Below are 61411 nucleotides of genomic sequence, written 5' to 3' on the forward strand. Positions count from 1 at the left end.
CTCCCTTCAAGAGCAAGCGTTACTTGGCCTTTTCTTACCTCTGCCTCCTCTTCCTCTCTCCACCTGGCAAACTCTTTCTTTGCTCCTGCAGCAGCCACTCTCGCAGGCAAGAAACGTCAATCCGTCCCGGCAGTTCGGGGGCATCCTCTAACTTGGCCAGGTCTCGACGAAGCTTTTTCTGAAAGGTGACACCACGTTGTGGCTTGCTGTTGCCTGGACAAGCGCTCTGCCTGCTGAGGCATCCCGCGGGCCCAGGACAGCACTCTGCTTCAGCCGCGCGACGAGGGCAGAAGAGAAGTGCTTCCCTCGGGACTCTGCGTGCTTGCACGTGACTTTCCCGCCCATGCCCACCCCTGCACCCTGCGCTAGCTCAGCTCGCAGCCCTTTCCCTGCCACAACGCCCGGCCCAGCAGCACAGCCCTCACCTCTTCTGCACTGAACGCCTCCCCTCCCCGAGATGCCGCAAGTAAAGCCCCAGCCCTCGGCACCGTGCCGCTCAGAGGTGTCCACGAACGCTCTGCTTTGCCTACCTCCTCTCGCGTGAACATTTTCTCTGCCTCCAGCTTGAGCGTGGTCAGATACTGCCTGTACTCATTGAACTCCTTCAGAGTGCAAGCCACCTATGGAGAGAGGAGGGGAGAAATCCCCCAAGAACCGTCAAGCCAGCTACCTAGACTGCCTTCCCCAAAACAGCCCAAACCCAGCGGGAGGGGAGCTCCTCCTCTGCGCACCCTCCCCTCCCCTCCCCTCCCCTCCCCTCCCCTCCCTGCTGGCAGGGACCCTGACTCCCCCCCAGCCAGGGCTGAGCGCTGCTCCTCGCCCCGGCGCCAGGCCTCGCACCGGCTGCCTCCTCCACACTCAGGCGGTGCGGGGCAGCCTGAGAAGACCAGGAGTGGGAATTGCCAGCGGGACGCTGGCGCTACTTCTGCTCCCAGGGAGACCAGCCCCACAGCCCTGTGCCCTCCGCCAGCAACAGGCGGCTGCAGCAAGCGCTCCGGGAACCCCGCTTGATGAGGGCTGTTTTTATCAGCCCGACGTCCAAACCTACTTTGCCGTCACCGGTGATGTAACCCTCTCTCTTCAGCCTCCGCAGGTTGTCCTTGCGTTTGTGGTAGGCCCGCAGATGCGGGTCATGCAGGCTGTTGTATTCTGTGCTCAGCAGGCGGCAGTATGGATCTCCCAGATTGAAATAACCAGAGGGCTGGTGAAGCTGTAAGAGGGATTTTCCAGAGTAGGAAGGAGGCAGGAGAGAGCAGCAAAGAGGTGCCAAGCGGTACTTGTGGAAAGGTAAAGGTAGTTTGAAGACCAACACTCCTCTCCATCCTTCTGAAGGCACGGAGACCACCACAGCCAGACTGCAGGGCCAGGCTGCGCTGGGCCAGGCTGCGACGGGCTGGGCTGGGGGAGAGAAGTCAAACCCCACCAGCAAAGCAGGCAACTTAGGCCACTGGGAACAACTGCAGACCTTGCCGCAACAGAAATGAACCTTCAGAGTGAAAAGTTCAAGCCCAGTGCTTCAAACGCAGCAACTGGATACTGCACTGAAAACAGTCTCCTCGGGGTTAGGCAGGCCCAAGGGGTGCACCAGCTAACTCTGCCTCCAGGAAGTCTCCGCCTTGGGAAAAATGCCCCGCAAGCTGGAGTAGAAGGAGGACACTGCGTGCATTCCCCAAGCAGAGAAGCCCGAGCTTTTCCAAATACGCCAACAAGGCAAGCAGGAGAAGGTTGGACTCGCCCTCAAGAGTGCCCCGGAGCCTGGCTCGACATTGCTGGCTGAGCCGGAAGGGCACATTGCCCCGGCACCCGGGCACACCGCCGCCTGCTGCAGGCAGGGCCCCGGCCGCACGCCTGCACAGTGCCAGAAACCAGTCCAGAAAACTGACAAGTCCTCCTTTTTGTCTCTGCGCCAGGGAGCCAGGAGCTTCCCTCTACTCCCCAGCGCTGCCAGGTCGAAGGGCTGCAGCGCCCACTGTAGAGCAGGTGGCCACAAGGACTTCTTTGAATGACGGGGACCCCGTAAAAGAGGAGACCTTTTCTACCCCTTTCTACTTCCTTTACCTTTTCCCCCAGCTTTGTCCTGCAGAAGACAGGCTTGGAGCCGGGCTGCAGAGGGATCTTGACCCCAAGCGGGAGGTCCAGCAGCCCAGTACCTCCTTCTGCCAGTGGCTGTCTCCTGTTCCCGAGCTAGAAAGAGGGAGACACTCATGGGCACTCCTGCACGCCAGTTGCTAGAAAGGCTCTCGGAAGACTCCAACCAAGGGGAGCGCCAAGAGCGGCCCAGTCAAAAGCTGCTCTCGGCTTCCTCGCCCCCGTCCACGCAACTCCCATCCCTTCCTCAACCCACGTCCGCGTCCTTCCACAGCAACCCCTCCCACCTGCTTAGCTGTAAGCCAGGCTGGGCACAGAGGCAGGACTCCCTGCAAACTGCCCCCGGCCCAACCACCTTTGGATCCCTCCCAGCTCCCCGGGCACGTCCCGAGGCCCCAGAGCAGCCCTGCATGTCCCAGGCTCCTGGGCTGAGCCCCCTCCATCGGCCCGTTGCTCACCTCTCCCTTCTTGCCCACTGCACTCAGCAGTGCGTCCACGTGTCGGACGCCAGCAGTGCGACGATGCTCCATGGCTCCTTCCAAGAGCTCTCCTGGAGCTGCGACCCTGCGCTGGCACCTCTCGCTCCAGAGGCACCCAGCTGCGGCCACCAGAGCCGGTCTCCCAGCGAGCGGATATATAGAGCAATCGCACATTGTTGCATCATCACATTGCTGCGCCACCGCATTGTTGCATCGTCACATTGCCACGCCGCCGCCCGGCTGCTGCCCAGCCGCCCTGGGGCCCACCTGGAGGCCCATCTGGACACGCATGTGGGCCACCCGCTCTCGCTGGGACCCTGCTTTGAGCAGGGGGCCTCGACTAGGTGCTGACCTGCTGCCCCTTCTTCCTCCTTGTACCTCTTCTTCACAGCTTTGGCCTTCAGAGGGCAGGGCTGGAGCTGGGCTGCCCGCGTGCTGCTGCTGCTGCTGCCGCCCTGGCTTTGGTAGACCATTTTTAGACCATTGCCCTGTCACGGGCAAAGCAGCCTCCACTCAGGAAACCGCACTGACTTGGCCCTCCCAGACCCAAACCGCCACTTGTGCCCCGTACCTCCCCCAGCTTTCACCTCTAGAGGACAGGGTGGGAGGCCACTCCAGCCAGTCTTGAGGGGAAAAGAGGGTAAAAGGAGTTCCCAGGGGCATAGAGAAAGGCCGAGGGAGGGCTCTGGGTGGCACCCAAGGGCACACGGAGGGCCGTGGTGGGTACCCAGAGCCACGCAAAGGGCTCGGGCTGGGCACCGAAAGGCACACGGAGCGCTCTGGGCCGCCCCAAAGGGCAAGCGGAGGGCCCTAGGAAGCACAGAAAGAGAAATGGAGGGCCTTGGGAGGCACCGGAAGGCCGTTTGGCGGCCCCTCGGTTGCCCCAAAAGGCCCACGCCGGTCCCTAGGGGACATGGAAAGGCAAACAGAGAGGCCTTGAGGACACAAGAGGAGAGGAGGAGTCCTCTGGGAAAGACAAAAAGCTGAAGGCCGGTCCCTTGGCGGGACACCGAAAGGCCCACCGAGGGCCCTGGCCCGCAACCCAAAGGCCCATCAGGAGGGCTTGAGGGGACGAGAGAATAAATGCACAGACTAAGGCGCAGCCTTCAACAGCACCTACGTACGGGACTCACATAAGGCATGAGTATAGCTTTACTGAGCTGGACCAGCCCCTCCAATAGCCCGGCCGCAAAGCTTTCTAAGCAAGGCAAAAACGTTGGCTACTTTTCTCTTCCCTACTTAAGCTTCCCTGTAAAACTGGGTCTTAGCCCGACCGAGGCTGTAGGAGGGAGGAAGGCGAGGGAAAACATTGCAGGGAAAATGCCCAGACACAGTATGGCCTGGCGTGAATAAACGTAGGCACAAGCAAGACCTTGGGAGCAAACTCTTTATTCTCTGCCTGGGGGCGCTGCCCGGGGACTCTGCGGCCCTGGAGCTGCACACCTCCTCAGGACACCCTCCACAAGGCTCCCAGCTACCGCCCTCTTTAATGGCTCGGGCTGCATGGGCTCCTCCAGGAAAAGCTTTAAACGCACTGCTCTGCGCCGTGCTCCTGCCTGGGTAGGGGGCTTCGGACCCGCTGGAGGCACGGGCTGTCTTGGAAACTGCGGGCCCGTGGAGGGGAGGGTGCCTGCGGTGCTCCCTGGCCTGAGGATACGCAGAGTTTCCCACGCGGGCACCAAAGACCTTGCTGTGCCTCCGGAGGTGTCGTCCCGGGACTTCTGAAGGCCTTCTGTTGGCCGGCGAGCATCTTGCTCGGCGCCTCGGAGGAGAGGTGGGAGGAGGGGACGTGAGCTCTCCTCTTTGAATTGTCCTGCTTCCTCTGAAGGCGTGACTATTGCAGGGAGGCTGAGAGGTGGCAAGACCTTCCTCGGTTGAAGCTTCTCAGAGTTTTGCTTGGACTTCCTTTCTTCCTCTAACTTCTTCCTCATCGTTTCCAGAACTTCAAGGACAATGGTTTTGGCATACCCGATCAGTTCTGCATCCAGCTGCTGAACTCCGGAGATGGCTTTTCGGATGCTCTCCTTGGCAATCTCACGACTCACTCGTGAGACAGCAGCAGCGTTTGGCAGTGGTTGCAACACGGGCAGCTTTGCTCTCTTGCTTGCTTCTGGGATCTGCCCTTCCGATGCTCTGGGTGATCCTTGTCCTTCTGTCACGCCCTGAAGCTTCAGGATCTCAGAAAACTGACAGCCAAAGTCCTGTTCAAACTGAGAAGCTACCAAGGATGACAAGCTGGAGGTAACACTTTCAACAGCCTCTTTGGCCCTTTTGTCAATAGAAGACTGCGAAGATGCTCTGTCGGAAGCTGCTAGTTCCGCCTCCCTCCATCCCTCCTCTCCAGATTTGCCCGCTCGGGTGGCTCTTCCGGCAACGAGCTCTGACAGCTTCTGCCTGGCTGCTGGCCCTGGCTCAGCCGCATCAGACGTGCTGGATGCCAAATGCTCCCCAAAGCTCTCCAACACGGTCGCCACAATCTCCTGAGCCACCAGTCTGATTTCGTCCCGGTGATCCGCAGGAGAATTGTCCCAAGGCTCTGCCCCTCTGGCACGGGCAAACAGCCTTCCGCTGACCTCACGGGGAGCCCTCCTTAAGACGTGGACGGACTGATCCAGCGCCTTCACCCGCTCCAGCACTTCCTCGACCACGGTCTCAGCCACCTCTTTAAGCCCCTGGTCTCCTGCCAGCGTAGCCCGCACCAGCGTAGGCTGTATGCTGTTAGGCGCTTCTTCTCCGGCACGCGTTGGAGACTAAAATGAGGAGCAGTTGATGAGTGAATGCGTTCCTTCACCTTGGTTTGCTTTCCTCTTCCTCCTCGCAAGACCCCTGGCCCAGAGTCCCTAGCAGTCCCTAGCAATCAAGCTTGAAAAACTCCGGTTTCTCTGTCGGCCACCTGGCACACGGAGGTTTCTGGTCTCCCGCGGACAGGAGCCAAGCGCTGTGGGCACTTCTCAGAATCAAGGCGGTGCCATTTTGCTCAGAGCAAAGGGCACCGTAGCCCCCCTGGACCTCAGCACGGTGAACCAGGTGCCGCGGGCCCTGAGCTGGAAGCTAGTGGCTGCCTGGGTAGCGCTGATCGTGGCCGGAGGACAGGCCCCAGGGCACAGCGGGCCCCCGCAGGGGCTGGTACTTCCCAACGGGCTCCTTGGCTCCAGCCGCGGGAGGCGCTGGCCAGAGTTGAATAGCGGAGGGAAAGCCGTGGAAGGTACTTGACCAGGCTCTTTGCTCCAGCCTCTTCTACTACGGGTCCCAGCCGCTCTCGGGGCACTGCTGCCCTCTATCAGGGTGGCCCGTTTGCCCCTTTTCGAGGCCGAATGCCAAGAATGGGTGTTTTGAGAGCAGAAAAGGAAACGATGCTTTTTCTTGCGGCACCTGCCTGTTGTCTGCCAGCCCAAGGAAGTGTCCTTGGGACAGGAGGCAGTCTGAAAGTCCACCGCGGGCTGCCAGCCTCATGCAAAGTGGGGAAGAAGTCGCGAGGCAAGACCAGAGCCAGGCAGCAGCCTGAAATTGTCCTCTCCCATCATTTGCTCTTTTGCAGCTTGACAGCCTGACTGCCACGGCAGAAGGAGCTTAACCCTTCACCCTGGCATAGGTACCACCCCACGCTCTCCGGAAACGCTTCCCGAGAGGCGGTTGCAGGGGATGGAGCCGGGCAACGTTTAACGGGCCCCCCGCTAATGAGAACCGGGCAACAGCAGGCTCTCCGCTAAGCTAATCAAAGACCTCCTTGAAGAGAAAACCAACCCACAAACGGCCAAGCACCGCCACTGTCAGGTTCAGCGACGCTGCATCTTTGGATGCACAAGTCTTTGGATGCAAACCAGACTTTTCCTACCAGACGCAAAACCAGCACCGTGGACCGTGCGGCCATTTAGTGCAGCTCACAGGTTCGTGCTAAACGGGCGAGTCCGTGCGCCGAAGTGGCCCCTGAGAGTGCCCAGGCACACTTGTGCCTCAGAAAGGGCTAGCGCCTCATGTCCGAGACACACACGAAGGAAAGCGCCCGCTTCTTGGGCTCTGACAGCCACCCTCAAACGAGCACACGTCGCACACCAGCCAGGCACCACCTCCTCAGCAACCGAGCACCGCTCGCAAGCCCCGAGTGGCTGTGTACACACGCAGCACCCTCTCCCGAGGCACGGGTACCAACGCGCTGCCGCACAGCAGAGGCGGCCCCCAGCGTCCACCCGGCTCCCACTCACCGGCCTCCCTTCGAGAGCGCACTCTTCGGAGGTGCTCTGCGTGCCTGGCTGTCTCCTCTTTCCCAGCTGCTGCTGCTGCTGCTGCTGTTGGCACTTGGCCTGCTGGAAGAGGCGCTGCTCTTTTTCAAGAGCCTCCAGTCTTTCAATCCGCTTCTCGATCACGGTGAGATGCCTGTCAAGAGCAAGGAAGGCAGCTGAGAAGGAGCTGCTCTGCCCATTTTGCCCAGGCCGTTTTCTGCTCAGCCACTCCCATCCTCCTCCTCCTCCGGGTTGCTTTGCTGCCCCGCAGCAGCTTCCAGCTGCCTGTCCAAGGCTCCAAACACAGACTACGCCAACGTGTTCGCAGCCGGCACCGGCTCCTTCCACCGCTGGGCTTTCTTTGTTTACTGGAACGTGAGGCTCCAGGACTTCTCTCAGGGACCACGGGCTCCCTTCAAGAGCAAGCGTTACTTGGCCTTTTCTTACCTCTGCCTCCTCTTCCTCTCTCCACCTGGCAAACTCTTTCTTTGCTCCTGCAGCAGCCACTCTCGCAGGCAAGAAACGTCAATCCGTCCCGGCAGTTCGGGGGCATCCTCTAACTTGGCCAGGTCTCGACGAAGCTTTTTCTGAAAGGTGACACCACGTTGTGGCTTGCTGTTGCCTGGACAAGCGCTCTGCCTGCTGAGGCATCCCGCGGGCCCAGGACAGCACTCTGCTTCAGCCGCGCGACGAGGGCAGAAGAGAAGTGCTTCCCTCGGGACTCTGCGTGCTTGCACGTGACTTTCCCGCCCATGCCCACCCCTGCACCCTGCGCTAGCTCAGCTCGCAGCCCTTTCCCTGCCACAACGCCCGGCCCAGCAGCACAGCCCTCACCTCTTCTGCACTGACCGCCTCCCCTCCCCGAGATGCCGCAAGTAAAGCCCCAGCCCTCGGCACCGTGCCGCTCAGAGGTGTCCACGAACGCTCTGCTTTGCCTACCTCCTCTCGCGTGAACATTTTCTCTGCCTCCAGCTTGAGCGTGGTCAGATACTGCCTGTACTCATTGAACTCCTTCAGAGTGCAAGCCACCTATGGAGAGAGGAGGGGAGAAATCCCCCAAGAACCGTCAAGCCAGCTACCTAGACTGCCTTCCCCAAAACAGCCCAAACCCAGCGGGAGGGGAGCTCCTCCTCTGCGCACCCTCCCCTCCCCTCCCCTCCCCTCCCCTCCCCTCCCCTCCCTGCTGGCAGGGACCCTGACTCCCCCCCAGCCAGGGCTGAGCGCTGCTCCTCGCCCCGGCGCCAGGCCTCGCACCGGCTGCCTCCTCCACACTCAGGCGGTGCGGGGCAGCCTGAGAAGACCAGGAGTGGGAATTGCCAGCGGGACGCTGGCGCTACTTCTGCTCCCAGGGAGACCAGCCCCACAGCCCTGTGCCCTCCGCCAGCAACAGGCGGCTGCAGCAAGCGCTCCGGGAACCCCGCTTGATGAGGGCTGTTTTTATCAGCCCGACGTCCAAACCTACTTTGCCGTCACCGGTGATGTAACCCTCTCTCTTCAGCCTCCGCAGGTTGTCCTTGCGTTTGTGGTAGGCCCGCAGATGCGGGTCATGCAGGCTGTTGTATTCTGTGCTCAGCAGGCGGCAGTATGGATCTCCCAGATTGAAATAACCAGAGGGCTGGTGAAGCTGTAAGAGGGATTTTCCAGAGTAGGAAGGAGGCAGGAGAGAGCAGCAAAGAGGTGCCAAGCGGTACTTGTGGAAAGGTAAAGGTAGTTTGAAGACCAACACTCCTCTCCATCCTTCTGAAGGCACGGAGACCACCACAGCCAGACTGCAGGGCCAGGCTGCGCTGGGCCAGGCTGCGACGGGCTGGGCTGGGGGAGAGAAGTCAAACCCCACCAGCAAAGCAGGCAACTTAGGCCACTGGGAACAACTGCAGACCTTGCCGCAACAGAAATGAACCTTCAGAGTGAAAAGTTCAAGCCCAGTGCTTCAAACGCAGCAACTGGATACTGCACTGAAAACAGTCTCCTTGGGGTTAGGCAGGCCCAAGGGGTGCACCAGCTAACTCTGCCTCCAGGAAGTCTCCGCCTTGGGAAAAATGCCCCGCAAGCTGGAGTAGAAGGAGGACACTGCGTGCATTCCCCAAGCAGAGAAGCCCGAGCTTTTCCAAATACGCCAACAAGGCAAGCAGGAGAAGGTTGGACTCGCCCTCAAGAGTGCCCCGGAGCCTGGCTCGACATTGCTGGCTGAGCCGGAAGGGCACATTGCCCCAGCACCCGGGCACACCGCCGCCTGCTGCAGGCAGGGCCCCGGCCGCACGCCTGCACAGTGCCAGAAACCAGTCCAGAAAACTGACAAGTCCTCCTTTTTGTCTCTGCGCCAGGGAGCCAGGAGCTTCCCTCTACTCCCCAGCGCTGCCAGGTCGAAGGGCTGCAGCGCCCACTGTAGAGCAGGTGGCCACAAGGACTTCTTTGAATGACGGGGACCCCGTAAAAGAGGAGACCTTTTCTACCCCTTTCTACTTCCTTTACCTTTTCCCCCAGCTTTGTCCTGCAGAAGACAGGCTTGGAGCCGGGCTGCAGAGGGATCTTGACCCCAAGCGGGAGGTCCAGCAGCCCAGTACCTCCTTCTGCCAGTGGCTGTCTCCTGTTCCCGAGCTAGAAAGAGGGAGACACTCATGGGCACTCCTGCACGCCAGTTGCTAGAAAGGCTCTCGGAAGACTCCAACCAAGGGGAGCGCCAAGAGCGGCCCAGTCAAAAGCTGCTCTCGGCTTCCTCGCCCCCGTCCACGCAACTCCCATCCCTTCCTCAACCCACGTCCGCGTCCTTCCACAGCAACCCCTCCCACCTGCTTAGCTGTAAGCCAGGCTGGGCACAGAGGCAGGACTCCCTGCAAACTGCCCCCGGCCCGACCACCTTTGGATCCCTCCCAGCTCCCTGGGCACGTCCCGAGGCCCCAGAGCAGCCCTGCATGTCCCAGGCTCCTGGGCTGAGCCCCCTCCATCGGCCCGTTGCTCACCTCTCCCTTCTTGCCCACTGCACTCAGCAGTGCGTCCACGTGTCGGACGCCAGCAGTGCGACGATGCTCCATGGCTCCTTCCAAGAGCTCTCCTGGAGCTGCGACCCTGCGCTGGCACCTCTCGCTCCAGAGGCACCCAGCTGCGGCCACCAGAGCCGGTCTCCCAGCGAGCGGCTATATAGAGCAATCGCACATTGTTGCATCATCACATTGCTGCGCCACCGCATTGTTGCATCGTCACATTGCCACGCCGCCGCCCGGCTGCTGCCCAGCCGCCCCGGGGCCCACCTGGAGGCCCGTCTGGACACGCATGTGGGCCACCCGCTCTCGCTGGGACCCTGCTTTGAGCAGGGGGCCTCGACTAGGTGCTGACCTGCTGCCCCTTCTTCCTCCTTGTACCTCTTCTTCACAGCTTTGGCCTTCAGAGGGCAGGGCTGGAGCTGGGCTGCCCGCGTGCTGCTGCTGCTGCTGCCGCCCTGGCTTTGGTAGACCATTTTTAGACCATTGCCCTGTCACGGGCAAAGCAGCCTCCACTCAGGAAACCGCACTGACTTGGCCCTCCCAGACCCAAACCGCCACTTGTGCCCCGTACCTCCCCCAGCTTTCACCTCTAGAGGACAGGGTGGGAGGCCACTCCAGCCAGTCTTGAGGGGAAAAGAGGATAAAAGAACTTCCCTGGGGCATAGAGAAAGGCCGAGGGAGGGCTCTGCATCCTGCCCACTACGTGACTTGTCTTCTTGAGGGACTGAAGGCCTCCCTTCCCCAGGGGATGCTGCATGTCAGAGGGTCAAGGGCCGAGTCTGCGCCACAGCAGGGTACCGAGTTCCCGTTAGAGAGGGGATTGCTCCCACGGCTCCCCTTTTGGTGAGCCCTGGAACAGGCTGCTTGAACCTGCTCACGTGCACGAGTCTGGCCCTCCACAATAGACCTGTCTCCCCCCTCCGGACAGATGAGTCCCAAACGACATGTGGCAGAGCGGTGCCCAGGTGGAGACGCCACTGCCTATCCCAGGAGCGGCGAGAACAACTATTCGTGCAGGGCTGCTCGGTCTAAGGAGAAAGAGCCCTGGAAAAAGGATCTCAACACAAAGACCGCCATTGTGCTCTGCACACTGGGGAAACCAGGATTCACAGGATGCACGCCCTAACGGTAACGGTGCCCCACGCAGTGAAAGCTGTATTAACTCAGAGGGGTCATCCCTTATTTACCCCTCAACGTGTGCATCGTTATGAATTGATTCTACTAACCAAAACAAATATGACCTTAGAACAGTGTGACGTGTTAAGTCAAACCGCTAACATCTACGTAGACTCCAAACATGCTCTGGGAGTAGTGTTTGCAACAGGACTGATGTGGAAAGAAAGAGGGTTTCTGACGTCAGCGGGACATAAAACAGCACAGCGAGAACAAAGTTTGGATCTTCTGCATGCTCTAGAAAGAACAAAACAAGTAGCAGCATTATACCACGAAGCCCTCCAGCGACATACTTCTGCTCTGACTGAAGGAAACAATCTTGCCCACGGTGCGGCTAAGGCTGCAGCCTTACAACCCTTCCAGTCCAACCAAAAATACAAGAAGAAATGCTAATGACCTGTCGTGGTTTAATTTCAGTCGGCAACTAAGCACCACGCAACCGCTCGCTCACTCCCCGCCACCCGGTGGGATGGGGGAGGGAATTGGAAGAGCACAAGTTAGAAAAACTCGTGGGTTGTGATAAAAACAGTTTAATAATTGAAATAAAATGATAATAATAATATGATAATAATAATAATACACAAAACAAGTGATGCACAGTACAATTGCTCACCACCCGCCGACCGATGCCCAGCCAGTCCCCGAGCAGCAGCCCCCCCGGCCAGCTTTCCCCAGTTTATGTACTGAGCATGACGTCACATGGTATGGAATGTCCCTTTGGCCAGTTTGGCTGTGCCCCCTCCCAGCTTCTTGTGCACCTCCAGCCTTCTCAGTCGGTAGAGCATGGGAAGCTGAAAAGTCCTTGGCTAGTGTAAGCATTACCTAGCAACAACTAAAACATCGGTGCGTTATCAACTTTGTTCTCATCCTAAATCCAAAACACTGTACCAGCTACTAGAAAGGAAATTAACTCTATCCCTGCTGAAACCAGGACAATATCCACCCCTTATTCTATACCATCTGCGTCATGCTCAAGTCTCATATTTTCCAGTACATTTTCATTAATCACCATCCCTTTTTTTATATACATATATATATATACACACACACACACACAGATATCATTCCCTTCATCTGTGGGCCATCCCTCTAAAATGTTCGGTGAGTTCATTTAGTCCATGACTTCGGGCTCCATCTGTCATAATAATCTTTCAGGGTAGGAAAAATGGAGATGGTATGTGGTGTTGGATTGTTTCATGTTGAAGTCAGTTCTGGTACCATCATCATTGTGCTTTGCTTGGTTTCACTGAAGTTATTCTTCATTAGTCTGGGTGATTCTTATTGTAATAACATTAGTATGGCATATAATATTATTAGTACTATTAGTATATCTGTGTATTATTAGTATAACTATTATAACTATAATTAGTACTTAACATCACATAATTCAGATCATTGGCTATTCTCACCCAAAATCAAATCCCCTTGAGGTACACATTGGACTTCCCCATCTTTCCGCATTATCCACCAAGTGCACCCAGGTCCTTGAGCAAAAGCAATCCCATGGATGGGTCTGCCTCTGCCTGAGGCAGGAATAACCCAGACTGTCTTCCCCAGCATATTTTTTATGTGCACTACAGGAACTTTATTCCCATCTACAGTACGTAAAAGTTCTGACTGGGCAGGGCCTGCTCGATTGGCAGATCCCCGAGTGTTGACTAACCAGGTGGCCTTTGCTAAATGCATATCCCAATGTTTGAATGTCCCACCACCCATTGCTCTCAGTGTAGTCTTTAACAGTCCATGGTATCATTCAATTTTCCCAGAGGCTGGTGCATGATAGGGGATGTGATACACCCACTCAATGTCATGCTCTTTGGCCCAGGTGTCTATGAGGTTGTTTCGGAAATGAGTCCCATTGTCTGACTCAATTCTTTCTGGGGTGCCATGTCGCCATAAGACTTGCTTTTTAAGGCCCAGGATAGTGTTCCAGGCAGTGGCATGGGGCACAGGATATGTTTCCAGCCATCCGGTGGTTGCCTCCACCATTGTAAGCACATGGCGCTTGCCTTGACGGGTTTGTGGGAGCGTGATATAATCGATCTGCCAGGCCTCCCCATATTTATATTTCAACCATCGTCCTCCATACCAAAAAGGCTTTAACCACTTGGTTTGCTTGATTGCAGCGCATGTTTCGCATTCATGGATAACCTGGGCTATAGTGTCCATGGTCAAGTCCACCCCTCGATCACGAGCCCATCTATATGTTGCATCTCTTCCTTGGTGGCCTGAGGTGTCATGGGCCCACCGAGCTAGAAATAATTCACCCTTATGTTGCCAGTCCAGATCCACCTGAGCCACTTCAATCTTAGCAGCCTGATCCACCTGCTGGTTATTTTGATGTTCTTCAGTGGCCCAACTCTTGGGTACGTGAGCATCTACGTGACGGACTTTTACAACCAGGTTCTCCACCCGGGCAGCAATATCTTGCCACAATGCGGCAGCCCAGATGGGTTTGCCTCTGCGCTGCCAGTTGCTCTGCTTCCATTGCTGCAACCACCCCCACAGGGCATTTGCGACCATCCATGATTCAGTATAGAGATAGAGCACTGGCCACTTTTCTCGGTCAGCAATGTCTAAAGCCAGCTGGATGGCCTTTACTTCTGCAAATTGGCTCGATTCAACTTCTCCTTCAGCAGTTTCTACAACTTGTCGCATAGGACTCCATACAGCAGCTTTCCACCTCCGATGCTTTCCCACAAGACGACAGGACCCATCAGTGAACAGGGCATATTGCTTCTCATTTTCTGGTAGTTCATTATACATTGGGGCCTCTTCAGCACGCGTTACCTCCTCCTCTGGCAATATTCCAAAATCTTTGCCCTCTGGCCAATCCATGATCACTTCCAGGATTCCTGGGTGACTGGGGTTTCCTATTCGAGCCCGTTGTGTGATCAGTGTGACCCACTTACTCCATGTAGCATCAGTTGCGTGATGTGTACAGGGACCCTCCCTCTGAACATCCAGCCTAGCACCGGCAGTCGGGGTGCCAGGAGGAGCTGTGCTTCAGTACCAACCACTTCTGAAGCAGCTCGAACCCCTTCATATGCTGCTAATATCTCTTTTTCAGTTGGAGTATAGCGGGCCTCGGATCCTTTGTATCCCCGACTCCAAAACCCTAGGGGTCGACCTCAAGTCTCCCCTGGTGCTTTCTGCCAGAGGCTCCAGGTAGGGCCATTCTCCCCGGCTGCGGCGTAGAGCACATTTTTTACATCTTGCCCTGCCCGGACTGGCCCAAGGGCTACTGCATAAACTATCTGCCGTTTAATTTGGTCAAAAGCTTGTCGTTGCTCAGGGCCCCATTTGAAATCGTTCTTTTTTCGGGTCACTTGATAGAGAGGGTTTACAATCAGACTGTAATTTGGAACGTGCATTCTCCAAAAACCCACGACGCCTAAGAAAGCTTGTGTTTCCTTTTTGCTAGTTGGTGGAGACATGGCTGTTATTTTGTTGATCACATCCATTGGGATCTGACGACGTCCATCTTGCCATTTTATTCCTAAAAATTGGATCTCCTGTGCAGGTCCCTTGACCTTACTTTGTTTTATGGCAAAACCGGCCTTCAGCAGGATTTGGACTATTTCCTTCCCTTTTTCAAAAACTTTTCCTGCTGTGTTGCCCCACACGATGATATCATCAATGTATTGCAGGTGTTCCGGAGCTCCACCCTGTTCTAGTGCAGTCTGGATTAGTCCATGGCAAATGGTAGGGCTGTGTTTCCACCCCTGGGGCAGTCGATTCCAGGTGTACTGAACGCCCCTCCAAGTGAAAGCAAATTGTGGCCTGCACTCCGCTGCCAAAGGGATTGAGAAAAACGCATTAGCAATATCAATCGTGGCATAGCACTTGGCTGCCTTTGACTCCAGTGCATACTGAGGTTCTAGCATGTCTGGCACAGCAGCACTCAGCGGTGGCGTGACTTCATTTAGGCCACGATAGTCTACTGTTAGTCTCCACTCTCCATTAGACTTCCGCACTGGCCATATGGGACTGTTAAAGGGTGAGCGAGTCTTGCTGATCACTCCTTGGCTCTCCAGTCGACGAATCAGCTCATGAATGGGAATCAGGGAGTCTCGGTTGGTGCGATATTGCCGCCGGTGCACTGTGGTGGTAGCGATTGGCATTTGTTGGTCTTCGACCTTCAGCAACCCCACAACAGAGGGGTCCTCCGAGAGACCAGGCAAGGTGGACAGCTGTTTAATTTCCTCCATCTCCAAGGCAGCTATACCAAAAGCCCACCAGTACCCTTTTGGGTCCTTGAAATACCCTCTCCTGAGGTAGTCTATGCCAAGGATGCACGGAGCATCTGGGCCAGTCACAATGGGATGCTTCTGCCACCCATTCCCAGTTAGACTCACTTCGGCTTCCAATACAGTTAGCTGTTGGGATCCCCCCGTCACCCCAGAAATACAGATGGGTTCTGTCCCTATATATCTTGATGGCATTAGGGTACACTGTGCACCGGTGTCTACCAGAGCCTTATACTTCTGTGGGTCTGATGTGCCAGGCCACCGAATTCACACAGTCCAGTAAACCCGGTTGTCCCTTTCCTCCCCCTGGCTGGAGGCAGGGCCCCTCTAATCCTCATCACAGTACTCATTTCTCATTTCTTGTACATACGAGTCAGAAGTTTCTTCATTAAGATCAAGAGTAAGATCAGCCCTTCTACTCTGTCTGGGGAACTGCCCGCTGGAAACTGGAGCAGCAATTTTCCTGGAAGAACCTCTTTCTGTGATTGTTTTCCCTTGCAATTCGCGTACCCGTGCCCCTAGGGCTGCAGTAGGTTTCCCATCCCACTTCCTCATGTCCTCTCCGTGGTCACGCAGATAAAACCATAGGGTGCCCCGTGGTGTGTACCCTTTATATTCTCTCTCTTGAGCAAAAGAACGCTTACTTCTAATAGCCGAGATACTGGTCCGTACAGGTGAGGAGTAGGACCTATCCTCTCTGAGTTGCTGGATCTCCCGGGACAGTTTTTCAGACAGTTTCTCCACAGCCGAGACGAGGGAGGAAGAAAGACTTTCCTCGTATTGCTGGAGTTGACTAGCCAATTCACCCACTGTTTGTTCCTCTCCATCTTTCCAGGTTATCACTGCCAATGAATTGGCGTATGACGATGGTGAGCTCCTTATAAACTTCCGCCACATGGGTCGTGTGCACTTGACTTCGTCTGGATCTTTGGATAGTTGTTCATTGTTCAGGTCACCATAAATCACCTCCAGCACAGCTAATTCTCTCAGAAACTGGATACCCTTCTCCATGGTGGCCCATTTGCTTGGGCGACATATGACATCTTCCTTAAAGGGATACCTTTCCTTCACGCTTGACAAGAGTCGCCTCCAAAGGCTGAGGATACGTGTCCCGTTTCCAATTGCTTTATCAATGCCCCCTTCCCTAGAAAGGGATCCCAGCTGCTTGGCTTCCCTACCCTCTAATTCCAGGCTACTGGCCCCATTATCCCAGCATCGGAGCAGCCAGGTGACAATATGCTCACCTGGACGGCGGCTGAAATCTTTTCGTATATCTCGCAGCTCACTCAGGGATAGAGATCGGGTGGTCACTGCCTCGTTTATGAGTTCTTCCTCTTCCTCCTCCTCGATCAGCGGCCGGCTCTCCTCCTCCCGTTCTCGTGATGGCCCTTCTCCAGGGTAGTCGTACAGTTCTTCCTCCGGTTCCCTTTTAGAAGAAGCTTCTTCCTCCCTTACTAAACGAGCCGACTTCCGCTTCCAAAATTTCTTCTTGTGTACAGGGGCGACTGATACCGGCACAGGCTGGTTCTTTGGTTCAGCCACAGGGCCTGTTGCTGGGGTTGGAGTGGCTGCAGTGCATGTCGCCAGGGTTGGAGTGGCTGCAGTGCAAGTGCATGTCACCGGAGTCTGAGTGACCGCAGGGCCTGTTGCCGGGGTTGGAGTGGCCGCAGTGCATGTCGCCGGGGTTGGAGTGACCGCTGTGCAAGTGCATGTCACCGGAGTCTGAGTGGCCGCAGGGCCTGTTGCCGGGGTTGGAGTGGCTGCAGTGCATGTCGCCGGGGTTGGAGTGGCTGCAGTGCAAGTGCATGTCACCGGAGTCTGAGTGGCCGCGGGGCCTGTTGCCAGGGTTGGAGTGGCCGCAGTGCATGTCGCCGGGGTCGGAGTGGCTGCAGGGCCTGTCACCAGGATTGGAGTGGACACAGGGCCTGTCGCCGGGGTCTGAGTGGCCGCAGTGCATGTCGCCGGGGTCTGAGTGACCGCAGTGCATGTCACCAGGGTCTGAGTGACCGCAGTGCATGTCGCCGGGGTCGGAGTGGCTGCAGGGCCTGTCGCTGGGGTCTGAGTGGCCGTAGTGCGTGTTGCCCGGGTTTGAGTGGCCGCAGGGCCTGTTGCCGGCATCTGAGTAGTTGCAGTGCATGTCGCCGGGGTCGGAGTGGCCGCAGTGCATGTCGCCGGGGTCGGAGTGGACACAGGGCCTGTCGCCGGGGTTGGAGTGGACACAGGGCCTGTTGCCGGGGTCGGAGTGGACACAGTGCATGTTGCTGGGGTCTGAGTGGCCGCAGTGCATGTCGCCGGGGTTGGAGTGGCCGCAGTGCATGTCGCCGGGGTCTGAGTGGCTGCAGTGCATGTCACCGGGGTCTGAGTGGCCGCAGAGCCTGTCGCCGGGGTTGGAGTGGCCGCAGTGCATGTCGCCGGCGTCTGAGTAGCTGCAGTGCATGTTGCTGGGGTCGGAGTGGCTGCAGGGCCTGTTGCCGGGGTCTGAGTGGCTGCATGGCATGTCGCTGGGGTCGGAGTGGCCGCAGGGCACGTTGCCCGGGTCTGAGTGGCCGCAGGGCCTGTTGCCGGCGTCTGAGTAGCTGCAGTGCATGTTGCTGGGGTCGGAGTGGCTGCAGGGCCTGTTGCCGGGGTCTGAGTGGCTGCATGGCATGTCGCTGGGGTCGGAGTGGCCGCAGGGCATGTTGCCGGGGTTGGAGTGGCCGCAGTGCATGTCGCTGGGGTTGGAGTGACCGCAGTGCAAGTGCATGTCACCGGAGTCTGAGTGGCTGCAGGGCCTGTTGCCGGGGTTGGAGTGGCCGCAGTGCATGTCGCTGTGGTTGGAGTGACCGCAGTGCAAGTGCATGTCACCGGAGTCTGAGTGGCCGCAGGGCCTGTCGCCGGGGTCGGAGTGGCCACAGTGCATGTCACCGGGGTCGGAGTGGCCGCAGTGCATGTCGCCGGGGTCGGAGTGGCCGCAGTGCGTGTTGCCCGGGTTTGAGTGGCCGCAGGGCCTGTTGCCGGCGTCTGAGTAGCTGCAGTGCATGTTGCTGGGGTCGGAGTGGCTGCAGGGCCTGTTGCCGGGGTCTGAGTGGCTGCATGGCATGTCGCTGGGGTCGGAGTGGCCGCAGGGCACGTTGCCCGGGTCTGAGTGTCCGCAGTGCGTGTCGTTTTACTGTCAGAGCCAGAGACCTTCTCTTCCCTTTGAGGGCACTGAATGGTGTTGAACAGGGCTCGGTAGGCATGGGCCAGGCCCCAGCACGTTGCAATGATCTGCATCTCTCTGGAGTTGCCAGGGTGACAGCATACTTTTTCCAAATATTCTACTAACTTTTCAGGATTCTGCACTTGCTCAGGGGTGAAGTTCCAAAACACTGGGGGTGCCCACTGGCCTAGGTACTTGCCCATCTTGTCCCACACACCCTGCCAATCATAATTATTCAGCCTTGGGGCAGATCTCTGGATGATATTCTTAAATTGCTTACCAACTTTAGACAAAACCAAAACAATATTCCAAAGAAGTACCAATAGAAGTATCTTAACTGCCCAAGGCTGTTCAACATACTGAAAAATTACTGTAATGAAGGAGGAAACATCATAGAAGAAGGTAGTGACACTGCCATTCTGTATTTCCTCCGTAAAAAAACTCTCAGAAAAGTTACTGTGATTGCTAGTTGTCTCCACGAAATGGTATCTGTGGCACAGTAACAGCTTCATTGCGAAATTTACATACCACACTAACGTCAAGGTCAATGTTCTAAAAACAAACCTCACAAGCGAGACATTACTATTCACTGCAGACCACAGCAAACTGCAAAACCCAACACCAATCTTTAACATGTACAGCAGGAAAAAGAGCGCGATGCAGATTATACAAATCAATATCGAGAACAGAGAAACCAACATTGTGACCCACAACCACTAACAGATATAAGTTCCTTAATACACTCCGGTTAATCTGTTATTATCTCAAACCCTTCGTGCCCCACATTGGGTGCCAAAAAGGACTGTCGTGGTTTAATTTCAGTCGGCAACTAAGCACCACGCAGCCGCTCGCTCACTCCCCGCCACCCGGTGGGATGGGGGAGGGAATTGGAAGAGCACAAGTTAGAAAAACTCATGGGTTGTGATAAAAACAGTTTAATAATTGAAATAAAATGATAATAATAATATGATAATAATAATAATACACAAAACAAGTGATGCACAGTACAATTGCTCACCACCCGCCGACCGATGCCCAGCCAGTCCCCGAGCAGCAGCCCCCCCGGCCAGCTTTCCCCAGTTTATGTACTGAGCATGACGTCACATGGTATGGAATGTCCCTTTGGCCAGTTTGGCTGTGCCCCCTCCCAGCTTCTTGTGCACCTCCAGCCTTCTCAGTCGGTAGAGCATGGGAAGCTGAAAAGTCCTTGGCTAGTGTAAGCATTACCTAGCAACAACTAAAACATCGGTGCGTTATCAACTTTGTTCTCATCCTAAATCCAAAACACTGTACCAGCTACTAGAAAGGAAATTAACTCTATCCCTGCTGAAACCAGGACATGGCCGTAACTGAAGTAGACTTAAAAAAGAACATGAAACTTTACCCACAGAAGAAACTGAAAAATGGACACATTTAGGAGCAAAACGAGTAAATGGAACCTGCACATTAGAAGGAAAACCTTTTCTCCCCAGGACTACGTTGATACCTTTGGTCAGAGAACTTCACCATCGGACACATCTTATCTCGAAAATCAAGTCTCTCAATCATAGGTGGCACCTGGATTGACCCTGGCAATATTACAAGTCACAAAAGGATGTTTGATATGTGCAGAATAGAACGCAAAGTCCAAGACGGAGGAAAAAATCAAAAGGAGGGCGCCCTTGGGGCCTGCATGCCGTTCCAGAAACGACAAATTGACTTGGCAGATACGCCTCCAAAAGACCGACTAAAACACCTATCATGGATCAGTTATCCCGTTGGGTAGAGGCACTCCCTACTCGAAAAGCAACTGCTCAAGTGGTTGTTAAAGCTTTACTGAAAGATATCATACCACGTTTTGGAGTGCCTGAAGAAATAGGCTCCGATAAAGGATCACGTTTCACAGCTGAAATACTAGAAAACCTGTACAAAGCTTTAGGAATTCGACAAAGACTGCATACACCTTACCACCCCCAATCCTCGGGACAGGGAGAGAGAATGAACTGTACTCTAAAGATTAAACTGGCAAAAATTTGTAGAGAAACTCAATTAAAATGGACAGAAGCTAATTTACCATTAGCACTGTGGGAATTAAGGCGATGCCCAAACCCAGGTCATAAAAGACCTCCTTTTGAGATTTTATTCCGAAGACCAGGTTGAGTTCCAGGAACCTTTGCTCCAGCACGCACAAGCCTTTTGGCAGGGGACGAAGCAGTTACCCAGTCTGTCCGATATCTGCAAGATAGTTTTAAAAAGAAACAGTACGAAGCGGTAATTACACAAACTTCACCTTTAGGAAACTCTCTGCATCCGTATCGACCCGGGAGATTATGTGATGATAAAGGTCTGTAAGACTAAAGATGCATCACAAGCCAAGTGCGAGGGCCCTGTGCAAGTATTGTTCTGTACTCATTCTGCTCTTAAGGTTGCAGCTAAAGACGCATGGATCCACCACTCTCAGGTGAAAGCCGCACCCAACGCCCGGTCAGGACCCTCCTTTTGCTCCTGTTCAGCACGATCGGAGGAATTCCACTACAACACCTCACTCCCAAGTTTCCGCTGGTGGCTGTTATTACCAAAGACCGCCTTAAACGATTCAGACTGCAGGCCTAGAATTATAGACCCAAAAATGCAGCCGGAGGCCCGTGCACACTTGGGAGACTCACGGTCTCCCTACTAAAAAGAACCACCTCAGCCAAATATAACACAAAAAGAAGCAGAAGGAGCCTATCTCAGGCTCGACCGCCGGACTGTGACTCAAGTGTAAATCTGTTGAGCAAAGCGGGAGCAGTAGCACTAAGCCCGTCATCAGTGGGAGTCCCTGCACTAGCACTAGGTGCCAGCCTCCCAACCGACAGAGGTGGCCTGTACGCTAGCAAAAACTCTGAATGCCACCTCCACTTTGATTGCATTACTACAAGAGGAACAACATTCAAACAGGGAAGCAGTCCTACGAAACAGAGCAGCTACAGATTACTTGTTCCTTAGGGCCAGCCACGGGTGTGAAGATTTGGAAGGGCTTTGTTGTTTCAGTCTCACAGATAACAATAAACCAATAGAAGCCCAACTGGAAAACTTAAAAGCTTTAGTACAAAACATAAGAGAGGACCCAAAAGGAATAGAATGGTGGAACTGGTTGTCAAATCTATTTCCTTCTGTTTCCCCAATACTGAAACAATTTATCAGTTTGGTATTAACGATATTAGGAGTTTTACTTATCGTAGAGATCACAGTCTGCTCTTTTGCTCAAGCATGCCCAACCCGTCTTGCGCAAATTTGTGGATACAAATAGTATTCTGCTCCGATTTAAAGAGTGCAGGTATGCACAAAACAAAAGGAGGGAGTGTTACTTAAGAAAAAGCTACAATGCAAAGATGGCTTCCAAGACATGCGAACGAGAGCTTGACCAACAGCGACCTCACCTGTACAAGAGGGTCTGCTGTTAGAAGAAGCCAGACCAAATTGGCTGCAAGCAGCAAAGTAGCAACAAAATAGTGCCAACGCAGCTAACAAATAAGCATCAGGTGCACTTGCACGGGGGGCTCGTGTGAACAAATACTCAAAGGTGAATGGTAACAAGTGATGTCATGGCCAAAGCCAATAGGTTGCGTAAATTGTCAAAATGAATGTGTGAGAGGTCTTAAATTGCGCTACAAGGAATCAAGAGTGTAACACGGGGTCCTTCTCGGGCTCCCAGCTGAGAGGCACCTTTATTGCCGACAATACAAGGGGTTTCAGCTAGCATGGGCTTCTGCTGCCTTCTTTCTGCTACCCATGCACGAACTAGAAGAAAAGAAAATGCAAACAAAGCCATTTTGCTAACACCGGCTGCTGCCCCGCCGCCCTGGGGCCCACCTGGAGGCCCGCCTGCACAAGCATGTGGGCCACCCGCTCTCGCTGGAGAGGGGGCTTGACGAGCTGCTGACCTGCTGCCCCTTCTTCCTCCTTGTGCCTCTTCTTCACAGCTTTGGCCTTCAGAGGGCAGGGCTGGAGCTGGGCTGCCCGAGGGCTGCTGCTACTGCCCTGCCTTTGGTAGACCATTTTTAGACCATTGCCCTGTCATGGGCAAAGCAGCCTTCCACTCGGGGAATTGCACTGAATTAGATTTTTGGCCCATTGCTCTCAACAGCTAATTCCTGATTTGCGTCTTGAGAAACACGGAGGACAAACGAAGGACACAGGAAACCCCTCTCCTCCCCTTTCCTCAGGCTCCCCTTCAGCCCAGACACCTCTCTGTCCCCTTCTCAGGCTCCCCTGCCCTCGTTTCTGCTGCACATCACCCTCGGTGCCTCCTGGGAGGCAACGGGCCGCGCAGGACGTTCTGCATCGGGGCAGGACGGTTTCTCTCCGCCACTCTTTCCCTTTCCCTCTGCCCTTCTGCTGCCCCTCCCCTCTCACCTGTTCCTTATGCTTTGGCAGGACACCTCCACAGGCCGCAGTCTGTGGACCGCAGAGGTACCAGTACCGACACCATGGAGCGCCTCCGGTCACGAGCTCCGCCGATTGGCCACAGCTCTGGCGCGTAGCGTCCCTTGCTGAGCCAGCTGGAACCGGCTGTGACTGGCCCAGGGCGGCTCCTAGGCCGACCCCCACAGGGGGCCCTCCCAGACCCAAACCGCCACTTGTGCCCCGTACCTCCCCCAGCTTTCACCTCTAGAGGACAGGGTGGGAGGCCACTCCAGCCAGTCTTGAGGGGAAAAGAGGGTAAAAGGAGTTCCCAGGGGCATAGAGAAAGGCCGAGGGAGGGCTCTGGGTGGCACCCAAGGGCACACGGAGGGCCGTGGTGGGTACCCAGAGCCACGCAAAGGGCTCGGGCTGGGCACCGAAAGGCACACGGAGCGCTCTGGGCCGCCCCAAAGGGCAAGCGGAGGGCCCTAGGAAGCACAGAAAGAGAAATGGAGGGCCTTGGGAGGCACCGGAAGGCCGTTTGGCGGCCCCTCGGTTGCCCCAAAAGGCCCACGCCGGTCCCTAGGGGACATGGAAAGGCAAACAGAGAGGCCTTGAGGACACAAGAGGAGAGGAGGAGTCCTCTGGGAAAGACAAAAAGCTGAAGGCCGGTCCCTTGGCGGGACACCGAAAGGCCCACCGAGGGCCCTGGCCCGCAACCCAAAGGCCCATCAGGAGGGCTTGAGGGGACGAGAGAATAAATGCACAGACTAAGGCGCAGCCTTCAACAGCACCTACGTACGGGACTCACATAAGGCATGAGTATAGCTTTACTGAGCTGGACCAGCCCCTCCAATAGCCCGGCCGCAAAGCTTTCTAAGCAAGGCAAAAACGTTGGCTACTTTTCTCTTCCCTACTTAAGCTTCCCTGTAAAACTGGGTCTTAGCCCGACCGAGGCTGTAGGAGGGAGGAAGGCGAGGGAAAACATTGCAGGGAAAATGCCCAGACACAGTATGGCCTGGCGTGAATAAACGTAGGCACAAGCAAGACCTTGGGAGCAAACTCTTTATTCTCTGCCTGGGGGCGCTGCCCGGGGACTCTGCGGCCCTGGAGCTGCACACCTCCTCAGGACACCCTCCACAAGGCTCCCAGCTACCGCCCTCTTTAATGGCTCGGGCTGCATGGGCTCCTCCAGGAAAAGCTTTAAACGCACTGCTCTGCGCCGTGCTCCTGCCTGGGTAGGGGGCTTCGGACCCGCTGGAGGCACGGGCTGTCTTGGAAACTGCGGGCCCGTGGAGGGGAGGGTGCCTGCGGTGCTCCCTGGCCTGAGGATACGCAGAGTTTCCCACGCGGGCACCAAAGACCTTGCTGTGCCTCCGGAGGTGTCGTCCCGGGACTTCTGAAGGCCTTCTGTTGGCCGGCGAGCATCTTGCTCGGCGCCTCGGAGGAGAGGTGGGAGGAGGGGACGTGAGCTCTCCTCTTTGAATTGTCCTGCTTCCTCTGAAGGCGTGACTATTGCAGGGAGGCTGAGAGGTGGCAAGACCTTCCTCGGTTGAAGCTTCTCAGAGTTTTGCTTGGACTTCCTTTCTTCCTCTAACTTCTTCCTCATCGTTTCCAGAACTTCAAGGACAATGGTTTTGGCATACCCGATCAGTTCTGCATCCAGCTGCTGAACTCCGGAGATGGCTTTTCGGATGCTCTCCTTGGCAATCTCACGACTCACTCGTGAGACAGCAGCAGCGTTTGGCAGTGGTTGCAACACGGGCAGCTTTGCTCTCTTGCTTGCTTCTGGGATCTGCCCTTCCGATGCTCTGGGTGATCCTTGTCCTTCTGTCACGCCCTGAAGCTTCAGGATCTCAGAAAACTGACAGCCAAAGTCCTGTTCAAACTGAGAAGCTACCAAGGATGACAAGCTGGAGGTAACACTTTCAACAGCCTCTTTGGCCCTTTTGTCAATAGAAGACTGCGAAGATGCTCTGTCGGAAGCTGCTAGTTCCGCCTCCCTCCATCCCTCCTCTCCAGATTTGCCCGCTCGGGTGGCTCTTCCGGCAACGAGCTCTGACAGCTTCTGCCTGGCTGCTGGCCCTGGCTCAGCCGCATCAGACGTGCTGGATGCCAAATGCTCCCCAAAGCTCTCCAACACGGTCGCCACAATCTCCTGAGCCACCAGTCTGATTTCGTCCCGGTGATCCGCAGGAGAATTGTCCCAAGGCTCTGCCCCTCTGGCACGGGCAAACAGCCTTCCGCTGACCTCACGGGGAGCCCTCCTTAAGACGTGGACGGACTGATCCAGCGCCTTCACCCGCTCCAGCACTTCCTCGACCACGGTCTCAGCCACCTCTTTAAGCCCCTGGTCTCCTGCCAGCGTAGCCCGCACCAGCGTAGGCTGTATGCTGTTAGGCGCTTCTTCTCCGGCACGCGTTGGAGACTAAAATGAGGAGCAGTTGATGAGTGAATGCGTTCCTTCACCTTGGTTTGCTTTCCTCTTCCTCCTCGCAAGACCCCTGGCCCAGAGTCCCTAGCAGTCCCTAGCAATCAAGCTTGAAAAACTCCGGTTTCTCTGTCGGCCACCTGGCACACGGAGGTTTCTGGTCTCCCGCGGACAGGAGCCAAGCGCTGTGGGCACTTCTCAGAATCAAGGCGGTGCCATTTTGCTCAGAGCAAAGGGCACCGTAGCCCCCCTGGACCTCAGCACGGTGAACCAGGTGCCGCGGGCCCTGAGCTGGAAGCTAGTGGCTGCCTGGGTAGCGCTGATCGTGGCCGGAGGACAGGCCCCAGGGCACAGCGGGCCCCCGCAGGGGCTGGTACTTCCCAACGGGCTCCTTGGCTCCAGCCGCGGGAGGCGCTGGCCAGACTTGAATAGCGGAGGGAAAGCCGTGGAAGGTACTTGACCAGGCTCTTTGCTCCAGCCTCTTCTACTACGGGTCCCAGCCGCTCTCGGGGCACTGCTGCCCTCTATCAGGGTGGCCCGTTTGCCCCTTTTCGAGGCCGAATGCCAAGAATGGGTGTTTTGAGAGCAGAAAAGGAAACGATGCTTTTTCTTGCGGCACCTGCCTGTTGTCTGCCAGCCCAAGGAAGTGTCCTTGGGACAGGAGGCAGTCTGAAAGTCCACCGCGGGCTGCCAGCCTCATGCAAAGTGGGGAAGAAGTCGCGAGGCAAGACCAGAGCCAGGCAGCAGCCTGAAATTGTCCTCTCCCATCATTTGCTCTTTTGCAGCTTGACAGCCTGACTGCCACGGCAGAAGGAGCTTAACCCTTCACCCTGGCATAGGTACCACCCCACGCTCTCCGGAAACGCTTCCCGAGAGGCGGTTGCAGGGGATGGAGCCGGGCAACGTTTAACGGGCCCCCCCCCCGCTAATGAGAACTGGGCAAGAGCAATTCTGTTCCCTCCTGCTGCGGAGGGAACACAGGATGCCAGGGAGCGAAAGTATTTTCAATGCCTCAGTCTAAGCAATAGGTAAGCAATTACTTGGCCTTACACAAAGACAGACATTTCAATACTATATAAAGAGTAGCAGCTAAAACGGGAACTGAGTCTTCTGTTTATTACTGTAGAATATGGAGTTATTGGCCTTACTATCTGTTCTTTGAGTAACGCTTCAGATGACTGTCTTTTGTCGTTGTTTCGCCCTGAAATTATCTCTACTTGTGGAATGAATTTGATGCTGTAACACAAGAACTGTTACACAGCTGATTTGGTCTGTCCTCTAGAATATAGAGAGTTTGAACATGGCATATGGCAGCAAACACTATGACCTGGCTGTCAAATCTAATCAGTGCTAGAGGGCACTTGCATTTGTCATGAAAATAATTTTTGAAAGCCTTTCCCTGAGTCAACCATAGAAATGAATACGATCAAATTCATTACAGACAGAAATCCTGTTTAACAGTATGAGGTTAACTGAGCATTGTGACACCTCAGGCGACGGGAAAACCTTGCAGATAAAGGTATTATGTGATATAGGTATGTGATACAGGTGTTACGTGATATAGTAGCTGGCTTCTCAGGTCCAGTAAGATCTGCTGGCCAGACCTCCAGGCTGGCCCTTCACAGCCACGTGAGCATCTCTGACTATGTTTCAGAGCACCCTGGGTTATTAGCTGGTGTGCAAGGCTGGACCAAGGCTGGGCTCTGTCACACGCACGGAGCTGAGCAGATGCTGATTAGCTATTCCAGAAGCCAGCACTGAGAATGAAGTCCAGACATTCAAATGGCTCTGCCCGAACAGCCTCTCCTTACAGGACCCCGTCTAGCTGTGAGCGCTGCTTTTAGTCCCTGCAGAGCACTCACTGGAGCTCCTATGTCTGGGAACACAGTTTGAGACCTCTGAGATGGCTATGCCCATGGTGACCTGGGTTCACAGATCTTACTGGCTTTGGTTCCACATGAAAGCAACTATCTGCTTACAGACCCAAGCTGGCCAAGAAAACAGTACAGATGCATTCATATGGTATGTGAAAGACCGCATTATTTGAAAACAAAACGTCCTGCAGGGCATCAAAATGAAGTATTATGATAGGTCTACATCATAATGAAATGAAGTATTTAATCAGCTGAAATATTATAATAGGTCTACATCATCTACAGCATCTTGAAAGTCTGCAGTGCTGATTACAATCTGATGCCGCTCCCATGGCTCTGTAGAACATGCTACATCCCCTCCTGAAGGCTGAAATCATCTCTCCCCATCAAACAGGGATTTATTACCAGCCATGCAGACTTTAGAAAGAGCAAGATGTCAAATGTTTATGCTTTAGAAAGAAAAAAGACTGAAAGGTTCAATACCTGTAAATACGCCTCCAACGACGGCACAAACTCCCGTGAGAAAGTGTGTAAAGGACCTAGAATGAGGAAAGCAATTTGAACAACCAGCATGAGCTCAGATACCAATATGTCAGATAAGTAACAATTAACTAATAAAAACTAATTCATAATTATCATAATGTTCATCATAGCACGTGTAAGTATGCATTCTACAAATATTATAGCTGGCAACAGATTTAACAATTAAATAACCCCTACTGGCTACAGAATGGAGTTTATCACCTACTTTTATTGAGTAGCATCAGAGCAGTGCGCTCTAACGAGCTCAATGGCAACCCTAGGAGGTAAGTACTGAATTTATGGTCTTTTAATCCCTAAGGTTTTATCCATTCCTACCCAGACAGAATGCACAGCAGGCTGCTGTAACACAAAAACTAAATCCCTAAGCACATGTTAATACATTTTAAGGTGTGGGCATTGGCTGTCCCTCATTATGATCCTAAAAGATCGGACAGCTACAACCCCTTCCATTCCCCTGCAATTACATGCCTGTGATTAACGGAGGACCCGGAAAGAAGAAAGAGGTTCCACACTGACGACAACATGCAGAAAAGCTATAGCAGGTGCAGGTTGGGTAAGGTGGGTGCTGCTGTAGGTGCTGGTAAGATGGTTATGCTATGTAAATCCAGCCTTCCCATTAAAAAAGACTTTGAGGAAATTAGTCTGAACTGAAGACCATTATATCAGACTTCTGCTCGCTGCACCAACTTCCTTCTCCGTCTTGATACTGGATTAAAACGCTTCAGGTAGTATCAGAAAAACCCCAATCCCTTTCAGATGTTCACACTGAGAGGAAGGGCATCTGGGAGTGCCTCTTCCTCTCCACTGACCGGGAAGGGGCTTGGATGGCTTTCAGGCATTTGTACTGTCACGTCTGAGTGAGGATGGAGTTTTAAGCTATGCAAAATGACAAAAGGGTGAATGAAGTAGATTGAAATGTCTCTTACCTGTGTTTCTCTGTCAGCTTCACCATCATGGGCAAAAGTTCACATAGCACAAATACACCAGGCAGACCCTGGTCTCCTAGTAGCCCATTGGCTATTTTCTCATGTCGTGTAACTGAAAACTGGTTAGTCCTTACCACCTAGCAGGAAACAAACACAGCAAATGTTGTTTTGTTAACGAGGAATAGGAGAGGCTACTAAAACATGAGTTCAGTGAACCATATCAGTGTAGCCCTGCCCACTCACTTGTGGGGGGCCTGACAGTGGTTACAAAGGGTCATAAAGAGCACCATCGGGATCAAGTCTATTTTTACCACAGGCTATCAGTTAAAGCCCCACCTAGCCCAAAGAATGAGCGGTGCATCAGTCTCCAGGCTGGACTGTTTTGGTCTCTGCTGGCAAGTAATAGCATAAGCTGTCCCTCTCGACCTCAACCCCAAGTCCACGTCATCCTCTACCAAAATGCCGTCCACCTAAGCATGCTTCAGGAGACAGCACCAATGTGAGAAAGCCATATATATTCAAGAGTGAGAAAAAAAAAGTAAATAATACATAAAGGCAGGAGAGTGCCAGGGCTGCAGGAGGACACAGAATGCCCATCTCTATATAAACGAAGATCACCCTGCAGCATTCTTCTGCGCCCTGCCATTCTTTGCCATGTTGTTCATACCAGTCCTATTCTTAGAGCAAATAAATTGGGTTTCTGTAAAATGAAATTATGTTCTATCATCCCCAATAAGCTATCTGACACAAATTACGATCCAAGCTGAGAAACATACTATCCAGTTTCTCTACCAAATTCGGCATTTGGAGGTTCCAAGTACTGATTGTGTAACACAGCCCCTGGTATACATCTGGCAGCACTTGGATCCATAGTTACCATACGTATAAGCATCACGGTCTGCGTGGATTCCTCTCCTGGTGACTAATAAAAAGAAATTCTTTTGACAGGAGAAGTCCTTTGAAAACTGAACAACAGCTCTACAGTAGAATGCAAGATTTCATCAGGAGAAACAGAAGCCACGGTATACTGGGAGGTGGCCATAAGAATAGGGCTCCGCTTAACTATCCTTTGTACTTCAGGAATTTCAATCATCCACAGAAACTGCAGAGGCATCCTCAATCCAAGCAGAATGAGCTTCAAACATGGTCTGAAGGGTCTCCCAGTATCACCTCATAGCAAGTAACTTCCACCCAACTTCCAGGAAAAAACAGACGGGTCCTTTCTAGGCAGGGGATTGAAGAAAGAGTGGTCCACATAAGGATTTATCACAGGAGAACCGAGTCTTGCAAACAGTTTCAATCTTTAGGGCAGATGAAGAAACACCAACTACGTCTACCTTTCCAACAGATTCTGTTAGATTGCTCTGCCCACACTGCTCTAGCATAGCTTCGCTTGAATGTCTGCATTGTACCTACTGGGGCCGCGTGGCTCCTCAGATTTGTGGTTCCTATGCAGCCTCTGACATAACTAATAATCTGCCGGTGATTTACATTTCAGAGTGCCTAAAGCAACATGAAGGTTGTGTGGATGTGCAGTAGTATGTTGTTCTGATTGCAAGGATATGTGGTACATGCCCGAGAGTGGCACGAGTTTGGGTGAAGAGCCTGAGGTGGTAAGGGTTCCCAGCATTGTGGGGTTTGCACAGCGTTATAAAACCGCGTAGGACAAGGGAGTCATATTCTGGTGTAGTTTCATCCACGTGTAGATCAGTCCTTGCACTGAACGAGCCCCAGAACGACACTTGGGTTTCACCTCAGAGGAAGCTGGTTTGGTGTCAAAGCGAAACATGGACCACCCATGCAGCGTACAAGATGCAGAACCAAAACCTCGGAGACAGCTAGGGAGCTAAGCCATCTTGTACGTGAATGTTCACAGAGGTACTGGGGCATGTGGCACCTGTCTCTTCCTCACAGGGTTAGATAAGTACGCTGGGTAGCACTGGTGGTGAAGTCCGCACAACAGTAGAGCTGCTGCCTCTGCTGGTGTTTTCTTTGCAAAAGAAACACAACAGCTTACATCATTCTGCTGCCCTAAGACTATGGGGGCCCAAGTAATGATAACTGACAGGTTTGTTTTGTTTTGTGTTGTTTTTTAAAAAGAGGTTCTCTGTAGCTCTTGAGGTCCCCTGCAGAATGACGGCAACCAAAATAAACCCTTCCAAATGAATGGAAGAAATCACAATTCTTTCAACTCCCTCAGGCTGCCTTCAGAAGAGAGCATAAGTTTGTCTCTGTTCTCAGGATCTTCCTCTCACCCTGGTATCTCCTCGGTAATTTGTTTATCCTATCTGTCCCAAAAGAAGGACATAGTCTGAAAGCAGGGCTGGAAATCTAGCCACGCTCTTTTGGAGGCTAAAGGAGTTTTTAAATCGGAGACAAGCTGATCTTGGGTTATTCTCCAAAGAACATTTTTAGGATCTCCCTGCTGCTTTGACTTCTCCTGAGGGAACATGATGAAAATGGCATGGTCACTTTGATCTAGGTGGGATGGAGGAGACTGAAATCTGCTTCATCGCTGCGGCAACATTACGGATAACATTACACCATCGATACCGTTATTCTTGCTGGGGTGGTTATATGAAGAAAGTCAAACAGATTGTGTTGCTTCCACCAGAGGTCAGATACGGTCAGCGTCAGAATTGAGGAGAAAGTCTGAAGGCTTTCACTTGCCAAAGCAATAGGGGAAAAAAGGTACTTACTTCACCATCTACTTTCATATACACCGTGGGGACCACTTTGACAAAGTACTGAAACATCATGGAAGCTATAAGCAAAGACAGAGAGACACAATTAATAACCGGCAAAGAGCTGGAAAGCTTGACTGACAGGTTAGGTAGACGCAGATTGGTTTTGTTCAACTTGTCAGGGAACATCTTTCTGCACAACAGCTACTGGAGGTTTTCGAGGACAGTAAAGTTAATGTCTGACATAAGTTTTCCTTTTGCCAAAGTGAATCTCATTCCTGTTCCAACCAAAACCAAAACTACTGGCATTTCAGCCTTGACTAAATGGAAAACTTCCTACAAACCAGTTATCTTGCTATAGTTTTACCAGTACGACTTCTTGAAAATTCTTATTCTAGCACATGAAAACCTTTATATTTAACGGCATAGCCCTAAGAAAACATACTGAAAAGAAAGATCTTTCAGAAAGGTCGCAGAATCAAATCACGTTGGCAGATTTGTTCCAGACGAATGGAGGCAGCTGTTCCAGAAAGGCCGCGCAGGATGTTCTGCATCGGTGCGGGACGGTTTCTCTCTGCCACTCTTTCCCTTTCCCTCTGCCCTTCTGCTGCCCCTCCCCTCTCACCTGTTCCTTATGCTTTGGCAGGACACCTCCACAGGCCGCAGTCTGTGGACCGCAGAGGTACCAGCGCCGATGCCATGGAGCGCCTCCGGCCACGAGCTCCGCCGACTGGCCACAGCTCTGGCCCGTAGCGTCCCTTGCTGAGCCAGCTGGAACTGGCTGTGACTGACCCAGGGCGGCTCCTAGGCCGACCCCCACAGGGGGCCCCCCCAGACCCAAACCGCCACTTGTGCCCCGTACCTCCCCCAGCTTTCACCTCTAGAGGACAGGGTGGGAGGCCACTCCAGCCAGTCTTGAGGGGAAAAGAGGGTAAAAGGAGTTCCCAGGGGCATAGAGAAAGGCCGAGGGAGGGCTCTGGGTGGCACCCAAGGGCACACGGAGGGCCGTGGTGGGTACCCAGAGCCACGCAAAGGGCTCGGGCTGGGCACCGAAAGGCACACGGAGCGCTCTGGGCCGCCCCAAAGGGCAAGCGGAGGGCCCTAGGAAGCACAGAAAGAGAAATGGAGGGCCTTGGGAGGCACCGGAAGGCCGTTTGGCGGCCCCTCGGTTGCCCCAAAAGGCCCACGCCGGTCCCTAGGGGACATGGAAAGGCAAACAGAGAGGCCTTGAGGACACAAGAGGAGAGGAGGAGTCCTCTGGGAAAGACAAAAAGCTGAAGGCCGGTCCCTTGGCGGGACACCGAAAGGCCCACCGAGGGCCCTGGCCCGCAACCCAAAGGCCCATCAGGAGGGCTTGAGGGGACGAGAGAATAAATGCACAGACTAAATCCAGCCGTGATCTCAATGTGGCAAAGGGAGGGAAATCCAGAAGGAAAATAGACCAAGAGAACCAGAACACTATCTCGGGAACACTTACATTATCAAGTCCAAAGCTCTGCAGATCGTGAACTGTAATAGAAAAATAGTTTAACAATATAGTTCAGACTGTGATAACAAGCATATCTGTTTACCTTATTTTAGCTCCCTCTCTAGAGGGAGCTCCTCTCGTTTCCATCGCGATCTAAAATGGCAAGAAAATCCCCTGGGTTTCTCTCTTGCTTGCAGTAGGGCACGTGATAGATAAAACTGCTGCAATTCCCCTCCCGACATAGACTAGCCACTGCTAGAGTGAAGGAAAGTAACTTTAACTTGGGGTTAATTCAGATTAGGTTTTTCAGTCCTCACCCAAATGTATTCTTAACCTAGGGCAAAAACAAGATTCCAGGGGCAAGCAAGTGTGTTACCTCAGTCACCACCTGACACACATAACTCCTCTAACTACTGTAAAACACAGAGGCGCACCAGATCTAAACCAGCAACTGAGCAGAGCACGTGCCTTAATACCACATGCAAGTGCCCTAAAGGAATCATCATCACCTTAGCAACTCTCAGCGCTCTGCCTATCGGCCTTGTTACTGCTGCCCGGAGAACGCACAGGGAAAGGAAAAGTCTTTGCGGGGACGGCCTGAGCAGGGTATCTGCAAACCACTGGTGGGGCCAAGGTGACTGTCATCAGGGCTAGGATTTGGGGAATTTGGCCTGCCCTCTCTCTGCCCTTCCTGCGTACAGCACTATGACGACGCTGGCAGCACCACGCACCCCCAGAAGGGATCTGGCAAAGATACGGGCAATGGGAGGCAATGGATATCTTTTGGTTGGCTACTTAAATGGCTTTATGCAATGCCAGAAGCATCAGTCTCAGGATGAAAATATAACTTACAACTCAATTTCAGTATCACTCCTACCAGGTTTACCCAAAGTCACACAATCATCTTAAAGCAGCCAGAGGCTGTGGCGCATTTTGACACGTAAATTCACGTGCTCAGGAAGCCAGACCTCACCTTTCACCTTAGCAAAGAAAAACACACTTCAAAAATCATGGACTATTATTTTAGGAGCTGATGGAGTCAGATCACCAAGTGCTGCTCCATTATCAACAAAGATTAGGAATGCTGCCCCCTTGAAGGGTTTCTGATACACAGCCTAGCACAAGACAGGCTGCAAAGCTAAAGAACTGATTGAAACTAGTCTCTCCTTTAAAACATTTATTTAACACGAGTGTGCTGTGAACTCATTTTTTCCCATTAACACCTTTCAATAAAACACCAGAAGCTTTACTTGTATTTATATAAACCCCTTACGAAACCCAAAGATACATACATGCAAAACAGAGAATGTACAGTTAGAAAAGGAAATGCTGAGCCTAAACTATACTCCTCCTAACGCTCTGATTTAGGGAGAGGCCCTTGCATTTCACAGTTAAAACGTTCAATGCTCAGAAACTAAGGCTGCAGTCATTGGAATTAAGGCAATGGTTCTGCATTACAAAGAGCTCAGAGCTGCACTGGCTTCAGATATTCCTGTTGCTGTCTCTGACAAGTGTGCAGTCCTATTGCTGCCACTAGCACAGTGGTTTGTGTGCCTGTGCTGGCAACGGGATCAAAGAACTCATTTGGCTTTAAGAAAGAAACTCCTACTAAAAATTTGGAAATAGATGTGAAATGGTGGGCAGGGAAAGGAAAGAAGGGAGAAATGGCCTTGGGATTATGCTACGCTGTTTTTCTTAACGGTTACCAGCAACACCCTGTTTCACGCTGCAGTATTATTTGCACTTAAGTCAAGAGTTAAGTGGCTTAGCTATCAGTGAAGTGTCAAGTCCCGCTGCCTTTTGTACAGACACCAGCAGGCTAACCTTCAGTTAATAACAAAGTTCTACGGAGATCCTGGCTCTGGTCGATCTGCATTTAAACTGGACCTACTGCCAAAGGAATAAAACAGTCTTTGTCCCCCCATCTTTTCTCTTGATGGCTCATTCCTGTCCCACCCTCCTTTCGGTCATGAGCTACATCAGAGAACATATGAGGCTGAAATGTAAGTATTGCTTTATGTGAGGCTATTCTTCCAGCCAGAGCAGCTCCAAAGTAAGGTTAATCGCACAGCTGCACAAACACCTGTGCTGGCGCAGTGCAGCAATGCACAGGGAGGGACAGGGATGCTCCTCCTGGTAGCTGTGCTCCTAGAACCCTACGCAGGATCATGGTGTTTATCCAAGCTTTAACGCTTGGGTAGTCACATTCGTTAGCACGTGAAGCGGGAGCTGAGTACTGGTAAGACTGACAAATCTTACAGTAATAGCGCAGTACCAGAGAAATTCAAGGGCAGCACTTGAGAAAGACCAGTCATTAACTAACCTGTCATACTAGATTTACATCGTGCATGACCCATTTTAACAGTTATGGCTATCCAAAACAAAATTTCCCCACAGTGCTCTGCTATGCCTTCCACAGATAAAACGCCAATAACTAGTTTTTATAAAACTCCTCTCCAATAAACGCTTTACAACTCGGCGAAAAAGCATGATTTATACGTTCAGTTTCTAAAACAGTCTTCCACCAGACCACAGGTTTATTTACTTCTGATCACTGAGGATTATGCTAAGCACATGTGTAGATACTCCAAGTTGCAGATAAATGTTTAGCTAGCCATAGTATGCTTAACATAAAACAACAGGCTATTTGGCCTGCTTAGAGAAGAAACAGAACAAGGAAACAGAACAGAAGGCCTTAAGAGACTGTCAGCTAGGACCAGAGACTGTTATTTCTGAAGAAACATAAACACATTCCTTCCTTTCTGTAACTGCAGCTAAGTGCCTAGCTAGGTAAAATAGAGAGACCTGTAAATCATCTTAAGTTTGCCAAGAAGTCTGTCTGTTTCTATATAACCTCGTTTTCTTCACTGTTTCAGTAACACAGTTTTAAGAACTGCTGTCTATCTGAAGAATTCTCCCCCATCTTGCTTTTCTGACCTGAACAACCACAAAGCCTCCTTAGACTCTGAAATTCAGTCCTTTACCTGTAAAACAGGGTTAACAGCACTTATGGCCACTCAGGACTCTGTCAATAAACACATTAAGACAGCTATCCAAGCACGTTGCTCCAAGATGAGCTAGGACAGCAATTTTCAAACTGGGGATGAATTTTCTGGAGGAAGATATCTTACAGGAGCACAGCGGCAGGAAGATGATGAGTGGCATCGTGAAGAGGGGACTGAGGCAGGGAGCAACACAGAAAATGTTGCAGTTAGGGGAGGGAGCGAGCAAAGCCGAGAGCCTGAACCCTCCACCAGCTGTTACTGAGTGGAAACATCGCATCTCAACCTGTAATCACCATGATTACCCTTAAAAAAATCCAAAGGCTTACAAACCCTCAGAAAACCTCCTACTGAGTATTCTGAGATTAGCAGGCTTGGTGCATGAATTCCCAGGAGAAATTCTCTAGCCTGTTGTACAAATGAGATTAACTGAGATAATTATCCCATCTGACTTCAAAAGGCAGAAGTCTCTCCAACGTGTCACCATGTCCCCTCAATTACATTATCTGCACAGAGCAACTAATAATCTGCCAACACATTATGTCCAACACTGATATATCAAAATCGTTTCAGACAAAGATTTGCAACCTTTTCCACCTGGTGACCTCCTTTACCACAGAAGAATGACCTGGGATGGCTCTCCTTTTAGCTTTCAGGAAATCTTCTCAAATCCCAGCCTAGATCAACAGCTCCTCCCAAAGGAGATTTATGGGCACAGCCAATAATAGAAATTACGTTAGCTCTGTAGTAAACAGTTTTGGGGGAAAAAAGAAAAAAAAAAAAAAGGATACAGCAACACTTACTCTCAACAGCGTGCACTGCAAAAAGGAGAAGAGCAGGAGAGAAAAGAGAAATATTCAGATCCTCACAATTAAAAGATACAGAGATTCAGATAAAGCAGCATTTAAAACTCGTACCAAAAAGGGGAAGAGTAACAGCTTTGCCGGTGTGCTTTCTAGGCCATATAAAATGACTCCCTAGCTAGCCTAAGGACTGATATATGGACAAGCAATCATTTAAAGAGTAACAGAGAAACAAAAATGCAGGAATTAATCACTAAAAGGAAAAATACAGTGGGATGTCCACAGATGTTAAGTGAGCTCTAAAGCAGCATGCTGGTTATATTTAGATTCTTTTTCAGTCTTAAGGTAATAGAAAGGTCATTTTAGGAGCAACCAAAGCTATCCAGAAGCGCACTCAAGGTTTACGTTCACAACATATTAACATTGAAAGCTGGGTAACAAGTTTTTGTTCTTAATCAGTCCTCTGCTTCTTTCATCACACCTGAGGCACAGAGAAGGTAGCAAACCATGAGGTTGTTCTTGTTCATTCTGTTGCAAGATCCCAACAAAGGTGAATACCTGGAAGGATGCGGGGCAGGGGAAATGTATGTTTGGATGGCATATCTCAAAGGAGGTTAAGTAACCTCCTTTTTTGTTTGTTTCGAAAGACCGTTCACGTATATTCCACACTGTGCACGACTAACCAATAACTGTCATAGACTTATACCTCCTCAGAGGCGGGCCTCTGAATCCTTCACACAGCAATTTCGATCCGCTTTCCCAAATGCTACCTCCCTGGTGGTGTGTCTACAACAGCACGGTTTTGGGTATGGAGAAAGTATGGAAGGTATGGAGAGCCTCCAGATGGCTCCCTGACAAACATTAGGCATTCCCAACAACTGGTATGACTTGAGCTCTGACGGATTATAGTCCAGTGACAAATGGAAATGTCACGTTTGTGGTCTCCAAAACAGACTTGGTATAACTTGAAAACAGTTTGTCCATCTGCACAGAAATGGGTGAGACCTTGCATCTTTCAGCACCAAGACAACCAAACTCTGAAAGGAGTTTGCCAGCGTAAAAAGAAAAGTCCTTAGCAATGCTGAGGATGAAATAAGAACCTCGGCCTCCAGTATTCAGTTTGGGGATGAAAACGGTCAACTCCCTGGCAGACGCTACTTTGGGACACAAGTTAGAATGAGCTCACACAAACACCCTCTATGGAAGGAATACAGGTGATCAACCAGAGGATTTGGATCTCCTCCAAATGAAAGGACATTTCACAAGGACACTGAAATGGTGTCCTTGACTGATGGAGATCGAGTCCCACGGGGTTTTTTTTTCCAAGAATGTTGAAGGGCAGGAGAAGAGCTCAGATGAGGAACTGGTACCTGTAGAAGGCCTGTGCAATAGTAACAGCCCCACAACTAGTAGGACTCCTGCAAAGGAACAGAGAAAGAAGCTGCAGTCTCTGCGGAAAAAAGAATTAGTGTCACTTGGTCTTGGTTGCCAATGAGAAGTGCCAAGGGACCTAAAAAATGACAACCAGTCTTCAGCCAAAGCCTGTATGCCCTTTTGCAATTCAGCACTCAAAACATTAAAAAGTATGTAAAATAAGAGAGGCTATTAGGGGTCATCCATAGTGTCCAAGGATGCCTTCAAATAGGTCCTGGCTGTCAAACAAATCTCTAGTAGAGAAAGGAGTAAACCCTCCCTTAAGTACGTAGGCAGAACATTAATGAAGGTGTACAACTGACCAGTGAATTTGTGCTCTTAGAGAGCTAACAAAGCTTCGCGCATTTTAGGCAAAGCTCGGTGACTCTGAGTAGGCAGCTCCTTTTCCCAAACCATCATCGTCTCAAAGAGCAGCTTACTTGGGATTTTTCCTTCCACAATCATCACCACAAATGAGGAGGAAAACAAATGGTAATCACAAAAATAGTGCCTTCAAAGATAACTTTGTTCCTTCCATTGACCACGTAGGGCATAAGAAAACCACAAAATTCGGACCACATACAGAACTGCTTCACCCACAGAAAGCGTCACGGTCATTGAGTGTGTCTTTAGGACAGAGAATGTCCTGAATGTTGTCATCAGTGTCAGCTTCTTTTCTAGGGAATTGAAGGAATCTAATGATACTTTTTAAGGAATCCTGAAAAGCTCTCTGGCTGTCAATAAAGCACGATGGGCAATGTCTTCCCTAAAAAACAGTGATGATGGCACCTCAGCAACAGAATGGTCCAAAGAATCTAAAGGATGAGTGAGAAGCCTCAGCTTCCCCTTGACTAGAAGAAATATGGCAAAGAAGGAGGAAGTGATATGACAATCATCTCTCTCCTGAGGAACCTATCACTAAGGTCTCTCCCGCATGCTGGAAACTCGCTGCCAACCACCGCAGCTGAAGCAGGAGATGGTTGCTACTGTACAGGCATAGACAGAAATGGCAGCAGCGCCTGAACCACAAACCTCAGGAGGTTCAAAAGCTAGACCATTCAATCATTCCTCTTTTCTCTGAGACAGGAAGGAAAGAGAGAAGGTATGAACTGCTGCAGAGAAAACAGCCAGGATATCCAGAATCACAACCTGGCATAGCTGGTGCTGGAGGCTGTCTTTACAGAGGCACAAGTGAAAGAGATGACTTCACCAAAACCTGCAGCACCCTGCATAAACTGAACATAAAATCTCAGTTTAGGATTCAAAGGCTGCGGAGCAGACAACAGTGAAGCAAGCCCAATCTCAGCTAGTACGAAATGAATAAGCAGGGCTTGAGGCTGTGCTGCTTGGAACAGAGGACTGTAAGTATCAATAATGTTTGACTCTGGTTTTCCCTTGATGCAGGAAAGCCAGCACTACTAGTTTCAGTGCCAAAAAGTCTGCTTGGAAGCGCTTCAGTCCTCCTCACGACCTCCTTCACTCCTCCTCCTAACGACCTGGGATTTCTCAGTGCAACCGGACCACAAATGAGCTGAGGAACAAGACAAGACCATTTGCAGCCGGTATGACATTCAGGAGTTGGGGGTCTTCTCTGACACTGAAGATGGAGCATCACGGTGCAGGCTTAAAAGCAATCAGTTTTCAATGCTTCCAATAACTTGGGATGAAAATCAGCATCACTGCTTGCTTCAAAAGCAAATGCCCGAAGTTTCAGCTCGTATTATCCACGAACACAGCATGCAAAGGACAGACAGACAGAGTGAGCACCTGCCCAAGAAGCACAAGCAGTGTATTTACGCACTAGCTAAAAGGTAATTAGCCATTATAGATGGCACAAAGGCATAAGATCAGCCGTGTGAATTCTCCTAGAGAGAACAATTTTGATGACCTGAGATGAGGAATGAATAGCAACACACACTAAAATGTCTAGTAATGATGAAAACTAAGGTAAAATATGAACAAACTCTATGCTGCAAAACTACCTCTAGCAATAAAGTGCTCAGCCTCCGATGGTCAGCTGAGAAGAACATAGCATCTCCTTGATGCTATGATGAACCAGCCAAGAGGGAAAGCACAGTAGAAGTGTGTCTTTTATAGATACAATGGGGGGTCAAACTTTATCAGTTCTTGAGTCTTCCAGTTAGGTATACTGGAAATGTGACTATGGATGGATAAAAGTTGCATTAACCTAGCAGAGCCGGACCTTTCTCTTCAGTTGTCTAAAGACAGAAAAACACCCTCCCTCAATTTCCAAATTACATTTCCTTCAGGGCCTGGGGGTTATGGGAAACCAAAAGGAATGCAAAGTTGTATTTAATGACTGTGCAGAACAACTTTCACCTAGGTTGGGTACATATGTATAAATACGAACCAACATCAAAAGAACATGAGAACAAAGGTTACATACAAGCATAGAAAAACATCCACACAAACAACAAGGGAAGTGAAATCATCTCACCTGGATTTAACATTCACGCAGGCAGAAACAAAACAAAATAAAAAGGACAAAATAACTTTTTTCTTACAAGTAGACAAACTTTTTTTTTTTTTAACACAGTTTAAGTTTCCCAGCATTTCCAGTGTTTATGGTTCCTTCAGACACATAAACATTGCATAAAGACAGGAAGGAGAACTTGTGTTAAAACAAGTGAAATGTCAAACGCTTACTTTGCAAAAAAAAAGATTATCAGGAGACCACCAGAGGTCCTTGGGGCATAAAGATTACCATGGTATAAGGATATTTAAGAAATAAGCCTGGGGTCACATAAGATTTGGGTAATGCATTTTTCTGAGAAAGTTTGAGATGTTAGGGGCTTGATTTTTTTATGAACAATCCTCAGGACATTTAGAATGCCAAACGCAAGTGAAATACGATTTGAATCTATTTCAGCAGATGTTAGCCTATGAAGAGATAACGCACTTGCATCTCTTAAGGGCATGAGATTCATAGGCTACCTACTTCAAAACTTTGATTCCTGTTAGTCAATATACATGTCTGCATTAAAACACATACACATACCATATTGTCAATAAGTAACTCAGAATCACCAAATGTGATTGTAAATAATAAAACCTGATATTCAGTAAACTCTTAAGAAGGGTGGCTTTCATGAGGCTTACCCACTCATACAGTATTTAAAAATGAAAAAAATTGGAGAGCAATTGCTGATAATTTGATTTTGGTGGCTACTCATTAGCATTCTCCTGATTAGGAAAGTGACTGAATTTAGGCTGCCGTATTTAGCTAACGTTAGCAAACTTGAATGTAATTTCCATCTTTTTTCCTAGTCTAAACAAGGACCTCTGATCTCCTCTCTCTTAATGGAAGGACTTCTGCCAAGCCAAAGACAAAGAATCAAGGTTCATGGATGTGAGAAATGGGATGAACTCCTCTGGGCAAGGTGGCTCCCTGCCTTTCACCTATATTCGTCTCACATTCAGCTGGTGCTGTCAAACCTCGCCTTATGCTGAGTTTTAGAACCTATAAAGTATTATTTCAGGCAAATGATTTCTGGGGACAAAATATGAGTATGCGAGAACAAGAACACAGACAAGGAGAGAGAACTGTGTACGGAAGAGGAAGCCCACACAAGAAATTAATAATCCCTGAAAAATAAGACTTCTTCTGGGTCATATCTATCCTAGGGCAGCTACTCAAACAAAATAAAAGGACATAAAGATTGAGCTACACACAATTAAAGCTAACATAACTAAACAGATATAAAACTGCACCTTATTCAGTGCTGGTTCTGGTTGGCGTGTGTGTTAGCCCTCTGTCTCCTCTTACTTCTTATTCTGCTTTCTGAAAAAAAGCAATTTCAACTTGCTTCTACCCAGGAGAGAAGTTACAGTTTTGAAGATGTTGACACCAAGCACACGACAAAAGCTCAGAAGCTCAGATCAGAATTACATTTACAGTCAGATTTACGAAGTGCTTCTGAGTAGGACCCTTCGCACTGTCACAAAGATGCCTGTGCAGATTCCCTAGCTGAAGATCTATTAAACAACAGTAACCCTCAGGAGAAGGAGAGCGTAGCAGCACAAGAAACAAAAGCTGGTGTGCTAGCTTCAGTATTTGAATAGCACCGAAAAATAAAAGTATGGACTCGGGTCTAACCATCAGCTGTACAAACGTGGTATAGCTGCTCTGACACGAGGCAGGGAGAGCGGTGCAATGGAACGAACTTTCCATAGTACTGACGTTCTTGTTCACCCCCTTATTCTCTGCTGATTCAAAATGGTAGGGAACAGAAGGCAGTAGCAAAAATACTGTCAGTCATCACAGTTTTGTATCAAATAGGTCTATAGTAAAATTACTACTTTTATACGATTGTTAATGTGGTTTTTGACGATAACAGTTTGGAATACTCAGACTTCTCTTAGACATTCAACTTCATCCTGCAAGACATTCTGTTAAGTGTATTAATAGGTCTGAGCATTAACGTAGACCTTCTTAAATGGTTCAAAAAATCACACGCTTGTAAGTTCTTGTGTGGAATTACGATCCAAACGAGATATTTCCAGGGGAGCTCTGGAAATATCTCACAGAGCTCTGTCCTCTGACTAATACTAGTCAAGTTCTTTATCTGTAATTAAAGGGGAAAAAACCCTTCCTTCTTTCTGGAAACTTAAAAAAAAAAAAAAAAAAAAAAAAGGGAGTATGAAGAAACGTTATACTGAGGCAGAAAACAGTCTCAGCTTCATGTACAAGAAAAAGACCAGGCTCTGAGCTGTCCATTTCCCTCAGAGGTCAGGGAAAACTCCTTGGTTGTCAGTTGGTGCCATGAAAACATTGCCCAGGAAAAGGTTAGGAAAAAAGGACATCACGTGTTACAAATAACTAGGAAAGCAAGAGAGAACAAAAGGAAGAAAATCGTTAAATCCTTCCACAGAGGACCATCTGAGTAAGCTGGAACTCTTCAGCGGGGGAAAAGACATGGCCCGTATGCTGGCACAGGAAAGGTTTATGACATCCTGAGAGGCAGGGAGAGAGCGGGCAGCGACCATTCACTCTTTTCCAACAGAGGAACAAGGGCCATCAGATACAGCTAGTCGGAGCAAGCAAATGAGGGGAGGTGGTTTTCCTTACAGCAGAGCAGACCTGCTGAACGCCTTGCAACAGGGTGTTGTAAATGCAAATGTTTACATGGGTTCATGGTGAGATGGGAAGAGTACCTGAAAGAGAGCCACTGAGGGATCTCCATAGACTGTAACAGGCTCGGGAGATCCCGAGAGCTGAAAACAGTTGCACATGGAGAAAAGTATGAGGGGCCTTTTTTCCTCATTATTTAATGTGACAGAATTCCCAGAAAGAAGAAAGTTTGCCTGCCCATCATCCCTCCTCCTACTCCTTTTCGCTGTCCTCAAAACACTAATATTCCTAACTCTGCCTCCAAAAGGTTTGCAGTAACTACATAGTCCTTTCTGGTTTTCACCTGTATTTTCCCACTGAATTTTCAATTCAGTTCTGCAAGACTTCTGGGGCACGTGCAATTAGAGAGCTATCCTGACCTCACCCCCTCCTCTACGTACACAGAGTACTTGCTCTCAGGACAGCCAGCTTGCATTCATGCCTATCACAGAGAACAGATGCAATGCAGAGATGCTCCTTGTTAACTTAGGTACCTATTGTGAAGTTGTAAACGCTGGCTGTAGTTAGGTTGCTGTTGTGATGCTAGTTTAAGCACACAAAGCAAGTTCTGCAGGAAGAAGTGAAATATTTTATTATTAACAACAATTAATATTGTGGGGAAAAAACAGGCCTTTCCTCCCCCCCTCCCCCCCCCGAAAAGTGCTTCTTCATCTGTAGAAACTGTGCTCAAAAGCTTGCTTCTTTTTTCTCCAAATACACCAGCTACTCTCACAAAGCACATGCACATTCTCCCCCAACCTTTACCTCAGTGGTACAGGTTAAACTGGAATGAGTGATAGGAAGGGGGAAAACCAGGCTGAAATTAAAGCTCTTTGTGAAACCCTGACTACAAATTTCACGCTTCAAAAACTTGATCAAGGGAACTCCAAACATTCCATTAAACCACAACTATTTTTAATCAAGTTCCTGTTAAAGATTTAAGGTAGGGACTGGGGCAGCAAAGTCCCTCCCACTGTAAGACAAGATCGGGTTCGAGACCACCTGCGGAACCTGAACATACATAAGTCTATGGAACCCGACGAGATGCATCCCAGAGTCCTGAGGGAACTGGCTGATGCAGTTGCCTTCCCTGTGCCTGGGAACAGGGACAGATCCTCCTGGAAGCTATGACACTGTCTCCCACAGCATTCTCCTAGAGAAGCTGGCGGCTCACGGCTTAGACAGGTGTACTCTGTGCTGGGTCAAAAACTGGCTGGACGGCCGGGCCCAGAGAGTTGTGGTGAATGGAGTTAAATCCAGTGGGCGGCCGGTCACGAGCGGTGTTCCCCAGGGCTCAGTTTTGGGGCCGGTCTTGTTTAATATCTTTATCAATGATCTGGATGAGGGGATCGAGTGCACCCTCAGTAAGTTTGCAGACGACACCAAGTTGGGCGGGAGCCTTGATCTGCTCGAGGGTAGGAAGGCTCTGCAGAGGGACCTGGACAGGCTGGATCGATGGGCCCAGACCAATTGTATGAGGTTCAACAAGGCCAAGTGCCGGGTCCTGCACTTCGGCCACAACAACCCCATGCAGCGCTACAGGCTTGGGGAAGAGTGGCTGGAAAGCTGCCTGTTGGAAAAGGACCCGGGGGTGCTGGTCGACAGCCGGCTGAACATGAGGCGGCAGTGTGCCCAGGCGGCCAAGAAGGCCAATGGCATCCTGGCCTGTATCAGAAATAGTGTGGCCAGCAGGAGTAGGGAAGTGATCGTGCCCCTGTACTCGGCACTGGTGAGGCCGCACCTCGAGTACTGTGTTCAGTTTTGGGCCCCTCACTACAAGAAGGACATTGAGGTGCTGGAGCGTGTCCAGAGAAGGGCAACGAGGCTGGTGAAGGGTCTGGAGAACAAGTCTTATGAGGAGCGGCTGAGGGAACTGGGGTTGTTTGGCCTGGAGACAAGGAGGCTGAGGGGAGACCTCATCGCTCTCTACAACTACCTGAAAGGAAGTTGTAGCGAGGTGGGTTTTGGTCTCTTTTCCCAAGTAACTAGCGATAGGACGAGAGGAAATGGCCTCAAGTTGCGCCAGGGGAGGTTTAGATTGGATGTAAGGAAAAATTTCTTTACTGAAGGAGTGGTTAAACATTGGAACAGGCTGCCCAGGGAAGTGGTTGAGTCCCCATCCCTGGAGGTATTTAAAAGACGAGTAGATGAGGCGCTTAGGGACATGGTTTAGTGGGTGGTGGTGTTGGGTTGATGGTTGGACTCGATGGTCTTAGAGGTCTTTTCCAACCTCAATGATTCTATGATTCTATGATTCTATGATTCTCCAGGAAAGCAGGGCTCCATCACATGTAATGGTTACTTGGGAAGACAAACGCCATCACTCCAAACGTCGTGTCCCCCCCCTTCCTTCTTCTTCCCCCCAGCTTTATATGCTGAGCATGACTTCATATGGTATGGAATATCCCTTTGGCCAGTTTGGGTCAGCTGTCCGGGCTGTGCCCCCTCCCAGCTTCTTGTGCGCCTTCTCAGCTGGTAGAGCATGGGAAGCTGAAAAGTCCTTGACTAGTGTAAGCACTACCTAGCAAGAACTAAAACATCGGTGTATTATCAACATTGTTCTCACCCTAAATCCAAAACACAGCACTGTACCAGCTACCAGGAAGGAAATTAACTCTATCCCTGCCGAAACCAGGACAACAACATGTCTCCCTGCAATGACAGGCAAATGCCACATTCCAGGACAACACTCCCCAGGAACGGCATTCCTGAGGGCCTCCAATAATTCACCTCCCTTGGTGCCCAAGCACCCAATCTCTGCCCAAACATTGGTGATGAACATTGCCTCGCAGAGCAGCTGGGACCAGGGGAAAATAAAAACATCTAGGGGAAAAAAAAATCCCCCAGATGTTTTTTTTTTATTATAGTTTTCTAAATGTCTGAAAAGAAAAAAATCTCAGCTCCACACACAACCTGCAAAGAAACATAAAAAACACCACCACACATTCATGCATGTTGACATGCATGTCAACACACACCACTCATTCAGCTACCGCACAAACCACCCCTCGCTCTCAACTGATCCATTCTGCCACCAGCCTGCCACAACAGGCCATCACCCCATGTCTGCGGCACTCCGCAGGGCCCTCAAAAATTGCCCTGCCTATGAAAACCCCAGCCCAAGCCCAACCTCCACCCAAACACTGGCGATGAACGTCACCTCACAGACTGGCCAGGACCTGGGGGAAAGAAAAAAACCCAGCCAGGGGGGAAAAAAAATATTCCCCAGCTGGGTTTTTTTCTTATAGTTTTTTTAATAACATTACTCTCAACATTAAATACAACCTGCAGTAAAGTACCTCACACATACAAGGTTAGGCACATTGAGAATCTAACACTCCTTCAACAACTGCTCACTCCACTCATCAATTGAAACACAGTTGTTTCACCACCCACCTGCCATGATAGCATATTGCCCCAGTTCTAGAGCCATCCCTGGAACCGTCTCGCCACAAACCTCAAAACTACATTGCCGCTCCATATGATTCCAAGTTTCAGCCTTCTTAACAGCAAGCCAAGGAAGATGTTAGGCTTCAATTTGTATGCTCTGGCAAGACTCGCTTGAGTATTTTCTCTGGTCATCCAAATCACCCTAGGCCACCGGCAAAACGCAACTAAAGGGACTCTACACCCTGCTTGCCAATACCTACTGACTATCCAGAAAAACAGCCCAGACAGCCTCCACTCAAACAGGCCACGCTAATCAAACCTTCTAAAGCGAGTCACCTGGATGCTGACCAATAGCTTGACAAGACCAAAGGTCTGTCTTGGTTTTGCATAGGCTTTCTGACTACAGCTGGGAAAAAACCAAACCCCGGATATTGAGCCCCATAAATAGAAGTTAAGCCAATTTCAACATTAAACCCACTTGACTACCATGCAAACTGCCACTCCCAAAAGGCCAGAGCCCAACCTCTAACCCTAACCCGAACCTGAACCCTAGCCCGAGCCCTAACCCCTAACCCTAACCCAAACCTAAACCCGAACCTGAACCTGAACCCGAACCCTAACCCGAACCCTAATCCTAACCCTAACCCAAACCCCTAACCCGAACCCTAACCCTAACTCGAACCCGAACCCCGAACCCGAACCCGAACCCTGAACCCGAACCCGAACCCCGAACCCGAACCCCGAACCCGAACCCTGAACCCGAACCCTGAACCCGAACCCGAACCCGAACTCGAACCCCGAACCCGAACCCGAACCCCTAACCCGAACCCGAACCCGAACCCCTAACCCGAACCCTAACCCCTAACCCGAACCCGAACCTGAACCCGAACCTTAAGCCTAACCAGTTAGGTAATATTTAGGGATTAGGGTCGTGTTCTGGTCGTAGAACGGCGGTTCCAGTCGAGTTTTACTCACTTCCGGTGTCTTTGGCTGACTTCCAATGCTATTGGAGGACTTCTGGACCACAGAGACTATCTTCTGGTCTGTTACTCTATGGTCCAGAAGTCAGTATGTATGATCCGGAAGTCCTCCAAGAGCGCCGGAAGTCCTGCGCACCATAGAGTCTGAGCTCTGGACTATGGAGTGCTGAACCGGACCATAGAGTGCGACACCGGCCGATAGTGTCTGTGGTCTAGAAGTCCTCCGACAGTGCCCGAGGCTGTGTTGGTTTTTTCCTCTCTATAAAATGGTAGATTCCATTTGTAACCCTTTGTGTGCTGTATATTTTTTGGTGGTTGACTTTAAGGTGTAGGGTTTTCTTATTGTGTTTTATGGGTGGTGCAGTTTTTAATTGTGGGGTGGGTTAGGGTTTGCAATAATGTATGTTTTGTTTCTTTATTATTAATTCAATTTGTTGTGTTGGTTTGTGAGGGGAAAACATTTGTTCCAAATTTGCATAACAGATTAGTATTCTAACTTCTTGTTATGCAAAATAATCCATCAATTTGGGGTAGTAAGTGGTTGCAAAATGTGTGTAAATCATTACTCTAGTCAGAAATTACTCCTAATTGGAATACTAATTACTCATATTTTCAGTAATTTTTTTGTTTATTACATATAATGTGATGTAAGAAAAACCTTTACAATAATAACTCTTGTGCAGCGGTAGAAAATGGCACACTCCCAGGGAGTAGTTTTTTTTATTTTTACTTTTTTTATTCTTTTTAAATTATTTGTAATAGTTACTCCCCAGGAGTATGCCATTTTCTACTGCTGCTGCTTTTTTCTTTCTTAAAATTTTAAGAAAGAGACAGACACACCAACCAAAAATAAAGACAACAAGACAGACGCACAAAAATACCCCCCAAAGACTGACAAAACAACCACAAAGACAAACAAACACAGACAAAAAAAAAAAAAAAGACACGGGAGACAAAACAGATGAAACAAAACTTTATTAAAATCAAGCTTTTTTAATATACCTTAGAACACTAACAAGGACTGGTTTAACTTCAATAATTAGCTCTTGCTGCTATAAAGATAACTAAACACACCATATTAGCATTTCACCTTCTCTAACCTAGTTGGATAGTTTTCCTATAATCCTAATCAGCAATTCATGCTCGCTATCATCTCATTAACATCAGGGTTTTGATTGGGCATCGATTGTGCCCAAGTAGAAGCGATCAAAAGGGACTTCAGGGCACTGGGGCGATTGGTTGAAGGATCATGTGAGGAAAACACAGCTAGTGTTTTCCTCAATCCCTACAGTGGCAGGGAAGAATACTGAAAGGAACAGGAAAACACACCTAATCAAGACGTGGCTCAGGGGCTGGTGCCATCGGCAGAATTTTGGCTTTTTTGATCATGGGGAGGTTTACACAGCACTGGGCCTACTGGCGACAGATGGAGTTCAGCTGTCTCACAGGGGGAAAAGGATTCTCGCTCATGAATTGGCAGGGCTCATCAAGAGGGCTTTAAACTAGGTTCAAAGGGGGAAGGGGATAAAACCAGGCTCACTAGAGTTGAGCCTAAGGGTTGCATGCCAATGCTGGGGGCAGAATCGATAGCCGAGCTCAAGTGCATCTACAACAATGCACGCAGCATGGGCGGCAAACAGGAGGAGCTGGAAGCCATTGTGCAGCGGGATAGATATGACTTAGTCGCCATCACAGAAACACGGTGGGGTGACTCCCACGATTGGAGTGCTGCAATGGGTGGCTATAAACTCTTCAGAAGGGACAGGCGAGGAAGGAGAGGTGGTGGGGTGGCTCTGTATGTTAGGGAGTGTTTTGATTGTCTAGAGCTCAACGATTGTGATGATGATATGGTAAGGATGAGGGGGAAGGCCAACGAGGCAGATATCCTGCTGGGAGTCTGTTATAGACCACCCAACCAGGATGAAGGGGCGGATGAAGCATTCTACAAGCGGCTGGCAGAAGTCTCACAATCGCTAGCCCTTGTTCTCGTGGGGGACTTCAACTTCCCGGATGTCTGCTGGAAATAAAACACGGCAGAGAGGAAACAGTCTAGGAGGTTCCTGGAGTGTGTGGAAGACAACTTCCTGACACAGCTGGTAAGTGAGCCTACCAGGAGAGGTGCCTCGCTCGACCTGCTGTGTACTAACAGAGAAGAACTGGTGGGAGATGTGGTGGTCGGAGGCCGTCTTGGGCTTAGTGACCATGAAATAATAGAATTCTTGATTCTTGGTGAAGTAAGGAGGGGGGCCAGCAAAACCGCAACCACAGACTTCCGGAGGGCGGACTTTGGCCTGTTCAGGACACTGATTGAAAGAGTCCCTTGGGAGACGGTCCTGAAGGGCAAAGGGGTCCAGGAAGGCTGGACGTTCTTCAAGAAGGAAGTCTTAAAGGCGCAGGAGCAGGCTGTCCCCATGTGCCGTAAGAAGAACGGGTGGGGAAGATGACCGGCCTGGCTGAACGGGGAGCTCTTGCTGGGACTCAGGAAAAAAAGGAGAGTTTACCGCTTGTGGAAGAAGGGGCAGGCGACTCAAGAAGAGTACAGGGATCTCGTTACGTCATGCAGGGAGGAAATGAGAAAGGCAAAAGCCCAGCTAGAACGCAATCTGGCCGCTGTCATTAGAGACAACAAAAAATGATTTTACAAATATATTAATGACAAAAAGAGAGCCAAGGAGAATCTCCATCCTTTATTGGATGCAGGGGGGAACATTGTCACCGAGGATGAGGAAAAGGCTGAGGTACTTAATGCCTTCCTTGCCTCAGTCTTTAATACGCAGACCAGTTATCCTCAGGGTACTTGGCCCCCTGAGCTGGAAGACAGGGACAGCGAGCAGGATGAACCCCCCGTAATCCAAGAGGAAGCAGTTAACAACCTGCTACGCCACCTGGACGCTCACAAGTCTATGGGGCCGGAGGGGATCCACCCGAGAGTGCTGAGGGAGCTGGCGGAGGAGCTTGCCAAGCCACTCTCCATCATTTATCAGTGGTCCAGGTTAACGGGGGAGGTCCCGGACCACTTGAGGCTTGCCAATGTGACGCCCATCTACAAGAAGGGCCGGAAGGAGGATCCAGGGAACTACAGGCCTGTCAGCTTGACCTCGGTGCCGGGGAAGATTATGGAGCGGTTCATCTTGAGGGCGCTCACAAGGCATGAGTGGGACAACCAGGGGATCAGGCCCAGCCAGCATGGGTTCATGAAAGGCAAGTCCTGCTTGACCAACCTGATCTCCTTCTATGACCAGGTGACCCGCCTAGTGGATGATGGAAAGGCTATGGATGTGGTCTACCTGGACTTCAGTAAGGCCTTTGACACCATCTCCCACAGCATTCTCCTAGAGAAGCTGGCGGCTCACGGCTTAGACAGGTGTACTCTGTGCTGGGTCAAAAACTGGCTGGACGGCCGGGCCCAGAGAGTTGTGGTGAATGGAGTTAAATCCAGTGGGCGGCCGGTCACGAGCGGTGTTCCCCAGGGCTCAGTTTTGGGGCCGGTCTTGTTTAATATCTTTATCAATGATCTGGATGAGGGGATCGAGTGCACCCTCAGTAAGTTTGCAGACGACACCAAGTTGGGCGGGAGCCTTGATCTGCTCGAGGGTAGGAAGGCTCTGCAGAGGGACCTGGACAGGCTGGATCGATGGGCCCAGACCAATTGTATGAGGTTCAACAAGGCCAAGTGCCGGGTCCTGCACTTCGGCCACAACAACCCCATGCAGCGCTACAGGCTTGGGGAAGAGTGGCTGGAAAGCTGCCTGTTGGAAAAGGACCCGGGGGTGCTGGTCGACAGCCGGCTGAACATGAGGCGGCAGTGTGCCCAGGCGGCCAAGAAGGCCAATGGCATCCTGGCCTGTATCAGAAATAGTGTGGCCAGCAGGAGTAGGGAAGTGATCGTGCCCCTGTACTCGGCACTGGTGAGGCCGCACCTCGAGTACTGTGTTCAGTTTTGGGCCCCTCACTACAAGAAGGACATTGAGGTGCTGGAGCGTGTCCAGAGAAGGGCAACGAGGCTGGTGAAGGGTCTGGAGAACAAGTCTTATGAGGAGCGGCTGAGGGAACTGGGGTTGTTTGGCCTGGAGACAAGGAGGCTGAGGGGAGACCTCATCGCTCTCTACAACTACCTGAAAGGAAGTTGTAGCGAGGTGGGTTTTGGTCTCTTTTCCCAAGTAACTAGCGATAGGACGAGAGGAAATGGCCTCAAGTTGCGCCAGGGGAGGTTTAGATTGGATGTAAGGAAAAATTTCTTTACTGAAGGAGTGGTTAAACATTGGAACAGGCTGCCCAGGGAAGTGGTTGAGTCCCCATCCCTGGAGGTATTTAAAAGACGAGTAGATGAGGCGCTTAGGGACATGGTTTAGTGGGTGGTGGTGTTGGGTTGATGGTTGGACTCGATGGTCTTAGAGGTCTTTTCCAACCTCAATGATTCTATGATTCTATGCTGAGGCACATGGAGGACAGGGAGGTGATTCGAGACAGCCAGCATGGCTTCACCAAGGGCAAGTCTTGCCTGACCAACCAACCTAGTGGCCTTCTACGACGGAGCGACTACCTCAGTGGACAAGGGAAGAGCTACTGATGTCATCTATCTGGACTTCTGTAAGGCCTTTGACATGGTCTCCCACAACATCCTTCTCTCTAAATTGGACAGATACGGATTTGATGGGTGGACTATTCGGTGGATAAGGAATTGGCTGGATGGTCGCATCCAGAGGGTAGTGGTCAACAGCTCAATGTCCGGATGGAGATTAGTGACGAGTGGTGTCCCTCAGGGGTCCGTACTGGGACCAGTGCTGTTTAGTATCTTCATCAACGACACAGACAGTGGGATTGAGTGCACCCTCAGCAAGTTTGCAGATGACACCAAGCTGAGTGGTGCGGTTGACACACCTGAGGGACGGGATGCCATCCAGAGGGACCTGGACAAACTCGAGAAGTGGACCCATATGAACCTCATGAGGTTCAACAAGGCCAAGTGCAAGGTCCTGCACATGGGTTGGGGCAACCCCCGGTATCAATACAGGCTGGGGGATGAAGGGATTGAGAGCAGCCCTGCCGAGAAGGACTTGGGGGTACTGGTGGATGAAAAGCTGGACATGAGCCAGCAATGTGCGCTTGCAGCCCAGAAAGCCAACCGTATCCTGGGCTGCATCAAAAGAAGCGTGGACAGCAGGTTGAGGGAGGTGATCCCGCCCCTCTGCTCCGCTCTGGTGAGACCCCACCTGGAGTACTGTGTCCAGCTCTAGAGTCCTCAGTACAAGACAGACATGGACCCCTTGAAGCGGGTCCAGAGGAGGGCCACGAAAATGATCAGAGGGATGGAACACCTCTCCTATGAGGAAAGGCTGAGAGAGTTGGGGTTGTTCAGTCTGGAGAAGAGAAGGCTCCGGGAAGACCTTATTGCAGCCTTATAAGAAAGATGGGGACAGACTTTTTAATAGGGCCTGTAGCGACAGGACAAGGGGTAATGGTTTTAAACTAAAAGAGGGCAGATGCAGGCTAGATACAAGGAAGAATTTTTTTACAATGAGGGTGGTGAAACACTGGCACAGGTTGCCCAGAGAGGTGGTAGATGCCCCATCCCTGGAAACAATCAAGGTCAGGTTGGACGGAGCTCTGAGCAACCTGATCTAGTTGAAGATGTCCCTGCTCATTGCAGGGGGGTTGGACTACATGACTTTAAAGGTCCCTTCCAACCCAACCCATTCTGTGATTCTATAAACTACCACTATTCTTCTGGCCACTGTGTATTTTTATATGTACTTGAGGAAGTCCTTTACAACTTAAATTTTACTCTAAAAGTTCTGGATTGCTTTAAAATTCTCCTGAGGTATTCTCCAAAATACCCCCTCCAGAGATACTGATATTCAGGTCCTGGACTGAACACCTTGCTTTACTCTTGCTGGTTTACAGCAGAGCAGCAAAGTTTTGTGGAACAAGTGAGACTGAGAGACTGCCCAGAAACATTCTCCTCCAAGTTCTTCCACACCCATGTGGCAGCGCCTCCAGAAAACACTTTTCTACCTGTTCATGATGGTTCTAAACCTCTGTAACAAAACTTCAACAACGTCCTTCCCACTGAAGCTGTGCCATTGGTATTATGGATAGCAATGCAAAGATATTCAAAGAAAACGGTCAGATACACTTGGAAGCTAAAGGTCACAATAAGCAGGAAAAGAAAATACTTTACCATGTACATGAGACTGTTGGAAACTTTTTCCTGGTGCAAAGTGGAAATTTCCAGCTACCTGCAGGAGATAGTAACCTTTCATTAAAAGGTCTGAATCAGTATAAATAAAGCAGTTGTACTGGTGCTTGGATTTTTTAATTTTTGTTTAAACAAGATATACACCAAGCAACTCATTTTCATAGGTGACAATATCAGCAGATGTTGTCCTAAAACAGATAGGAATTTCCCCTCTTCCTCACAGGCAGTCATGTGGAAAGCCATAATTACATACTGATGTTGATAATAACTGTCCTATGCAGATTACTTCAGTGGACATTATTCCTTCTTCTTCCCATTTTTAAGTCTATTGGGAGGGAACCGACTGCTGCTGCAGGAAATACAAAAAGGTATCACAGAAAAGGAGTGGAGAAAGCAACCGAGAGGGAGAGTGAGCAGGGTAAAAAAAAAAAACCTTAATACAATAAACAACAGTGATCCTATGTATGCATCCATGAAAATAAGCTGCATGCAAAAACAAAGCACTAAACCTACAAAAAAAAACCAAACACAAACTCCCCAAAAACCCAGAAAGACAAAGATTGTTAAAACGTCATCCTGGAATCTGAAAGGGATATGGGTATTAGGTGCCAATCCTCCCTGACACTTACTAGCAATCGTACACACTCTGCCCTGGAAGATCTGAATGTCCCAAGCTCACGTGCTACATTACACCTTTGATGTCTGTGCAAACCTATTGCTTATGTTAACTGCAGACCTGATGAGAATGGAGATGTGCAGAATTCCAAGTGCATAACAACGGCCCCCAGAAATTTCCCCAGTGACACCCACCCTTGGACCCTTGCTACCTCCAGCATTCCTCTTGGAATCTTTCCTGCTCATCACGCTTTGTGATAGAGGGTCCTGTAACTGTTTGGCACCCATGATGGTGCTCAAATCACAATGTCTGGCTTCGTGAGTAAAAGGTTTACTTTCCAGAAATAAAGAATGTGGTCTCCAGGAAGGGTACACAAAGATGTCAAAAAAAAAACCAACCCAAAAACCCCAGAGTTTGAATTAAAAAAAAAAAAAAAAAAAAAAAAATTAGCCTGAGCCTGACTTCTAGAATGTACTTGGGTACATCCTAACCTGCATGTCCAGGTGTTCTGGGTTTGGTAACTCGCCAAATGACAGGGTAGTTACATAGTTATCTGGTATATCTCGTAGTACATTTTCATACACCAGTTGCAAAAACCACCTCTCTGAGCATTTTCAGCTTTGACAACCAACTCCAACAGTCTTGCTTCCACTGTTTTTCTAAAGAAGGTAACATTTCACTCTCTCCAGCACCTCTGCTGGCAAGTTGTTGGTTACCGTTATCTCCAGCATCTCCAGCATCCACTGGCGGTCTCTGTTTGTCCTGGTTTCAGCAGGGATAGAGTTAATTTCCTTCCTTGTAGCTGGTACAGTGCTGTGTTTTGGATTTAGGGTGAGAACAATGTTGATAACACACCAATGTTTTAGTTGTTGCTAGGTAGTGTTTACACTAGTCAAGGACTTTTCAGCTTCCCATGCTCTACTGACTGAGAAGGCTGGAGGTGCACAAGAAGCTGGGAGGGGGCACAGCCAGGACAGCTGACCGAAACTGGCCAAAGGGATATTCCATACCATGTGACGTCATGCTCAGTATATAAAGCTGGGGGAAGAAGAAGGAAGGGGGGGACATTTGGAGTGATGGCGTTTGTCTTCCCAAGTCACCGTTACGCGTGATGGAGCCCTGCTTTCCTGGAGATGGCTGAACACCTGCCTGCCCATGGGAAGTAGTGAATGAATTCCTTGTTTTGCTTTGCTTGCGTGTGTGGCTTTTGCTTTACCTATTAAACTGCCTTTATCTCAACCCATGAGTTTTCTCACTTTTACCCTTCTGATTCTCTCCCCCATCCCACCGGGGGGGAGTGAGCGAGCGGCTGCGTAGTGCTTAGTTGCCGGCTGAGGTTAAACCACGACAGTCCTTTTTGGCGCCCAACGTGGGGCTCGAAGGGTTCGAGATAATGACAGGTTTGATTGGAATGTGCTAGATCGAATTTATACCTGTTATAGCTGTTTAGCTATTAATTGGCAGGCTCCTGTGCTTGCCATGGGGCTTGCTTGCCTTACTGTATATTAGAGTCCAATGCTCGTTAGTGGCTGTTTTTTGCTTTCACTGCTTGCTGTACTGCTGTACTGCTTATCATCGTATTCTGCTGTGCCTGGGAACATTTTGATAACGCAATGGCGATGTGCCTGGGCTGGCAGATGGCCAGGGCATCCCTGCTGTTTCTGTGCTGCTGTACTGGACAGGCTGGAACTCCAGTGTGAACTCGAGTCGAAGGGACTGTGACCTGTGGATGAGTCCATGCAGGAGCAGGACACCCCAAAGTGTCTGTGGCCGCGGTTACGTTTGTGCTACAGCAGGTTTACTTCTGAAGGGACTGTGGCTGCGAGTAAGGCCACGCTGGAGCAGGTATATCTCTGAAGACATTGTGGCCCATGGAGAAGGCCGTGCTGGAACAGGTGCATCTCAAAGTGACTGTGGATAAGTCTATGCCGCAGCAGGCGTACCCCTGGAGAGACTGTGGCTCATAGATAAGGCTCCACTTGGAGCAGGTACTACCCTAAGGGACTGCAGTCTGTGGATAAGTCCAAGCCAGAGCAGGGGCAAGGGGAGGAGTTCATTGCAATGTTAAACCCTATGGTTTGATCTGAAGGGACCAGGGGTGGAGATTGTAATGGAAACACCTTTAAATTGTTGTAACCCATGATTTGAGTTGCGTGTTATAGGAATTACTATAGCAGGAACCACCCGAACAAGTGGAGGACAAGCCTTACAAGAAGCAGTGCAAGTGCAGCAGTGACCTGACCTGAGCTGGCTTTGGTACCCAGTAACTCCACGCAACACACCACCTCTCCTGTCCTGAGTGACCACCATCACAGATGGAGCCCAAAGTCACGGACTAAATGAACTCAATGGATATTTCATGGACATTTCTGGACATTTTACAGACATTCCACAAGGGTGGTTGATAGACTAAGGGAATGATATCTGTGTGTTATATCAAAGGATGGAAAGCGGGGTGGTTGGTTAATGAGGTTGCACTGGAAAATATGGGACTTGAGCATGACGTAGATGGTATAGAATAAGGGGTGGATACTGTCCTGGTTTCAGCAGGGATAGAGTTAATTTCCTTCCTTGTAGCTGGTACAGTGCTGTGTTTTGGATTTAGGGTGAGAACAATGTTGATAACACACCAATGTTTTAGTTGTTGCTAGGTAGTGTTTACACTAGTCAAGGACTTTTCAGCTTCCCATGCTCTACTGACTGAGAAGGCTGGAGGTGCACAAGAAGCTGGGAGGGGGCACAGCCAGGACAGCTGACCGAAACTGGCCAAAGGGATATTCCATACCATGTGACGTCATGCTCAGTATATAAAGCTGGGGGAAGAAGAAGGAAGGGGGGGACGTTTGGAGTGATGGCGTTTGTCTTCCCAAGTCACCGTTACGCGTGATGGAGCCCTGCTTTCCTGGAGATGGCTGAACACCTGCCTGCCCATGGGAAGTAGTGAATGAATTCCTTGTTTTGCTTTGCTTGCGTGTGTGGCTTTTGCTTTACCTATTAAACTGCCTTTATCTCAACCCATGAGTTTTCTCACTTTTACCCTTCTGATTCTCTCCCCCATCCCACCGGGGGGGAGTGAGCGAGCGGCTGCGTGGTGCTTAGTTGCCGGCTGAGGTTAAACCACGACACTGTTTTAAGACTAGAAGGGCAGGTGGGACAATCTAACCTCAGAGAAGCTGCCCCTCCTCCTCCAGAAATCTCTGCAAAAAGACTCGCTAGCTAGACGGTAGGAAAAGCTAAGCTTCTCCAGCCGGCATGCTTCCTACCAGCCCACACAACGAAACAGAGAATTAGCCACTTCCCACCGCTTCTCCTGACCCTCCTACTGAACTCCTTTACGGGCACAAGTACCTTGCTGAGCTCAGGGGTTATTATATTACAGTCCTGTGAACACCTAAAGCTGGAAAAGGAGGGATTTTCACAGTCATCACCATCATGCAGCAGGTTCACAGCAAAACCCATCTCTCACCTTGTTGACCTCTAGGAAACCATACACTTGGCAGCCCTCGTTCTTCTGCTCTTGCATTTTCTGGCTAAACCCTTCCCTCTTGCACTGCTCTACGGTATCCGGATTCTTGAAGGCCCAGCCTCGCCGCCTGTATGCTTCTCTGACATCGTCACAAGTATTACAACACCTGCAAAAGCACAAGCACCATCTTACCATCTTTATCGCTAGAAAGAGATGCTCCAGCTCGGGACTTGAATCCTTGGTGGATTCTTCTTCAACAAAGCAATAAAGCAAACATCAGGGACCGAACCTTGAAAGGCGGCCTAATGCTCCTGAAGGAGCTTGAGCTTCTTGATGTGCTTTTTGAGATTTTGGCATGAGGATGCAAGCTGTTTTAATGCAGTGCTTGAGTCTGAAGAGGGCTTTGCCTGTCCATTTAGACAGCCAAGGCACTCCTTGGCAAAGAAACTTGCTACAAAAACGACATCAGTGTCCCACAGTTCTGAGCAGTTTGGAACTTCCCCGTGTGAACAAAGCATCTGCCTGTTTCTATTCCTCCTTTCCTCTGTTTCTAGGGCAAGACTGTCAACGTTGGAGGGAGGGTTAGCGGCAAACTTTCTTCATTACTTTTCTACCTCTGGATAACATCTTGGTCACCGGAAAAAACAGTTTTCTTTCTTGGTTCCAGGTTTTGCTGGACCAAAGAAAATGTTGAAGGCTGGAATCATGAATGCCTCAAGACGGAAACATCTCTGGGGAAGGATGCAACTTGACAGATTGACCAACGGGGGGTGGTGTGTGAACTGAAATAGGACAAGGAGTGGGGTGTGCAAACAGAAACAGGCCTTGGGGGCGGGGCGCAGGCACCCAAACAGGCCTCGTGGGGGTTGCACGCCCCCAAACAGGTCTCTGGGGGGGTGCGCACACCCAAACAGGCCTGGGCGGGAGGGGCATACACACCAAAACAGGCTCGGGAAGGGCACGCGAACACCTAAATAGGCCTCGGTTGGTGTACACGCACCCAAACAGGAGAAGGGCGGGGGGGGGGGGGGGGGGTGCGTGAACCAAAGCAGGCCAAGAGGAGGGGCGTGTGAACCAAAACAGGCCGGGGTGGGGGGGGGCACATGCACAGAAATAAGACTGGGAGTTGGGCACGTGCACCCAAACACGCCCAGGGGGGCACGCACACCCAAAAAGGAGAAGGGCGGGGGGCGTGCGAACCCAAACAGGCCTGTGTGGGGGTTAGTGTTAGGGTTAGGGTTCAGGTTCAGGTTCAGGTTCGGGTTTAGGTTTGGGTTAGGGTTCAGGTTTGGGCTCGGGCTAGGGTTCAGGTTCGGGTTCAGGTTCGGGTTAGGGTTAGAGGTTGGGCTCTGGCCTTTTGGGAGTGGCAGTTTGCATGGTAGTCAAGTGGGTTTAATGTTGAAATTGGCTTAACTTCTATTTATGGGGCTCAATATCCGGGGTTTGGTTTTTTCCCAGCTGTAGTCAGAAAGCCTATGCAAAACCAAGACAGACCTTTGGTCTTGTCAAGCTATTGGTCAGCATCCAGGTGACTCGCTTTAGAAGGTTTGATTAGCGTGGCCTGTTTGAGTGGAGGCTGTCTGGGCTGTTTTTCTGGATAGTCAGTAGGTATTGGCAAGCAGGGTGTAGAGTCCCTTTAGTTGCGTTTTGCCGGTGGCCTAGGGTGATTTGGATGACCAGAGAAAATACTCAAGCGAGTCTTGCCAGAGCATACAAATTGAAGCCTAACATCTTCCTTGGCTTGCTGTTAAGAAGGCTGAAACTTGGAATCATATGGAGCGGCAATGTAGTTTTGAGGTTTGTGGCGAGACGGTTCCAGGGATGGCTCTAGAACTGGGGCAATATGCTATCATGGCAGGTGGGTGGTGAAACAACTGTGTTTCAATTGATGAGTGGAGTGAGCAGTTGTTGAAGGAGTGTTAGATTCTCAATGTGCCTAACCTTGTATGTGTGAGGTACTTTACTGCAGGTTGTATTTAATGTTGAGAGTAATGTTATTAAAAAAACTATAAGAAAAAAACCCAGCTGGGGAATATTTTTTTTCCCCCCTGGCTGGGTTTTTTTCTTTCCCCCAGGTCCTGGCCAGTCTGTGAGGTGACGTTCATCGCCAGTGTTTGGGTGGAGGTTGGGCTTGGGCTGGGGTTTTCATAGGCAGGGCAATTTTTGAGGGCCCTGCGGAGTGCCGCAGACATGGGGTGATGGCCTGTTGTGGCAGGCTGGTGGCAGAATGGATCAGTTGAGAGCGAGGGGTGGTTTGTGCGGTAGCTGAATGAGTGGTGTGTGTTGACATGCATGTCAACATGCATGAATGTGTGGTGGTGTTTTTTATGTTTCTTTGCAGGTTGTGTGTGGAGCTGAGATTTTTTTCTTTTCAGACATTTAGAAAACTATAATAAAAAAAAACATCTGGGGGATTTTTTTTTCCCCTAGATGTTTTTATTTTCCCCTGGTCCCAGCTGCTCTGCGAGGCAATGTTCATCACCAATGTTTGGGCAGAGATTGGGTGCTTGGGCACCAAGGGAGGTGAATTATTGGAGGCCCTCAGGAATGCCGTTCCTGGGGAGTGTTGTCCTGGAATGTGGCATTTGCCTGTCATTGCAGGGAGACATGTTGTTGTCCTGGTTTCGGCAGGGATAGAGTTAATTTCCTTCCTGGTAGCTGGTACAGTGCTGTGTTTTGGATTTAGGGTGAGAACAATGTTGATAATACACCGATGTTTTAGTTCTTGCTAGGTAGTGCTTACACTAGTCAAGGACTTTTCAGCTTCCCATGCTCTACCAGCTGAGAAGGCGCACAAGAAGCTGGGAGGGGGCACAGCCCGGACAGCTGACCCAAACTGGCCAAAGGGATATTCCATACCATATGAAGTCATGCTCAGCATATAAAGCTGGGGGGAAGAAGAAGGAAGGGGGGGGACACGACGTTTGGAGTGATGGCGTTTGTCTTCCCAAGTAACCATTACATGTGATGGAGCCCTGCTTTCCTGGAGAATCATAGAATCATAGAATCATAGAATCATTGAGGTTGGAAAAGACCTCTAAGACCATCGAGTCCAACCATCAACCCAACACCACCACCCACTAAACCATGTCCCTAAGCGCCTCATCTACTCGTCTTTTAAATACCTCCAGGGATGGGGACTCAACCACTTCCCTGGGCAGCCTGTTCCAATGTTTAACCACTCCTTCAGTAAAGAAATTTTTCCTTACATCCAATCTAAACCTCCCCTGGCGCAACTTGAGGCCATTTCCTCTCGTCCTATCGCTAGTTACTTGGGAAAAGAGACCAAAACCCACCTCGCTACAACTTCCTTTCAGGTAGTTGTAGAGAGCGATGAGGTCTCCCCTCAGCCTCCTTGTCTCCAGGCCAAACAACCCCAGTTCCCTCAGCCGCTCCTCATAAGACTTGTTCTCCAGACCCTTCACCAGCCTCGTTGCCCTTCTCTGGACACGCTCCAGCACCTCAATGTCCTTCTTGTAGTGAGGGGCCCAAAACTGAACACAGTACTCGAGGTGCGGCCTCACCAGTGCCGAGTACAGGGGCACGATCACTTCCCTACTCCTGCTGGCCACACTATTTCTGATACAGGCCAGGATGCCATTGGCCTTCTTGGCCGCCTGGGCACACTGCCGCCTCATGTTCAGCCGGCTGTCGACCAGCACCCCCGGGTCCTTTTCCAACAGGCAGCTTTCCAGCCACTCTTCCCCAAGCCTGTAGCGCTGCATGGGGTTGTTGTGGCCGAAGTGCAGGA

The 61411-nt window shown here is 50.6% G+C and overlaps 1 protein-coding gene across 1 annotated transcript; it reads right to left on the minus strand.

Annotated features, from left to right (window-relative positions):
- Positions 1-27522: 27522 nt before the first annotated feature.
- On the minus strand, positions 27523-57826 carry LOC143173550 (endoplasmic reticulum-Golgi intermediate compartment protein 3-like; the record flags this gene model as incomplete). The annotated part of the gene is made up of 7 exons (XM_076363795.1): positions 27523-27578; positions 28509-28645; positions 31208-31272; positions 31879-31996; positions 41649-41680; positions 53561-53618; positions 57661-57826. Coding segments are annotated over 7 exons (632 nt in total), but the record flags the coding sequence as incomplete, so codon positions are not given.
- Positions 57827-61411: the final 3585 nt, after the last annotated feature.

The sequence above is a fragment of the Aptenodytes patagonicus genome, unplaced genomic scaffold (assembly GCF_965638725.1).
Source record: "Aptenodytes patagonicus unplaced genomic scaffold, bAptPat1.pri.cur scaffold_127, whole genome shotgun sequence".
Taxonomy (NCBI): domain Eukaryota; kingdom Metazoa; phylum Chordata; class Aves; order Sphenisciformes; family Spheniscidae; genus Aptenodytes; species Aptenodytes patagonicus.